This window comes from Vigna unguiculata, chromosome 6 (genome assembly GCF_004118075.2).
Source record: "Vigna unguiculata cultivar IT97K-499-35 chromosome 6, ASM411807v1, whole genome shotgun sequence".
NCBI classification, from domain to species: Eukaryota; Viridiplantae; Streptophyta; class Magnoliopsida; order Fabales; family Fabaceae; genus Vigna; species Vigna unguiculata.
The window spans coordinates 1,328,862-1,400,950 of record NC_040284.1 but is presented as its reverse complement, the minus strand read 5'-3'; the positions used below and the strand labels follow the sequence as shown (position 1 = coordinate 1,400,950).

The 72,089-nt window shown below is 37.6% G+C and overlaps 5 protein-coding genes and 1 long non-coding RNA gene across 13 annotated transcripts; 3 read left to right on the top strand and 3 right to left on the bottom strand.

Annotated features, from left to right (window-relative positions):
* Positions 1-16,224: 16,224 nt before the first annotated feature.
* On the top strand, positions 16,225-18,824 carry LOC114186725 (triacylglycerol lipase 2-like). Its single transcript, XM_028074715.1, has 9 exons — positions 16,225-16,416; positions 16,496-16,603; positions 16,984-17,124; positions 17,214-17,324; positions 17,402-17,545; positions 17,799-17,839; positions 17,924-18,006; positions 18,124-18,207; positions 18,505-18,824. The coding sequence occupies exons 1-9, from the start codon at positions 16,225-16,227 to the stop codon at positions 18,822-18,824; spliced, it is 1,224 nt and encodes a 407-aa protein (XP_027930516.1).
* Positions 18,825-19,210: 386 nt separating this feature from the next.
* Positions 19,211-23,138, bottom strand: LOC114187263 (nuclear pore complex protein NUP85-like). 8 transcript variants are annotated; one of them, XM_028075461.1, is made up of 7 exons: positions 22,938-23,138; positions 21,416-21,517; positions 21,262-21,318; positions 20,802-20,872; positions 20,615-20,702; positions 20,430-20,520; positions 19,211-19,750 (listed from the first exon to the last, which is right to left on the bottom strand). In XM_028075461.1, the coding sequence occupies exons 1-7, from the start codon at positions 23,061-23,063 to the stop codon at positions 19,728-19,730; spliced, it is 558 nt and encodes a 185-aa protein (XP_027931262.1). In that variant the 5' UTR covers positions 23,064-23,138; the 3' UTR covers positions 19,211-19,727. The 8 variants fall into 8 exon arrangements, 6 of the variants coding, with proteins under 6 accessions (XP_027931262.1, XP_027931263.1, XP_027931259.1 ...); XR_003605220.1 differs by lacking the exon at positions 20,430-20,520 and having other exon boundaries at positions 21,000-21,318; positions 22,938-23,013; XM_028075462.1 differs by lacking the exon at positions 20,430-20,520 and having other exon boundaries at positions 22,938-23,137.
* A 2,667-nt stretch (positions 23,139-25,805) lies between these two features.
* On the top strand, positions 25,806-27,951 carry LOC114187811. The gene is made up of 3 exons (XM_028076184.1): positions 25,806-26,499; positions 26,693-26,773; positions 26,882-27,951. Exons 1-3 carry the CDS (start codon positions 25,806-25,808, stop codon positions 27,949-27,951), a joined length of 1,845 nt encoding a protein of 614 aa, XP_027931985.1.
* Positions 27,952-46,205: 18,254 nt separating this feature from the next.
* On the bottom strand, positions 46,206-47,776 carry LOC114187490. Its single transcript, XR_003605269.1, has 2 exons — positions 47,418-47,776; positions 46,206-46,650 (listed from the first exon to the last, which is right to left on the bottom strand). It is a non-coding gene; the product is annotated as an uncharacterized LOC114187490 (long non-coding RNA).
* Positions 47,777-49,400: 1,624 nt separating this feature from the next.
* Positions 49,401-51,907, top strand: LOC114187810. The gene is made up of 8 exons (XM_028076183.1): positions 49,401-49,409; positions 49,552-50,193; positions 50,280-50,285; positions 50,492-50,913; positions 51,025-51,109; positions 51,191-51,280; positions 51,375-51,401; positions 51,800-51,907. Exons 1-8 carry the CDS (start codon positions 49,401-49,403, stop codon positions 51,905-51,907), a joined length of 1,389 nt encoding a protein of 462 aa, XP_027931984.1.
* A 2,778-nt stretch (positions 51,908-54,685) lies between these two features.
* LOC114187809 (protein FAR-RED IMPAIRED RESPONSE 1-like) lies at positions 54,686-55,375 on the bottom strand. The gene has a single exon (XM_028076182.1). It carries the CDS (start codon positions 55,373-55,375, stop codon positions 54,686-54,688), a length of 690 nt encoding a protein of 229 aa, XP_027931983.1.
* Positions 55,376-72,089: the final 16,714 nt, after the last annotated feature.

Sequence of the window (72,089 nt, the reverse complement as noted above, 5' to 3'; positions counted from 1 at the left end):
AGCCATGAACTTGATTGAGAGATTTTGAAATGTTGAAATATTTGGTAAAGGTATAGGCCTTGTTTAAGGGACTGGTCAATTGTGAGTAATAGATACTAGAACCATATGGGAGCTGTGAATTATCAAGAAGGTAACATTAAGTTGATGAGTGAATTCTAGACTGCTGGGATGGCTTTGGTACTAAGCCAAGTTGTGTTGGGTGCTAAAAACTAGTGGACCTGGCGGCCTGAACATGTGCGCCAAGCGATTGGACCAGCGTCAAACGTCTCTGCACTGTGTAGTGCCTGGCGGCAAGGTATGTCCCGCCAGGCGGTGACTGAAAAATAGTGGGCTTGTGAGGGCGTTGGCGCTTGGCGGTGGGCAGGTACCGCCTGGCGGTGGGCAGGTATCGCCAGGCGGTTTGGACCGATTTCGCTTGGCGGCGTGTAGGCTACGCCAGGCCATAATGTTGTTGTCCTTGGTTTGTTATCTGTTGTTTAAGTAATGATGCTATACTTAGGTCAGGAGATGCTGTGCCATGAGCAGGTAGGTTCATGGATGGTGGATAACATGTGATGATATGAGCGGGGAGGTTCATATCCAGGTACTCTCGCGTGGGGATACGAGCGAGGTAGGTTCGTATGTTCCGTGCTCACGCTTGAGAGATGCCACGTACGGGGAGGTACGGGTGATGAAGGATTGACCCTAACCAAGGATGAAGGCACATGCTTAAGAAGACTAAGCATGTTTAGAAAGGAAGTTCACTAATCCTTCATCCCTTTCATTTGTGTTTGTTATTTTTTATTCCCTAAGTTGACTTAGTTGAATCAACTTTAGTTGACTTGTTGACCTTTGACTAGGTTTGACTTGTTGACTATAGTTGACTTGACTTAAGCCAACATGCTAATCTATGTTTATTTGCTTTGTAGGTTAATTAGGAGTAAGAAAGCAATGCTAGGTGGCGCATGATGATTGGGGAGCATAAATAATGTGGATGAGAGAGTAAAGCAAAGGCATAAAGCATAAAGTAAAAGGCATAAAACAAGTGTACCTATGTACCTTTGGTCTCCTTTGTTTTTAGCACACTTTGGCCACTTTTTGGAGACATATGAGACACATTCTTTGTCTCCTTTTGTGCTAGAACGAAATTAGCCTTGCACACACCATAGTTGGCTCTTTTGTCTCTCATTTTTGTAATCTTATTTGACCTAGTTTCTAGAAGCTAGGGTTAGGTTTTTGTAGAGACATCCTTAGGTATTTTTTATTTGCTTAGAGGCCCCTAAACTCTTCTATATAAGGGGTGCTCCTAGACATGTAAAAGGGTTAAACATTTTGAAGTAAAAACACTCTTGTGTCTCAACCATTTGTGAGAGTTTCCTCCCTTGGGAGTGAATACTTTTAAGCCTTATCTTGCATAGCAAGTGGCGGCACACATCCACTCATCTTCAAGGTTGCCATGGCTTTTAGCCTAGCCTTGTAGTGGCGTGCTTCTCACATTTTTACCATTTCTTTCCTTCCCATTTTATGTTTTCTTCTTCCTTTAATTGTTCTTGGTTTTCTATGGTTTATGTGCTTTCCATTTCATTTTTGTTTTGAATCAATCCATCATATTCTTCTCTTAAGCTTTGTGAAAGGAACCTTCACATCTAGATAGCTTGCTATCTTAATGTCTAGTGGGGATTTCACTTAGCTTTCTTAATCAACTCACACCATATTCAATAATATTAAAAAGGAACAAGATAATCCATCATCAACGAGGCTGGTGGATCACATGTGTTGGACTACGAGCGGGCAAGTCCGTAGAGCAGGAGTACGAGCAGGGAGGTTCGTAGAGGCAGGACCATGAGCGAGCAGGTTCGTGTGAACATCATGTTCATGAGTCGAAGGCTAACCATTTGTGTGATTTGAAGGCTGAAAAGCCTTGGGGTTAAGGTCTTGGTGATGAGTTCAAATTTTTGCCCTCATTTAATATTTAAATTTGGGGATTTAATTGAACTTTCTGTGCTTAAAGATTGATTTAATTAGGATTTGTGATTATTGGATTTATTGAGTAAGTTTGGTAAAAGTGGTGTAAAAATTGATTTTAGTTGCATAAAATATTATTGGATATTCTAACGTTTGTTAATGCACCTGAAATTTATTTTTGGTCAATTAATAGTGTGATTTTGAAGTATTCAAAGTTACAAAATAAGTCCAAAATCAAGAAATTCTGGAAAAGAATAAATCAGGAGCTAAATGCACCCCTAGATTTTATTTGCACACTCCTCCCTCAAGTGGACCACAAAAACCTGTTCTGCACCCCCAGTTTTCACTAAGTTGCACCCCTCCTACCATTTAAACTCCACTCAACCAGATCATGCCATGTGGCAATCCCCACCTTTTAAAATTAGCCAACCATAAGCTGCCACGTGTCATAATCCTCCACTCACCAAATTGACCACTCAGATCTTGCCACGTCATCATCTCCTCCATCTCACACATGAAACCCTAACCCTAATTTTCCTTCCACCCTTCACGGCAGCCGCCGCCGCCAACCTCGCCGGCCACCACTGAAACTCGCCGAAAACAGCAGCAACCCCGCGTCGCACCTTCTCCGCAACGCCACCATCATCGCGACGCCATTTTCTTCTTCCCGCGAGCGTTCAGCCACTTCACGCACAGCACACCTCCATCTTCTCGTGCAGATCTGCGAACAACAACAACAATCGCAGTTTTGCACACCACCGTCTTCCTCCATTCGCGCCGCCGTTTCCGACAACCATCGCAGCTCCGCGAACCAGAACACCACCACCGCGTCGCAAACTCCATTTCCGCAGCCACCGCCGCAGATCGAACGAGATAAACGTTTCCACCTTGCGCCACCACGAACCTGCACTGCGGAGCAGCGTCGCCGGAGAAGAAGAAGAAGCCTGCCACCATCACGTTTCAGCCGTCACGAGGGAGGGAGAAGAGTGTGAGAGTGAAACCCTAATTTCTGGAGAGAGAATCTGCACTGCCACGTGTCAGCATCTGAGAGGACAGTCAAACTGGTCAACTGGTCAACTGGTCAAAGTCAGCAGTCAACTCTGGTTAAAACTGCAAATATGGCTAAATGAGAGGGGCAGAATTGGAAATTGGACAGGAATTAAGTTGCTAATTAATTAAATAAAAATAAAAGATTTTAGCAACTGACAGATAAAGCCCAAAGTCCAGTGGAAGCCTATATAAAGAGACTTAAGGGAGCAGAAACGGACGACTTACAATTTTACAGCTTACTGCTTAGACACTTAGAACTCTCTGGTTTTGGCAGATACCATCTCCACCACATCTCTCATTCTTTCTTTTATTTTCTTTCCTTCATATCATCATGTATTCCATCAAAGGCATGGAGGGCTAAGCTTTTAGGGTTGATTCCACTGTAATTTCTTAAATGGATTCTGAGGTTAGATGAATTTATATGTTTTGTTATTTTGATTATAGTTGTGGTTTTTGTTTATCTATGTCCTTTGCTTCTTAATCGAATAGAAAATAATGATTTTAAATCTACATACATGCTAATCATATGAGTTAAAAGGTTTTTAAATTAAATTGAGACTTTACTTTGATTTTGTTTAGAAACTTTCATTTGATTAAATAAGTTTTTGCCAATAATTGAGACTTTAATTTGATTAGAGGTAATTACTTTAACTAAAATTAGTCAAGACTTTACTTTGATTAATTAAGTTTTCTATTTGATAAAGAAACAAAGGAATAGACATGATTAGGCATAGTAAAATTAATTGAGACTGTACTTTAATTGAATTTACTATGGATAATCTAACAATTCTCACTTTTAATTGAGACTGTACTTTGATTAAAAGTGAGGATGCCAACAAATGAATTGAGTCTTTACATTGATTGATTTGTAAATCAACAACAATAATTAATTTAACAATAATCTCTAGATAACCAATGAAGAATCTTATTTAGAAAAAGCAGTGGAATTGACCTATTTACTATTACTGTGTTTACAATCTTCCGTGTCATTTTCTTTGCATATCAAAACCCCCTATTTTTATAATTGCTAGTTTTAATTGCATTTTTAAGAATCAAATATTTGAGATCAATTCCGTATTCGTTGTGAGACGACTCAGGGTTATCTTAACCCTAACTATTTTGTTCACTACTAACTGGCAATACTGAAGTTGCTAAAGTAGTGGTAATTTGATCGCCTAACGACAGCGATATCACTTGGCTAAGAACTAAGTAGGTTGAATTAGATGGGTGTATGATTTATCTAATGTTAATATATATATATATATATATATATATATATATATATATATATGCATATATGTTATTTTTATTTTCTTAGCTCACCCTTTCTGTTTGTGTATCGCGATGATCGTGTGATTCGTTACACGGGAGTAGATGTGGATACAGGTGATGCTGAGGATGCTCAGGCGACAGAGTCAGGGCTAGCTTGGGGATTAGAGCTAGGAGCTTTTCACTTTATATTTATGATGTTTTCATTTATGATTATGGATTTTGGAAATTGTAACGTCATTATTATTACTATCTTATAATTTTGGCACGTGTTTAAATATTTTAAAATTTTCCCACATTTGGGAATAATAATATCTTGACTTTTTAAATTCTTTTCTTGAATTATTTATTTATTTAAGTAATATTCCTTAGGGATGTTACATTTGGTATCAGAGCAAAGATTTTAATTTTTTTTTGGAAAACTGGGGAGTGAGCTGATCGTTTATTGTTGTGAAATTGTGTGATGTGTGGTTGATTGTTAGAAATTGATAGTGTTTGTTTTAATTTTAGCTGTTTAATGTTAACAGCTGAACTATGTGGCATACACATGCAATGGCAAATAGAAGGCGTAGGAATACCGTAGGGGCTGACGAGATAGCTAATGCGATCCATAGGATGGTGGACGCAATGCAACCAGTGGCACACAGCCTCGGGCGATGGTTCCACCAGTGAGACCTGTGACGATGGAGGACTTCATGCGTCATAAGCCAGCAAAGTTTTCTGTGAAAGCCACCCCAGACTTCATCCATATGCCGCCAGGTGGCACATCAGTTTTGTTTCCCATTTTAGGGTTCTGATATGAACTGCCTGGCGGTGAGCTCGAACCGCCAGGCGATGCGCGATGTCCTAACAATGTTTTATTGCCATTTTGGGTATTTCTTCATGTGATGGTCTTTTAATAAAATTATATTTTTGTGAAGTTGCAAAATACCATGATGATTCCACTGTTTGTGTAATTTTGCATTACTGCTGAAAATGAAGTTGAGACGAATGGTGATATGAACTAAGGAAATTATTGTATGTTGGGTTTGGGTTTATATTTATGTAGGTGGTAATGCTATGTTGAGTAATGTATAATAAGATTGGGAATTGAATTGATAAATTGCGAGAGGTTTATTGCATTCTGGTAAATCTGGGATTCGATCGAATTCTGAGAAAGTCAGATTTCAGGTGAGTGCAGAAACGCAAGTTTCTGGTAAGGGGCTGATATGGCGCCTGACGGCTTTGTGCTGGCCGCCAGGCGAGGATGTGGGGGCAGACCCAGTTTGTATGTTGTGCTAGGGGTTGCTGCGAGAAAGACAAAGAGTCTTGGTGATTGGAAATATATTGGATAATGATGTGAAATTGGGAAGAATGAGAACAATATGCTCATGTTGTAATACATCAAATGTGGCAATATAAAGGGTAAGAAGTTATGATCATGTTAGTTGTATGTGGTAGGTAAGTCGGGTCTCGAACCTAAACAGAATGATGGATAGTAGTAATTGGGGTTGTAAAGGCTGGGAAGGTATGATTTACTTAAATTGTGGATTGGGAACCTTGGGAGATGTTAATGTAGTAGATTAAGGAATTAATAAGAATGGTGGAATTGTGGAATTTAAGTGGAAGGTAAATGATGAGAACTCGTCAGAATTATTTTGGAGCAGGAGTAACAAGCTGCTGATTGCAAGGCATTGTGTTAGGGTCTAGTGATGTGACCCCACCAAGCCCAAGCCCAAGCCCATTAAAGGCCCAATTACAAGATCAATGACGATAAAGATTCAAAAGGGCCTCCCATTAGATGATCACAAATTCAATGGGCTTCTCACATTCTTTACATGGACCAAAGAGATCACAAAGACTTTAAGAAGTGCATGTAAATCTAGTAGTGTAGATTTAAATTGGGCCATTGTTTGGGCTTTGCTTTCCAATAATACATAAGACATGAAAGGAACATAGGATGGGTTCAAATTGGGCTCGGCCCAATTCTCTTCATACATGGCCGAGATCATCAAGACAAGGAGGCTACTTTGCTTCATAGTTTGACTAAGGTTGGTTATCACATCTAAAGGCTAAGAATCCTTCTTGTTCTTCAAGCCAAGATCCAAAGGGCGTGATCTTGTCTCCTTCTCCAAGCTTGATCTAAGGGCCAAAATCAAGGCCCACTCCATCCAATGGCTCTCCTTTCTCATGTGTAAATTGCTTAATATAAAAGCCAAAATTTCACTCATTTGTAGACACTCTTGAAATTTTAAGCAATAGATGCAACTTGAGTTGAGAGCACTCCTCCCTCTATTGCCTTTGAGAGTCAGCACTTTCTAGAGATTTCCTCTCTCTACCTCTAGCCACCTTCCTTAGGCTAGCATAGATTAGGAAATCCTATCACCTCTTTCACCTTCCATTGCTTGCAAGTGCCTTCCAACTTGCCTCCATTCCTTCATCCATTTCCGCTGCCCATGGAATTCTTCATGCACCTTTGGAGCTCCACCATAATGGTATCAAGAGCCATCAAACCATGGTCTCTCAAGGTTTGGTAAGGTTCTTTCCTAGTCTTGTGTTTCCTTCATTTTTCTGTCTTGTTCTCATCTTCTTCTCCTTCTATTTTGTTTTTCTCTTTCACATTTACCGTTCATTTTCTATTATATTGTGTTCTCCATTGATTCCATGCAACTATGAGACTACAAGAGTGTTCTACACTCTATTTGTAGATTTCCTTGCTTGCTATGGTTCACATCTTTTACTAGCTTTCCTTTACATTTCAGCACCATTTGTTTTGCTTCCATTGTGTTTTTGTCATTTTTATTCGGTGATTCTTTTTTCTTTTCAATTTCCACCGTTCAAGTTGTGTTCTATGTCTTGTTCATGATTTCTTTTACATGTTTCTTCAATTTTCCACCGTTTACAATCATTTTCTACAGTTGCTTGAGTGAAATCGTGCCAAACTCCACTCCAAATTGCAATGAAGCTTCATGTTATGCGTGTGGTTGTTTGAGTCAGCTTTCCTCATTGTTTTAATGCCATTTCACCGATTGGCTTGTGCCTTAGAGTATCCTAAGATGTTCATATTCATCTATGCTTGATTCTAGATCATAATCAAGCTCCAAATCGAATTGTTTAGTCTATTAAACATCTTCCCCTTTCACTCTGCTTTTGCTTCTGTTTTCAACCTTTTTCCACTGCACACCTTCTGTTTCAGAAGTGTCACGAGTGACTCAGTGCACAAAATTTTAAGCTGATTGTTGCTTCGAAACGCTAAGTCATAGAAGAAAATTCTCCAATAAGAATCATTCAATTATGTTGAGAATTGAATTCTATACAAATTTTTGAAGTAGAGGCAACTTTCTACGTTTTTCAGTGCAAGTTTGCTGTTGTTTTCACTTGTGTCCTGACGCACACATTTCTTTTGTGATTTAACTGGAACGATTCATAGCACCGAATCACCTTCTGATTTTTTCCTAATTTTCTTAACATTTGGACGAAAAATTAGCAAAAAGAATCATTGAAATATGTCCAGTATAAAAAATATGATAAATCTTCAAAGTTAAGGCATCTGTCAACGTTTTCTGGTGTTGTGTTTTCGGGAAAATCACTGTTTAGTGCGTTTTTGGTGTGTTTTGCTTCAAAATTTCAGTGCTCTTGCTCTATACATTTGCTTGTTTATGTGTGTATTCCATATTGCCATCAATTGCTTTCATTTGGAGTGGATTACTTCCCTCACATTGGCATACATGCAATGAATACCATAAGCATTTTATGAGCACTGCAGTTTCTGTTTTTGGTTTTTACTCTATTCTAGTTCCATTCTAGGATTCCTTTTGTTGTGCTTTCCTTTCTTTCAAGCCTTAATTTCTTGCTTGTCCTTGTTTTGGGCTATTCAATTCAGTCTTGTCAAATCATATTCAATGTGGTTTAGCTTTCTTAATTAGCTTTTCTTGTGTTATACATTTCAATTGGCAAGTAATGTTGGCTTCAATGCTCAAGATTGTGAATTAAGTGATTTTGTTTTCCAAATTGGTTGCTAGTCTAAAGTAGCATTTTAGGTGGTAGTTGAGAAGTAAAACTCTAGAGAGTGTGCTTGAATTCTTCCTCTCACCTTCACCATATTTTGGAAAGTTTTGAGCCATCAATTTGTTGCTTGAGTGAGAGCTAACCAATGCCTTTGGCATAGTTTGTTTGCTGTTTTTGTTCATTATTTTGGCCAAGTTTTTGTTGCTGTTTGGTGTTGCATTTTGCATCCACAAGGGGTCCAAATATTCCTCCAATTGGTGTATACTTCAACGCCATCAACTAAGGCTTCATTTGGCACCAAAGTGCTCTTGGGAGTCAATCACTTTGCTGTCCAAAATTGTGGTGTTCAAGTTGGCCTCGGGAGTAGCTTCCAACACCAATTTCAAGCATTTTTGTTGGCCATTGTGGCTTGTAATTGTTGCATCTTTTAGTTTACTAGTTTTTCTACAATTTGGTCACTTCTTTTGGTCAATGTGGAGCATCCTTTGTGCCTTATTTTCTACTCAAAGTTCTCTAAAAGTTTGGTGCTCTTGGGTTGCTCCTCTTTGCCTAAATTTTGTGTACCAATTTTAATTCTCTTTGAACTTGTATTTTGGCCTACTTAGGTGTCTTGGGGAACCACAAGGTGTTCAATTCCATCTTCTAAGTAGAACCTTTATCATCCATTAGTAATTCGCTTTTAGTTGTAAGTGTGTTGAAAGTTCTAAGTGCTTTCTCACCTTACATTAGGCCGCATAGCTTATATTCAAGTTTTCACGTTGTGTAGTGGCTTCAAATTTTGAGACCAAAGTCTCTACATATTTTTGGCCAATTAGGGGTCCGTCTTTAGTGTTTTATAGATTTCTTTGTTCTTTGTTCTTTATTGACAACTAGTGTCTAGTGATTCTCATCATTTAGCACTTAGCCATTGTGTGAATTTCTTTCAAACTTGCCCAAGTGTGCCTTGGCTAGGATTGGCCTTGGTTATTAAGTGGTCTTTTTAGACTCACCTCGCCTACCTAGAGGTTCACTTGTGTTCTTCAAACTTAATTTCACACTTTGTCTAAAGTTTTAAATCGTGTCAATCATGAGCACTAAAAGGGATACATGTGCTAGGGTGCAAACCCAACAAAATTCACCACAACCCATACAACATAACACTAGTGTGGATGATGAGGGTGATGTTTCCCCTCGTATGATTCACAAACTCACCAAAGAGGTGAGTGACATCAAGGCTCAAATGGCTGCCATGCAAGCCAATTTGCACTTCATATCTGAGCAATTAAGGAATCCTCCACACACTCACCGTGCTTCTCCTAGATCTTCTCGCCCCCCATCAAGACATCATCATGATCTTAGTGGCGAGGAGGAGGACTTACAACGCCCCTTTCCAAGGCAATCTCCTCACACTAGGAGACAAAGGCGTGTTCCTCCTCACCCCAAAGAAACAAGAATAGATTTGCCTCTTTTCCATGGAAAAGACAATGTTGAGGCATATCTAGATTGGGTGGCAAAAGTTGAACAACTATTTGACAACCACGTGGTTGAGGAAGAGAGACGTGTCTCTCTTGTTGTCCTTAACTTCCAAGGTCATGCCTTAAATTGGTGGACAGCTCTTATCCTCCAAAAGCAAAAAAAAGGCCTTCCCGGGATTGAATATTGGTTTGATCTCAAAGAGGCCCTCCATGCTCGCCATGTTCCTTCATACTAAGAGAGCTTATGGATAAACTCCAAAGGCTCTAGCAAAGAACCATGTTTGTGGAGGAATATAGACAAAAGATGGAGTTATACATCTTGAGGGCTGGGATAGATGAGGAAGAAGATCTAACCATTGCTAGGTTCTTGAGTGGTCTAAACTACAAATAAGAGATAGAGTTGAGTTGCTCCCATATCAAAATTTAAATGAACTTGTTCAAATGTGCATCAAAGTAGAGCAACAACTCTTGAGGAAACCTATTCGCAAGGATTCTTCACTCTCTTTTTCAAAATCTGATTTTCAAAAGAAAGATTTTTCTCATGTCAAGGAGACCGCTTATAGAAACCCAGCAAAAACTTGAGTGACTCATGATCACTATGAATGATGAATTCCTTATAAACAAGATAATGTTCCCAAGTATGAAGAGCCCTCACTATAACACCCCTCCAACTGAGAGCATGTCAGGTTTGCAGCCCAATACACCCCAACCCCTCACCCCGGGATTCCCTCATCGCAGGTGGGTTGTTGCCAGTGGGGATCGAACCCAAACCTGACCTTTAACACCTCTGGCACGCCAGAAGATGCTACCAGTTGCGCTGCAGCACAACTGGTGACATCTTTGGCGTTACCAGGGTGTTAAAGGTCAGGTTTGGGGTTCGATCCCCACTGGCAACAACCCACCTGCGATGAAGGAATCCCGAGGTGAGGGGATGGGGTGTATTGGGCTGCAGACCTGACATGTCGCTGGGCCGGGGGTGGCGTCAGGGATGTTATACTCACAAGTGCATAAAGCTCCTTATCATAGGTAGGATAGTTACGCGAAGGCCTATTTAATTTTTCACTGAATTATGCAATGGGGTGGACCTCTTGTAATAATACCGCACCAGTGCTAACACCCGAAGCATCACATTCAAGCTCAAGGTCTTCTCAAAATTTGGAAGAGCAAGAATGGGAGCTTGAGTGAGCTTAGCCTTAATCTCATCAAAAGCATGTTGTTTCCTTTAACCCCAAACAAAAGGAACATCTTTTTTAACAAGCGCATTCAAAGGTGAAGCAAGAGTTTAAAAGTTTGGTACAAACCTTCTATAGAAGCTTGCAAGACCATGAAAACTACGGATGTCCCCAACATTTTTAGGAATAGGCCATTCTTGAATGGCCTTGATTTTCTTAGGGTCAACATGAACCCCATTTTTGTTGACTACAAAAGAACAAAAGTGCATTTTTTAATGTTTGCAAAATGTTGATTTACACTAAGAATTGAAAGAACATCCCTAAGGTGACCTACATGACCACTAAGACTCTTACTAAACACTAAAATATCATCAAAATACACGACAACAAACTTACCAATACAATCCCTCAAAACATGATTCATGAATCGCATGAAAGTACTTGGAGCATTGGTTAGGCTAAAGGGCATGAGTAACCATTCATAGAGGCCAAATTTGGTCTTAAAAGCAGTTTTCCATTCATCACCATTTTGAATGCAAATTTGGTGGTAGCCACTTTTGAGATCAATTTTGGAGAAAATATTTGCTCCATGTAATTCATCCAACATATCATCAAGTCTTGGAATGGGATGTCTATACTTTATGGTGATGTTGTTGATGACCCTACAATCACAACACGTGCCACTTACCATCTTTCTTGGGCACTAACAACACCGAAACAACATAAAGATTCAAACTCTTTTGCATCCAACCTTTATGTAAAAGATCATTCACTTGAGTCTTTATCTCCTTAGTTTCAATTTGATTTGTTCCATAGGAAGGTCTATTGGGAAGACTAGCCCTAAGTACAAAATAAATTTGGTGCTCAATTCCTCTATTAAGAGAAAGTCCAAGGAGACTATCCTTAGGAAAAATATCTTGAAATTCAAGAAGAAGAGCAACAGTAGAAGGAGGGAGATCCTCAAATGAAGAACTTGGAAGACAAGTGAGTGAATCATATTGAGTAAAGATTTTTGGGTTAAAAATGCTTCATGAGAACATTAGGAGTAGAACTTTGAGCTTGATTGCTAGCAATTTGACTAGGAGTGAAAGGGTGAAGCACAAACTTTTTAGCTTTATGTATGAGGGTGATCTCATTGGTATGACCATTGTGGGTGGCTTTGCGATCAAATTGCCACGACCTTCCCAAGAGAATATGACAAGCTTCCATTAGAATAACATCACATAAAACTCTATCTTTGTATTTGCAATTGGAGAACTTAATGTCCACTTGATGCTTAACTTTGATATCCTCATCTTCATTAAGCCAATGAAGTTTATAAGGTTTTGGGATGAGGTATCAAAGCTAAGTTCAATTTCTCAACCAACCTTGTGCTACAACAATTGTAACACAACCCACTTTCAATGATAAGAGAACATGTGTTTCTGAAAACATCACATCTAGTGTGGAAAACGTTTTCTCTTTTGATCATTGAGAGGAGCACTAGGTTGATTACTAAGAAGCCTCCTAATCATAACAAGACGACCTTCATTAGGATAAGCATCTTCTTTAGAAGATGCTTGTGAGTGGCTACTCTCAGAGTCACTTAAAGCACATGACCTCGGCCTAGGCACTTAAAGCACTTAATCTCACTACCTCTCTTGGTAGAGGTTTCACCTTTGTCATTTACCTTTGCTGGATTCTTAGGACTAGACTCCTTGGCTTTAGAAAAATCCTTTTTATAATCTTTTTGTGGCTCACTTTTGGGATAAGAGATAGAAGAATCCTTGCGAGAAGGTCTTCTTAAAAGTTGTTGCTCAACCTTAATGCACATTTGCATAAGATCATTTAAATTAGTGTAGGGGAGCAATTCAACTCTATCTCTTATTGCATAATTGATACCACTCAAGAATCTAGCAATGGTAAGATCCTCATTTTCTTCAATCCCAACTCTCAAAATGTATAACTCTATTTTTTGTCTATATTCCTCTATTTCCATAAACCTTTGTTTGAGCCTTTAGAGTTTATCCATGAGCTCTCTTTTGTAATAGAATGGGATATGGCGAGCATGGAGGACTTCTTTAAGATCAAACCAATAATCAATTTCAGGAAGCCTTTTTTCTCCTTCTTTGGAGGACTAAGGAAGTCCACCACTTCAAAGCATGCTCTTGAAAGCTAAGGGTAGCTAAGGAGACACGTTTTCCCCCTCTACAACATGGCTCTCAAAAAGTTGTTCAACTTTTGCAACCCAATCAAGATATGCCTCTACATTGTCCCTACCATGAAAGTGAAACAAATTTATCCTAACTACCTTAGGATGTGGAGGAATGCGCCTTTTCTTTCTCACATGAGGCGATTGTCTATGAAATAGCCGCTCATCCTCCTTCTCTTCTTCCTCATTTTCAAAATCATCATTCCTAGAAGAGGCACATGAAGGCCTAGGAGAGGCACAGTGTGTGCGTGGAGGTCTAAGTTGATTAGCAATATGTTGAAGATTGGCTTGCATGTCAGCCATTTGAGTTTTGATGTCGCTAACCTCTTAAGAGAGATGAGTAAGGACTTGAGAGTTAACTTCAACCTCTTCATGCATAGGAGGAATATCATGGTTATCATGTTCATCTTTTAGAAAATGGGCACTTGCACGAGTGACCCTTCTTCTGTTCATGGTGATTGAATGAACTTATGAACTTGGACAAAAGGGTGAAGGAAAAGGTCTTGCACAAGTGTACCTCCAAGTAAGCGAGGTGAGTCTCACAGACTTCTTAAGTACCAAGGCTAATCGTTGCCAAGGTTACACTTGCAAAAGTACTCAAAGTTCACACAAATGTTCAAATAATAAGTAGATAGAATAACTTGAGACTTAGCACACAAACAAGCAACACAAAACAAGGAACTTTCAACACACTCACCACTACAAGCGATGTTAGAGACTTTGGTCTCTTGAATCAAGCCACTAAACGTAAGGCAAGAAAGCTAGACTATGTAGCCTAAGGATAAGTGAGAAAGCACTTAGAACTTTCAACACACTCACCACTACAAGTATAATCTTGACCATATTTCACTAATACCTTCTTGTTTACTTAACAGGAGGAATTTGAAAATAGACTTTCATAGGTGATATCTGAGCAAGCCTCTTTTGTTGGTCCATCAGATCAAGACACAATTAGGACTCAGTGTTGGGTTTAGATTGTTGGTGGAAAGAATAAAAGAAGAGTATATGGGGCAGGCCAACTTACTACAAACACAAGTGCAAGCGGTAGCCTCAGGAACCAACCATCTTCTTCCACTTCTAGTGTTGAGGACATTACGTACCTCAGACAAAGACTAGAAGCCCGTGATCAGGCTTATGAGGAATTAAAAGGCTAGTTTCAAGACTTACACAATCTAGTCTTAACATTACTGTCTCCTGACCACCATGCCCTTCAACAACCTCAGTCCAACGTAACATCGTCCCAACAGCATCCCACAACAGTCCAATCCAACCTAGTCCAGCCCATCCCAGTCCAGCCTGCAGTAGTCCAACCCGCACTAGTCCCGCCTGCACTAGTCCAGCCCAATCCAGTTCTTGAGGACTCTGATTCGAATGACTGCTTAGACTATTAGGACCATATGTCAAAGTTACTGAGGACTTTTTTAGTTTGATTGAGTAATAATAATTTGATACTTTCACTTTATGTTTACATAAATATACATATTATGTTTAATTAATATCGTGATATATGTTTACGTTTAATGTTGGAGTTGAACTAGATATGTATTTGTTTAGAATGGATTAGATGTTATAATTTGCAGATTTTTTTTTTTCTGAATGTTTGTGATTTGCAGGTCTGGTTTATTATGTGTGGTTTAGCAAACATGCAAAACAGACTTTGCAGTCTGATTAATATATACCGACAACATTATCGATGGACATATCCGTTAGTAGTAGTCGTAATCTTCATACTGACGGATCCTACATTCGTCGGTAATTACTTATATTACCGATAGATAAATCCGTCAGCAATTACTGACGGATTTGACATCCGTCGGTAATATTTATAGACAAGCCTATTATCGACGAAATTTTGGTTATTGAAAATCTGTCAGAAATTAGCAGTTATCGACGGATATCCGCTCTTACCAACGGATAATGCCGTTAGTAATACACGATTTTCTTGTAGTGCAATTATAATTTTTTATTTGTAATAGTGACTATTTTAGTAAGCAATAATTTTTTACTTTGTAAATTGGTATTTAAATGGGTCACTATAGTGACTAACAATGTTTGTCACTAAACATTACTAAAAAATCATATTCCTACCAATTTTGTTTTGAATTTTTTGTAGGAAATAATTATAAATTTTGTTATGAAAAATAATTTGCAGAAAATTGCTGCCAAATTTTTTGCAAAATATTTTTTATAAAACACTTTTTACTACAAATTTTCTAGAAAATACTTGCGAATTTTATAATTTTGTAGGAAATAATTACCCACGGAAAAATTACCTGCCAATTAAAATTCTTAGAAAAAAATAGCATGAAAAAGTATTTTCTTGCAAATTCTTTCGACAAATTTGCAAGAAAATTCTCATGTAATATGAGAATTTTTAGTAGTGAAAATTGATTACTAACTAGCCTTTTCTTTTAGTGTAGTGACATACTCTTCTAAGCATAAAATCTTTACATGTTTCTCCTATTTTTTTTTTCAAAATAGTTAACTATATGTGAACTAGGAGTGATTATACCAAACAGATATTTGGATTGCATAAACCTGATTCTACGAAAGGACAGTGGAAGTGTCGGGTGAGACAAAATAGCAGCAGGCACAACGTATTAAACTAACGTAATTTGTTCCAAATAAAAGCTTTCTTACAATGATATATTACGATCATTCATAGTGTACCTATCATCAAATCATAGTAATAACAAAAGAAGTGTTAAAAATATTTGGATTGAAATAAATAGCATAACAATAAAATATTAAATTCAATTATAAAATAAAGTATTTATGATATTTGATTTGAAATAATAATAGTTATAATAAAAGAATTATTAATTAATCAGCGTCACATAAATTCAAAATTTATGAAGTTTAAAAAAACTACAAACCCTTGACATAATTATGTAATTACTTTCATATGTTGGATACAAACATATAATAGCATCACTTAAGGACCGTAATTTAGAATTATGTGTGATTTATTAATAACTCATGCCAATTGCTACATCGTACGTAATAATCAGCCATATCCATTTCGGTGCCTTGGTTTGAACGTTAAGTTAACAATGAGAATGAAGACATGTTACAAGCATCTTATAACTGTCCTCTCACAATGCATATATAACTGTCCTCTCACATTGCATGGAACATAAACAAACATTCTTTTCCAATGGCCAACACTGTTGTTAGTCTGTTTTCACTATTCCTGCTTTGCATGGCAGCAGCAGCAGCAGCTAAAGGGAGAAAAACACTTAGTTTAGACCATCAATGGCTCACATCCTATCCAGTTATTGATGATGATGTTGATGGTATCTGCAAAACTATGGTAGAGACACAAGGTTACAAGTGTGAAGAACACAAGGTACACATGCTACCATTCTGTTGAATCTACTTGGTGATTATTGTGAAGGCAATTCAGTGATTGTTTTTGTTGGAGGCAGGTTACAACTCAGGATGGCTACATCCTCAGCCTGCAGAGGATGCCGGCAGGGCGGTCCGGCGACAAGGCCGATAAGCCGCCGGTGCTATTGCAGCATGGCATCTTTAGTGTAAGTTGTGTTAATTAATTGAGAGATAGACACATAATAGTAGTAGTAAAAAACAATGTTTGTTTTCTATGCTTTTAAAAGTGTAGAACAATGTAATATATTTGTCCCCAAATGTAACTAGGTTCTAACATTAACAATTTAAGACGTGTTTAAAAAATAAAACAACATTAAAAGAGTTAAGTTTAAGGAATTATTTGACAAGTTGAAGACTTGTTTTGTATTTTCTTAGGTTGAGAGACTAATATGATTGAATTGTATACCTTTAAGGATCAGAGTGGTGATTAAAAGTGATGATTGAAAAGAAATGAGAAAACTGAACAAGATAAAGAAGATGAAAATCTGAGAAGTGATGTTAACTAACTTGTGGGGTGTGGTTACAGGATGCTTCAACATGGCTGGTGAATTCTCCAGATGAATCATTGGGGTTTATCTTAGCAGATAATGGGTATGATGTGTGGCTGGCCAATGTTCGTGGGACAAAATACAGCAACGGCCACACATCACTTGATACTAATGACCAGGTTCTTTTTCTTATGGGAAATGAGAATAATAGAAATACATGCATTTCAGTTTTCAACGATAATTTGCTTTTCTTCATTCTTATGTGTAGGCTTATTGGGATTGGTCATGGGATGAATTGGCTGGTTATGATCTTTCTGCTTTCGTCCAATATGTCTACAACTATACTGGTCAGACAATGCACTATGCAGGTCATTCCTTGGTGAGTTCTTCAAAACTAGAGTCTAAAAATGCCATATTTCTGGTTTGTATGCGTTTAACAATGACCTGAAATTTCAGGGAACCTTAATGGCTTTAGCTGCTTTATCTCAAGGACAAGGGCTGAACATGTTGAGATCAGCTGCACTTCTTTGCCCAATTGCTCATATGAATCAGATTCCATCACTGCTGACAAAGATTGCAGCTGATACATTTATAGCTAATGTGAGATGTTAGATGATATAATATTGTGTTTAATAGTTGGGCTCAGCCCATTATGTATTTCTGGGATTTGGCCCATTATCGATATAAATAAACTGTCCTTTGTGTAGGGTTTACACAAGGGAGATTAATCCCAAAATCCTATTTCATCTTATTTTACATGAGAGATAGAAGAAGATTATTTGTGTTGGAATTAAAAATTTTGCTGAATACTATTTGATTGATGAAAATAATTCCCTTTTTCTTAATATTACAGGACTTGTACTGGTTAGGAATCCGTGAATTCAATCCAAACGGGTACCAGAAAAAACCTTGATCTTTGAAATTTGCTATCTCTTTCTGCAAAGTGTATGAGTAGTTGCAATGTTTCGTAATGAGCAGGGGGGGTGCTGCATCAAATTTTGTGGAAGACATCTGCAATAAACTGAACTTGAACTGCGCAAGCCCAATGTCACTTGTCACAGGTGCTATAAATGTTACTAACTCTACCAGAAAATAAATTTTTACTTTATATGTATATAATATATATGATACTGATTCTTGAAAAAAATTACACTATATTGCTTACACTCAAACTTTAGGTCCAAACTGCTGCCTAAATTCATCCATGACTGATGTCTCTTCTGAGCCAACAGCAACTAAGAACTTGATCCATCTATCTCAAAGTAAGTCTATTTATTATGTGAGAAAAGTTATGATTTGATTTTGACACGTTTCTTTTATGCATTCTTATAAGACACATTTGAATAAATTTATAGATATGAACTTGTATGAAAAAAATAAAGAAAAATCAAAAAGTGAAAGGAAAAACTTCATAAGATAAAACTAATTTATATTAACTTTATATCAACTAATTTTAGTTTATAGATTTTTTTCTAAGAAGGCCTGATATCTATAAATACAGACCCCATGGTTTGTACATAAATTATTTGTTGATATTTGTTCCTATGGATTTGCATCAGTGATCAAAACTGGAAAAATAGCAAAATATGATTATGGTGATGAAGGAGATAACATGCAGCACTATGGACAAGCAGTTCCTCCTCTTTATGACATGACAGCAATTCCAAATGACTTCCCTCTTTTTGTGACTTATGGAGGGCAAGACCTGCTATCCGATGTAAAGGATGTGCAGGTTTTGCTGAATGACCTCCAACATCATGATGGGAACAAGCTTGTGGTACTGTTCAAAGAAGATTATGCTCACCTTGATTTTGTTAGGGCTGTCAATGCTAACCAAATTATTTATGATCCTATCATAGCTTTCTACAAGGCTAATTGATTTCTTACAACTGTTGTTAATAGTAGTACTTCAGGTAATGTAAAGTTCTTTTTCATCATATGAAGTTATTTCAATACAATATATTTCAAAGTTTAAGACACTATAATTCACTGCCAGGGATTTCATAAACCCCGTAAATTATCAGGGATTTCAAACCCCCAATATTTCCTAGGCCTACTATGAAAAATATCAGCTACTTTTTATGACTAGATAGCAACAACTTTTTACTTTTTAGAATTCAGACTAGTAGTCATCCCCTCTATTGTAAGTACAAGAATTTGTTTTTTCCCGAAAGCTGTCGAAAATATATAATTACATATATAATTACACATTATATATTTAGAATTTTTAATACGTAGAAAGATATTGGAAATTAGCATGCTCCAGAAGCTCATAATAGTTACAAAAAATTAAAATTTAATGACAAACTATGCTTTTACAAAGTGTGTTAATAAGATTGTACAATAGTAAGATAAAGGAATTCACCTTACTAACGGTTTTCTGGATTATCCTTATTGGTATTGGGCTTGCCAACATTTGGTTGGTTCATTGCCTGATACTGCTCGATTAAAAAATAAAAAACATAAGCAACTTAGTTCATTCTTATTGTCCTCATTCAAGTTGTTCTTGGGCTTTGTTCATCAATATTTCTCTGGAACCTTATAGCCAATGCAACATCCTCATCCTCCTGTGTTGTTGTTGTCAGTGCCACAACCCTCCTTGAATTGTTTATGCTTGATGCCCCACCAGAAGGTTGTATGCTTGTATTCCTTAGGTTAGCATAAAATATTGTTTCAAGACTTAATTTTTGAGCTTTTTGCTCACTATTTAAGGAGCCAACTACTTTTCTTGCCTCAATTTCTTGGGGAAACAGGAGCTGGATTGTGTTCCAGAAGATTGTGTTTACAGTGCATGATCGTCCATTGCTGCAATTGATAAAGAGGGATTATATATATAAGCTACTGAAATAGGATGCTTCTAGGGCAGAAAGTAATTTAAAACATTTACTTTTGCCACACTTGTCTGCAACAAATCGTAGACATTTTCTATAAAATCTTTAGAATTGAAGAATAAAAAATCTACGCATTCATGTATATTAAAACTTAAATTTGGTACCGCATGGAAAAATTACTAGCATATTTGTCTGCAATAGTTGAAAAATTGTATTCACACCAGATATCTAGGATTTGATATATTAAAATTAAATTAAGTACCCCTAAAGGAAATTTTCTAGAATAAACATTAGAAGGCTTTTACAGCCAAAATCAAATATCATTCACGTGAGGAATTCAACCACATCTACTGCTATTGCTTATCCTAAAACAAAAATAAGAAACAAAGAAACCCGTAGCCTATCATGTTATAATATAAACCATCATTCAAGAATTCAATTTCATATTATGAAATCACTAGCATAAAAATTGTGACATTGGTATCAACGTAACTCAAGAGCCAAACAAAGCACATCATAATTAAAGCCTTATATATATATATATATATATATATATATATATATATATATATATATATATATATATATATATATAAACACATCACTACTACAAGACAATCATTCTTCTGATAAAAAGTTAAATTTCAGCTCACATGATAAGCTGGTGAGTGTATTATCCTTAACAACTAGCTTTTGAGGATGGTTTTCCCAAGTGCTTGGGTGCTTATCACAAGGTGTTGGCAACTAGATCAGATAATAACAAGTGAAAAAGACTAAATTATACAATCAACACACAATTTTACCATAGTGAAAGTAATCACAAAAGTGTGAGCAATACCAGCATGAGGGAGCCTACAACCTGCCTGGCTAGCTCAGTTGATTTTCCACCAGATACCTTCTGAAGGGATTCCTTGAAATCCTTATACCTGATATTTATATAATATTTAATAAATGCAAGAACTAAGAAAATAATATATAACTAGACAAAGCCAAGGAAACAAGAAAATGCATTGGATAACTCATACTTGTGCAAAAACTCAAGACCCCCAACAGGCTTAGATTCAGAACCTAGAAGTTCAATCATGCCTTCCCATTGCTGTAAGAGAATGGAAAAAAACTAGAAATCTAACTAATTATGAAGAAAACAAATTCGTAAATAGGAATAAACTAGTATATATGAAAAACTTTCAGTAATTTATTTATTGGAGTATTATGAGAACTACCTTGAAGCTTTCATCAAATATTGACTTTCCAACAGAATCAAATAACTGTTGGGCAATCCTATCAAGACAAATAGAATCTTGGGCTTGTTGAAGCCAAAATACCCCAACACCCTTATGACCATCCTTCTAGTGGTATACTCTAACAATCTACATATTTCTTATGCAGGTCAGTTTTTGTTGTGAACAATAGATTATTAGGATAAAATATAGTCTTAATATCATAAAGCTCAAGCTAGACACACAATTAAGATCTGTAAGTTACCTTCATAATGTTTGAACTAATACCATCAAGCTCATACAAGTGGAATATTTCAATGTTCTACAAGAGTAGCAAGTATATGTTTGTCACTCAAATTATATCAACCAATATACTTGGGAATAGATAGTAACTAACATTAAGAAGCTAAAATAGTTACCTTAAGCAACACATTATTGTGTTGAACAAATTGCCTATACAATGAATTCTCTAACAAGCCCATTCCTTGCTTCATGCACAATGAAAAATATATTGGAGCTATCTGCAGATATGTAAACATTAGACCATAAGAGCACTAAACAAATTACTTTCTCAAATAACATTATCATTTTCATCAAACTCTAATCTCATAAAAATCTTTCATTTCGTAAAGCTTGTTTTTGTCTGTTGGTATTGGTAAATCTTGTTTATTTTGAGACATTAGTATCATCTTTGATAAAGTCAGCCTTGGATTTATAGAATTCACCTACATCACCGTCACATTGTATAAAAACTAACTATATCAAATCTTGATGTGGTAATAATCAAGTGGTAGGTTACATTGAAAATGCATTTATAAGTTTCAAACTTCAAAGCACTAGTAGCTTTCCAGTTAAAAGGAGGAAGTTTCCAAAACAAGTGTATAGAAATTGAGCAAATTAGGGTAGATAAGATGAAACTGGAGCCAGGTTTGGTAACCTTCCCTTTCAATTTAAGCTTATAACAGACAGAAAATAAACTCATTTGCTTATAACAGACAGAAAATAAACTCAGTAAAATGAACCATGCTAGTTGAAAGCATGCTTGATTGCATATCTTCTACAAGGCTAGATATTACAACATAGCCAATCAAACTCAAGATTTACATTTGGCTTCTTCAAAGAAATAAAGCCAAGCTAGACCAACATATTTTCTTGTGCATTGAGCTTGAGCTTATAGTGCTCAGCTTGACTCATCTACCCCTCCAGCAACAAGGATAGCCAAATAATGTCATTGTGCTATGATAAATTTTTTAGACACACCATTTAGATCAAAGTCAAACCACCACGGACAAGATTTAGTCATCTAATCCTCAATAGGTGTAACTCCAACTATCCACTAGACATGCTCATTCACTTACACAACTTCTCATCCACTATAATGGTGACACTTCAGAACCCAACATTCAGAACCACAACCATAAGTAAGCTTACTCAAGTTTTTGATCCCTTGTATTTATAAAATTCATAACCACAAGAACACCTTTCAGACATTATCACACAAAACACCACCTTGATGCCAAACAATTGACTATTTCATTCCCTTAGAGTATACGAGCATCATATTTAAGCAGCATTTCCAGCTCCATACATTAATAGGCACCAGCCTTAGGCACAAAAAATAAACAAAAAAGAAATAGTTTCCGAAACATTATTAGTATGGGAAAAGACAAAAAGGATTTGTTCAGAAATTTTTATTCATGAACACTTCTAGGTGAAAAAACAATTAAAAGTCATTCTAGAAAAAAAGTTAAAACAAATAAACATCGACAAACTTATGCATAAACTAATACAGTGATATAATAACCCAAAGAACTTAACTAAAATACACTCTTAAGTTTCAACCTCTTAAAACTGATTCAGAGCAAGATGAATGTAATTGGAGCGAATAAGAGATTTAAGGCATGAGAAATTCGAAAATCAAAAAGGGAAAAGAAACCTTACTAATTGAACGTTGTGATTGAGAGATGCACAATAGAAGAGCAAAATTGGTTTCAGACGAAGATTCGCAGCGTGAAAATGTCTTTTCTTATTCGAGACGAAGATTTGAAGCTTACGTTTTACAAGCATCGCGGAAGATAAGCACTTGGGAGAAAAAGTAAAAATAATACGGGCAAAGGAAAAGATGAAAATGAGTCAAAATGTAAAGCTTTGCTAGGCTTCATTAAAAAAATGATTCGGACTTGTCAGGGTTTGAAAAACCCCAATTACGTGTTGATTTTACTGGAGGTTGTTTTAATCCTTAAAAAAAACCCTGTTAAAATACCTTTTTCTTGTAGTGAATATTTAATTTTACATAGATCTGTAAATAGTAAGATGTATAATATTATATGGATATATTTTGTAATGTTGAAATAAATGGTTAAATGAAATTATTATTATATGTTGAGAATAATATTTAAAATAATTATTTTATTTAGGAATTTAATCTATAATCTATAACTATATATAAAGGGGATTCCCTCTTTTGTGTCCACATTTCATAATTCCAACTTTACCCTTTATAATTTAATTATTTATTAAATTTTTAAAAATTAACGGTTACTTTTACAAGTTTTTATAAAATTATTTACTTATCTCCTTTTTCTTTTTTTCTCTTACTATTCATCAACAGTTATTTTTCTCTTATTTTCTCCGTACATTTTATTTTATTTTTTATAAATATACTTTTATTTTATTTTAAATTAATAACATTACAATATCATCAATTATTAATATAATTCAAAAAATACGTACACACAGGCGCGATAGCGCCTGTGTTTACACTAGTAATATATAAAGGGATTCTCCTTTCTGTGTCCACTTTCTTTAATTCCTATTTTACCCTTTTTAATAATATAATAAATTATTTATTATTTTTAAAATTATTTCAAAAGTAACCGTTATTTTACAGTTTGTTTATCTCTGCAACCACATCATTTCTATTCCTTTCGTGAAGTTGTTTTGCCTTACTTATTGTCTTTGTTTTCACATTCACTTTGTCGATGTTATTTATCTTCATTGGACTTCATTGGAGAAAACAATAACGGTATCCATTGTTCCTTTTCATTTATGATTATTCGTTTTGGGTAATTGTCCAATTTCCTTTTTTCATTTATGTTATAGATGTTGGCGAGATCTTCTTCATTGGTGATGGAAATCAGGGTCTCCAAGTCTCCCTTGGATAATTGATACTTCAAGATCACGAACGAACCGCAAAACTCAGTAAGTTTGACCATCACTTCTGCACAACGACGCATCAAAACGTTAAATTAAATTCATGAAACAAAGTAGCGAGTGAAAATGTTACGAAACGAACCTGAAAAGGAGATGAATGAACAAAGGAACAACAAAAGCACTTACTTTCGGAACCTCCAAAACATGTCAGATTCAAAGCCAACTTAAGGATACTTCATATCTGGAACATTGTAATATATTTCATATACATTTCAAATTAAATTAACAAAATTTTAGAAATTATTAACGCAATGTATTCTAATTTATTTTAAAAAGTACCGTGGCCACTATAAGATAATTATCTAAACAAAAGCTGTAGTTTATATTTAGATTAAATTATTTTATCTTTGACATTTGAAGGTTAATTAATTCTTAAATTATCAAGCACTGTGCAAAGGAACAATGTAAAGTTTTTCGTTGTGGAAATGGAAGATGAGTGAAGATGGTAATAGAATAATGTTTGGCGGGAGTGAAAAAGAAGATAAACATATATTAGAAAACAGTAACAATTATAAATATATTTTTAACTTATATCTATTTTTAATTAATTTTATCAAATTACTTCAATTAAAAGTCATTGGTATGCATTATTTTTACTTTATGAAATAACTACATATCAAACTTTATTTACTACAGGTACATAATGAAATAACAGGGTTTTCAATATAAAAATAATATTCTTATACATAAGAGGGGTGTGTTTGTTTATATCATATATCACTACAAAAAAATTAATATTCAGTGGAGGTTATTTTATGGAGGTCAGAAAAATCCTCTACAAATTATCATAATTCGTAAATTGTCTGGAGCGCAGAAAATAATGGAGGTTTTAGTTCTTTCTTGCAGAGATTTATAACCTCCACAGTTATAATACATTTTTTTTTCCTTTCCCTCTTGTTCATCAATAGTTAATTTATGTTGTTTACATTCCATTTCAAAAAATATTTTCATTCTATTTATTTACTATTATAGGATTTGTAATTATGATTTTGATATAATTTATTACGGTGTTGAATAATAAAACACCTTTAAGTATCGTTAATTTTCGCAATTGCTTCCTTTTTTTTCTCTATGTATCAATATATGATTATACTTTATTACCAACTATCATGGTTTTTAATTTTCTCTTTATTTATTACAGTGATATTGGTTTTTTATTATGCATTTTTTTTCATTGATTTAATACCACACAGGTTATGGTTTTCCTACACAAAGATTGGAAGGATGTAATCATAATGAAGCAGGACAAAGTAATACACACGTCAGTGCCCTTCAACATGGTTAGTAAATTATTTCCATCAATAGTTAATACTAATATTGGTACCATTGAACCTTATTTGTATCTTTTTCCTACCATAATTAATACATGTTGTGCTTTAAGAATGCACTTTTCATACTTTTGCAATTTATAATACTACATTATTTACTATTCCTCCAATTTATCACAATAATGTAGATATGCTATATGGATTCCCCCGAACACATAATAGTGCTAGAAATTTTTTAAATACGGTTCCGATGCTCAAATTTCAATTGTCTACACCAACTACATGTCCACATTGTCATGCACGATTATTTTATCATGAATCGCGTGATATGTGTTGCTCTGGTGGGAAAGTCTTACTTCCACGTGTTCCTCCTCCACATGAGCTTCTTCAAATATTTTCAGATCAAACATCTGAAAGTAGACATTTTAGACAACATATAAGAAGTTATAATCATGTCTTCTCATTCACTTCTCTTGGTGTTCATATGGATGAAACTATAGTAGCAAATGGTCGTGGTATATATAGTTTTCGTGCTCAAGGTGCAATCTATCATAGGATAGGAGGATTTTATCCAAATGATGGGTCCAGACCCCGGTTTTTGCAGTTGTACATTTATGACACTGAACATGAATTACAAAATAGAATGTTGGAAAACCCTCAACTTCATCAAACTATTGTTCATAAATTGCAACAAATATTACACCGGTGCAATCCTTTTGTGCATGTATTTCGACAACTTGCTCAAGAACCAAATATTCAGATATGTTCTTTACTCATTAAAGAGCGTCCTGCGAATCAACCACAGTATAATCTTCCAACTGCATCTCAAGTAGCAGCTATTATTGGTACTGCAGACACAGAATCAATGGCACGTGGCCGAGATATTAAAGTTGTAGGTCATGATGGAAATTTAATAAACATACAAGAAAACGTAGGATATTATGATCCTTTACAATATCCTTTATTATTTCCATTTGGAACATATGGTTGGGACACCAACACAAAAAATCATAATGGCCAAAGTATCTCTTGCCGAGAATATTATAGTTTCATGCTTCAGGTAACTTCTATCATAATTATCCCAGTTTCATTAAATTATGTAATATTAAGAAGGCTAACATATTTTAGAAACACGTGATTATTTAATGTAGATTCGTCCAAATGATCAGTCTGTAATATTACAAGCGGGACGACTTTTACAATAATATGTTGTAGATAACTACGTTAAGATTGAGACCGGAAGGTTACGATGGATTCGTAATCATCAAAACAACATTCGTGCTGAAGTGTACCAAGGTTTGTAGGATGCTTTGCATGAAGGACAAACCCACGCAGGTAAATATATTTAAAACAACATTTATTACATCTAATTATATTATCATTCACTCTTTCATTTCTTTGAAGATACTGTTGGAAAGAGGACAATATTACCATCGTCATTTATTAGTAGTCATCGAGACTTGACACAACGATATCAAGATGGTATGGCAATTGTTGCTCACAATGGAAAACCTGATATTTTTCTTACAATGACATGCAATCCATCTTGGAGTGAAATTTCTTCTGAACTACAAAATCAACAAACTCCACAAGATCGCCCTGACTTGCTCACAAGAATCTTTCGAGCAAAATTTGAGCAATTAAAGGAAGATGTTGTTAATAAAGGAGTCCTCGGAAAAGTTAATAGTTATATGTATGTTACTGAATTTCAAAAACGTGGGTTGCCGCATGTACATATGCTATTGATCTTAGATAATAATGATAAGTTACGTGATCCACAAGATTATGATAGCATTGTAAGGGCAGAAATACCAAATAAGGCAGAAGAACCACAATTGCATGAAGCTGTGTTGAAACACATGATACATGGTCCTTGCGGAACTCTCAATCCTAGATCACCATGTATGAAGCGCAATCAATGCCAAAAGAGATTTCCCAAGGATTTCTTGGAAGAAACACGACAAGGTAATGATTCATATCCACAATATAGAAGACGTTTTGATGAACCAATTTCCATAAATAGAAATGTGACTGTTGACAATAGATGGGTGGTTCCTTATAATCCTTGGTTACTCTTAAAATACGACTGTCATATAAATGTTGAGGTCTGTAGCAGCATCAAAAGTATTAAATATTTGTATAAGTATGTTTACAAAGGAGCAGATCGAGTAGCAATGGAGATTCATAGAGGACCAATTATAGATGAAGTCCAGCAATATCTCGATGCTAGATGGATTTGTGCTCCCGAGGCTTTATGGAAAATCTTCAGATTTACAATCTATCGAATGAATCCAGCTGTTGAAAGATTGCAAATTCATTTACCAAATCGACAACAAGTGCGATTTTATAAGCACCAAAACATCAATGACGTGTTGAATGATGATAACAACTCCAAAACCATGCTCACACAATTTTTTGCCCTCAATCAAAGAGATCCCCAATCTAGAACATTTTTGTATCGGGAAATTCCATAGCATTATTGTTGGAATAATAGACATAAAGAATGGTATCCAAGAAGGTCAAACAAGAAAGTTATCGGCCGAATGTATACTGTGTCTCCTTCTGAAGGAGATAAGTTCTTCTTGCGGGTTTTGCTTTCTCACATAAGAGGACCAACCAGTTGGGAATATCTATTATCACCAAATGAAACATATTGTCACACATTCAAAAAGGCGGTTGAGAAATGGGGATTTTTAGAAAGTGACAATAGTATTCATGAATGCTTAGTTGAAGCATCAACTTTACAAATGCCATATGCTTTACGAAGACTATTTGTGACCATATTACTTTTTTGTGAACCAACTGATATTAGAAGCCTTTGGAATCACTTCCACACCTATATGCTAGAAGATTATACTTCAACCAACACTTCTGTCAATGAGAACTTGATTCCTATGTTATTGAGGGATTTAAATGACCTTTTAATTCAGCATGGTAAAACAATCAAGGATTTTGATTTGCCACCTTTATCTTATGATGCATTGGCAACTACTTCAGTACCAAAAATTATACAAGAAGAATTATCAATACAGATACCTAATGAAGATGTTGACAATGTACACAGATTGAATCATGACCAACTCATTGCCTTCAATACCATTTTAGATGTAATCAACCGTAATCAAAGTCAAGTCTTTTTTGTGGATGGACCAGACGGAACCGGTAAAACATTTCTTTATCGTACTTTAATTGCACATTGTAGGAGCAACGGTCAAATTATTTTAGCTACAGCCTCCTCTGGTATAGCAGCAACATTATTACCGGGTGGTAGAACTGCACATTCTCGATTTAAAATACCTATCAATGTCGAGGCCGGTTCGTTTTGTTCTATAAGTAAACAATCAGATCTTGCAAAACTAATAAAAATAGCAAAGGCAATTATTTGGGATGAAGCACCCATGATTAACAGATATGTTTTGGAGGCACTAGATCGAACATTAAAGGACATTCTAGATTCTGATGCTCCATTTGGGGGGAAAGTGATCATATTAGGAGGTGATTTTCGTCAGGTACTGCCAGTTGTTCAAAAAGGTACAAAAGCACAAATGATTTCTGCCTGTATTATTAACTCTCATTTATGGAGTAACACAAAGATATTACATTTACAACAAAACATGAGATCATTACAAGATCACAATTTTGCTGAATATCTCATGCGCATTGGAAATGGTATTGAACCAACACAAGTTGATGACATGGTTAAAATACCCCAACAACTAGCAATATCATGGGAAGGAGAAACCTCAATACAACACCTCATACACCAAACTTTTCCTCAGTTACAATTTCATACATGGGATGCATCTTATATGGCTGAACGAGCCATACTAACTCCAAAAAATGAAGATGAAGAAAAACTTAATGACATAATTATCGATCTATTTCCAGGAGAAGATCGTAATTTGTTGTCATTTGATGAGGTTGAAGGAGACACATATCATTTATACCAACATGAGTACTTACACACTATTTGTCCAGGAGGTTTGCCACCACATAACTTAAAGGTTAAAAAAGGATCACCGTTAATGTTGTTGCGAAACATAGACCCTAAATCTGGGTTATGTAATGGGACAAGATTATTATGTCGTGGGTTCTATATGAACATGCTGGATGTTGAAATATTGACAGGTCACCATGCAGGAAAAAGAGCTTTCTTACCAAGAATTAAACATAAAACAATAGAGAGTGCAGGTCTTCCTTTTGTGCTTATTAGGAAACAATTCCCCGTGAGATTGAGTTTTGCAATTACTATAAATAAATCACAAGGACAAACTATACCTACCGTTGGAATTTACCTTCCACGACATGTTTTTAGCCATGGTCAATTATATGTTGCTTTATCAAGAGGTGTTTCTCAAACTTCCACAAAAATCCTTATTAAAGAAGGACACCTTGAAGGACAAGAAGGCATTTTTACCAATAATGTTGTTTATAAGGAAATTTTGTTATCTCAAAACTAGGTATTGTTCGTTTTTTACTTCATTTATGTCATTAAAATGACTATATTTTCATATTCTACCTAATTATACTTATATTTACAATTACGATAATAAAATTCATCATATTTATTTTATACCTTGCAGGTACGATAATAACTAAGGACAACTTACACCTCAATGAAGAATTACATGTAAGTCATTTCCACAATTTTATACCACAAGAGGTGATATGCGATAAGTGTAGTTTTAAAAGTTTAGTTTTGCAATAGTTGACATTTTCTTCGTAGAATGCAAAATTTATGAACCAATGGAACACTTGGAAGGATGAATATTCACTCTCATTGGTTAGGCCAATAGACAACAAGGTAATCAAATTAATTCATTTCAACTATAATATGTCATGTTTACATATATCAATACAACTATATTGTGCATCGTGTTTACATATATTGTTCTTCAATTATAGATTCATCATTTGAAAATTTATTCTATTGGTTGGGGATCCACTGTGATAACTGATAAAACACAACTTTCAAATCTAATCAAACGAGAATTACTTTCTCAAAAGACATGCAGGTATTATGCACGTTTAAAATTATTTACTTTCTTCCATTATTCTTCTATAATACCACAAAAAAATTTTATTATTTTTTATTTAACTTCTTTCCATTACCAGGAAACAACAAAAATCATTACCAATCCATACTTGCTACAACAACAATCTTTGTATTTATCAAAATATATGCATCAATGAGGTTATTACTATTTCTTCAATATTTTTATACCATTACATATACATTTAATGACTCATAAGTAAATAACATTATTCAATGATATTTTTTAGTTCTTTAAAACTCAACAACTTATGGACCATGTCTTCTACAAAGAATTAAGAAGACTGCTTCAAAGGTAAATAAAGTTTTTTTTATTATCTATACATAATTCAATTGCTACATAATATTTCTGTTATTTGCATATATATTAGCAATAATATTTACTTTTTTTACAATGCAGGGAAACTGAAACACATCCTAGACATCAATCTTTATTTGGCCTCCCAATTAAAGAAATGTTTAAGGATGTCAATCTATGATACTTTCATTTACTATTTTTTTCTGCATCATGTATGTATGAAATATATATTTCATTCTTTTAATGAATGTATATTTATAGACACCTACTAAAATAGTTTGTATATTTATAAACAACTACCATTGACTCCATCACATATAACTCATTAACTCCAAATCTTGATCAAATGTATTAAATATTAGTTGATATATAATTTTACGACTTAGTAATTTACTGTTTTCTTTTTCAACCAATCTACTTATACCCATCATAAATTGTAATCGATTATTCTTAATATTATACGTATAAATACATAAAAAAAGCGAACACACAGGTGCGACAGCGCCTGTGTTTTCGCTAGTTTTAATAATAAATATAGAAGTTAAGAACATAATTGAAACCAGTGTTTCTTTTTTTTAAAAAAAAAAATTATTAAGATAATTATTATTATATTTAAATAAATAATTTATTTATATAATTATATTGAAATGTTGTAATTATGTATAATTATAGATAAATATAATATTTAAATGTAGAGTTTGGTAATGTGAATAAAAATTAAATTATTACTCAATTTTATTATAATATATATCAAAATATTTAATCATAAATATGTTTGTGAAATATATTTAATTAATATAAATCGTAAAATTACAATAAAATGAATATTATTTGATGTTATAAAGTTTAGATTAGTAATTAAATATAGATATAGTTGATACTACTTTTAATACAAAATGTCCAAATATCCTATTTTCTCATATTAACTAAAGATAGCAACACCAATTTGTTTAACAAATGCAACTTATAACTTACGGTACTTGAGTCTAAATTATATAATATATAATTGAGATAGAGACTTTAGGTTTATTTGTTGAATGATGATAGTAAAGGAGAAGAAAATATACAGTAACATCCACTTTTTCACAACTTCTCTTACAACGTGACGTGGCATATGTTTTTTAATTTTTTTCAATTATCACGTTGGCTTTTCAGAAGAAAGCGGGGGTAGAAAAAGTAAAAAGCGGGAGTGGAAATTGTAGGAAAAAAAATAGAAAGCACAAGTGTAAATGGTTGAACTAAAAAGCCTCTTATGTAGTCTTCAACCATTGATATTCCTCTTCAACCGCCACTCTTCATTTTCAATCCTTATTTTTTTCTAAAAACCCCTCTTCTTCTTCTTCGTCGCAATAATGTGAGTTTATCCATCGGACGAAAGCTTCGAAGGTTCAGCATTCGTATCCATTGGGGTGGAAAGGAGGAATTTTTGTTGTTTTTTGTAGTACCATCATCGTTGTAGTGGCGTAAATTTGTGGGTTTCGTCTTTGTGGTGAAATCTAATCGGGGCTGCTTCTTCGAAAGGTGCATGGTGGTAAGTTGTATTTATTTTTGCGTATTGCTTGTGATTATTTTTGGTGTAAAAAGCAAGACCGAAGATGGGTTTTTGTTTTGAATATGGGTTGTTGATGTTAGGGTTTTTGTCTTTGTGTTCTTATTTTGGTTGTTGTTGTTTCTGAAATGCTTCCGCTTACATTTTTCTTGGATTAAGTCAGTAAACTGTAAATTCACATATGTGCTTACTTAAGACTTAATATCTATGAACCCATGCTGTATGATTTGCACATTAGATATCCCTGGTAGTTATAATGGAGGATGATTGATTGCATTTGTTGACTTATTGAGTAAACTGTAAATCCACACTCAAGATATAATTACTGCGAAAACTTACATATGCACGTGTCATTGTTAAAGTAGAGTGTATGTATATTATGAATTATAATCTCATACAAATTAAAAATATGAAGTTAATGTTAAAATTTGTAATGAAAAAAAAAGGTTATCGTGAATTGAAAATATAAAGAAGATAAATTTGTAGAAAGATTGATGAAAATTGGCAGGGAAGTAGAGATAATAGGAAAGGAAAGGTAAGGAAAGGAGGAGAAGATTGTGTTCAAGATGCAGAGAAATCAAAGAAATCTGTTGGAGAAAGTTTGGGGAAATTTTTTTGAGAAATGATACAATGACACCTTTTTCTTACCACTTCTCTTACCACCTGATGTGGCGTCAGATATTTAATTTAAATTTTTTTTATTTAACTGAAAAATGAAATGACAGTGCAGAAGGTTTGGTTATACACTCGCGCGTGTTGGGCACTTGCCATTTATCATAAAACCTCCTCTCTTTTCATTTTCGTTTTTCAAAAACTGTCTCCTCCACCGCTCCACCTCTTCCGCAAACCTCCCTAGAAAACCCTCCCCGTCCTCTGCTCCTACTCTTCCGCAAACCTCCCCACAAAACCCTCCCCGTCCTCTGCTCCAACTCTTCCCCAAACCTCCCCACAAAACCCTCCCCGCACACACCTCTCCTCCACCGTGAAAACCCATGACAGATCCTCTCTCCTCTGAATGTTGAAACCCCAAACCGCTCTTCGAAAAATCCTTTCCCATTTTAATCTTCAAACTCTTCCCCCTATCCCAAATCCCTCTGAACCAACTGTTCCCCACACCTCTCTTCTTTCATTGTTGAATCCCCCAACCCGTATCAGTTCTTCGAAAAACCATAAACCCCAAATCCCTTTTCCCCTCCCCCTCGACACCACTATCTCCTTTGTCGACACACTCATTGCGAAACCGTCGAACGTGGAGGCAAATGTGAGGTGCAAGAAGAGCAATTTTGGAACCTACTCGTCGCCCTGAGTTTTGCAGTCGTTGGTGTCGTTGGTGAGAAAGTTCAATGTTTCTCCCTTTTGAACTACTTTTTTTTGCACGCTTAGTTTATGTTGATTGTCTATTGTTTAGTGCAATTGGTTATTGATTTGAGCAATTGTTTTGTGCAATGGCTGCAATAAGTGTACTCAGTTGAATAGCTTTACACCTACACACCACTCACGTCCAAAGTATGTCAAGAAAGGAAGCAACTTGGAATATAGATTTAAACAGATGGCCTACTTCAGAACAGAACATCAGTGATTCCATCAAACTGAACTAGAATTTATGTTTTGAGACCAACATTAGACAAATCGACAAAAGATAGAAATTAATTGAAATTGCTTGCTTATTTATTGTTAATATTCGGTGTATTCCATGTTGGTCTTTAGTATGGAGTATAATTAAAAAGAAAAAGGGAAATGATCTAACACACTCATATTACTTCAAATTGATTGCAAATGACATAATTTGATTACACCCAGTTGCAGCTAATAAATTTCATTAATGATTTCGTAATTTTCAATAAGATTTAACCAATAATATTGTTATTCACAATTGTAATAAATTATTGTATGGTGTAGTTATTAACATGTATATAACTTTTATCATAGATTTTAAATTTTAGTATTTTTGGTTAATCGTGAACTATTCTTTGGGTGTCGTGTTTGTTGTTTATTTATTGGAATTCCTTACCTATATAAAGTGTTTACCCAAGTAGGATATTTTGGATACTTGTGGTAGAAGAAGAAGAAGAGGGTGTGTCAAGGAAGGTAAATGTTTGCGATTATGGTTTATATATTTAGAAAAATGATTAGTTAACTACTTTTGCTTTAGACTTTTCTTACCACCTAAAGTGGATTTACCTTGTGCATTTAAATTTTAACTTTTAATATTCTTTTAAGCTGTAGAAGTGTCAGAGGAAATAAAAAAATTCCACTCCGCAAGTGGCTGATCTTTTGGAGAGAAAATCCCAATTGTATTTGGCTTTCTAGAAAATCCCAATTCTATCTAGTATTGGTGCATTGTTGAGGTCTAACCATTTAGTAAAGGGGAGAGTTGTGTGTTCTTATGTAATTCTAGAATCTGTCAATTATAATTTGTGCAAAAGCTCTTTTGTGGGTTACACCTTAATTGGTCTTGGGTTGCAGAATAAATTTAAAATTGTTCCAGGCTAGTTTTTCCACAAAAGAACCTACACCTGGTTTAGAAGAAGTGGGAAGGGGTCTGGTCTTGGTGTCCATAGTTGGTCTCCAACCTTTTAGTAAGTTGGAGAATTATGTGTTCTTATGCAATTCCAAAATCTGCGAATTTTAATTTGTGCAGAAGCTCTTTAGTGGGTTACACCTTAATTACTCTTGGGTTGCAAGATAAATTTAAAATTTTTGCAGGCTAGTTTTTCCACAAATGAACTTACACCTGGTTTAGAAGAAGTGGGATGGGGTCTGGTCTTGGTGTGCATAGTTGGGGTCCAACCTTTTAGTAAGATGGAGAATTGTGTGTTCTTATGCAATTTCAAAATCTGCGAATTTTAATTTGTGCAAAAGCTCTTTGGTGTGTTACACCTTAATTGCTCTTGGGTTGCAAGATAAATTTAAAATTATTGCAGGCTAGTGTTTCCCCAAATGAACTTACACCTGGTTTAGAAGAAGTGGGATGGGGTCTGGTCTTGCTGTGCATAGTTGGGGTCCAACCTTTTAGTAAGATGGAGAATTGTGTGTTCTTATGCAATTCCAAAATCTGCGAATTTTAATTTGTGCAAAAGCTCTTTGGTGGGTTACACCTTAATTGCCCTTGGGTTGCAAGATAAATTTAAAATTGTTGCAGGCTAGTGCTTCCCCAAATGAGCTTACACCTGGTTTCGAAGAAGTGGGATGGGGTCTGGTCTTGGTGTGCATAGTTGGGGTCCAACCTTTTAGTAAGATGGAGAATTGTGTGTTCTTATGCAATTCCAAAATCTGAGAATTTTAATTTGTGCAGAAGCTCTTCAGTGGGTTACACCTTAATTGCTCTCGGGTTGAAAGATAAATTTAAAATTTTTGCAGGCTAGTTTTTCCACAAATGAACTTACAACTGGTTTAGAAGAAGTGGGATGGGGTCTGGTCTTGGTGTGCATAGTTGGGGTCCAACCTTTTAGTAAGATGGAGAATTGTGTGTTCTTATGCAATTCCAAAATCTGCGAATTTTAATTTGTGCAAACGCTCTTTGGTGGGTTACACCTTAATTGCTCTTGGGTTGCAAGATAAATTTAAAATTGTTGCAGGCTAGTGTTTCCTCAAATGAACTTACACCTGGTTTAGAAGAAGTGGAATGGGGTCTGGTCTTGGTATTCATAGTTGGGGTCCAACCTTTTAGTAAGATGGAGAATTGTGTGTTCTTATGCAATTCCAAAATTTGCGAATTTTAATTTGTGCAAAAGCTCTTTGGTGGGTTACACCTTAATTGCTCTCGGGTTGCAAGAGAAATTTAAAATTTTTGCAGGCTAGTTTTTCCACAAATGAACTTACACCTGGTTTAGAAGAAGTGGGATGGGGTTTGGTCTTGGTGTGCATAGTTGGGGTCCAACCTTTTAGTAAGATGGAGAATTGTGTGTTCTTATGCAATTCCAAAATCTGCGAATTTTAATTTGTGCAAAAGCTCTTTGGTGGGTTACACCTTAATTGCTCTTGGGTTGCAAGATAAATTTAAAATTTTTGCAGGCTAGTGTTTCCCCAAATGAACTTACACCTGGTTTAGAAGAAGTGGAATGGGGTCTGGTCTTGGTATTCATAGTTGGGGTCCAACCTTTTAGTAAGATGGAGAATTGTGTGTTCTTATGCAATTCCAAAATCTGCGAATTTTAATTTGTGCAAAAGCTCTTTGGTGGGTTACACCTTAATTGCTCTTGGGTTGCAAGATAAATTTAAAATTGTTGCAGGCTAGTGTTTCCCCAAATGAACTTACACCTGGTTTAGAAGAAGTGGGATGGGGTCTGGTCTTGGTATTCATAGTTGCGGTCCAACCTTTTAGTAAGATGGAGAATTGTGTGTTCTTATGCAATTCCAAAATCTGCGAATTTTAATTTGTGCAAAAGCTCTTTGGTGGGTTACACCTTAATTGCTCTTGGGTTGCAAGATAAATTTAAAATTGTTGCAGGCTAGTGTTTCCCCAAATGAACTTACACCTAGTTTAGAAGAAGTGGAATGGGGTCTGGTCTTGGTATTCATAGTTGGGGTCCAACCTTTTAGTAAGATGGAGAATTGTGTGTTCTTATGCAATTCCAAAATCTGCGAATTTTAATTTGTGCAAAAGCTCTTTGGTGGGTTACACCTTAATTGCTCTTGGGTTGCAAGATAAATTTAAAATTGTTGCAGGCTAGTGTTTCCCCAAATGAACTTACACCTGGTTTAGAAGAAGTGGGATGGGGTCTGGTCTTGGTGTGCATAGTTGGGGTCCAACCTTTTAGTAAGATGGAGTATTGTGTGTTCTTATGCAATTCCAAAATCTGCGAATTTTAATTTGTGCAGAAGCTCTTTAGTGGGTTACACCTTAATTACTCTTGGGTTGCAAGATAAATTTAAAATTTTTGCAGGCTAGTTTTTCCACAAATGAACTTACACCTGGTTTAGAAGAAGTGGGATGGGGTCTGGTCTTGCTGTGCATAGTTGGGGTCCAACCTTTTAGTAAGATGGAGAATTGTGTGTTCTTATGCAATTCCAAAATCTGCGAATTTTAATTTGTGCAAAAGCTCTTTGGTGGGTTACACCTTAATTGCTCTTGGGTTGCAAGATAAATTTAAAATTGTTGCAGGCTAGTGCTTCCCCAAATGAACTTACACCTGGTTTAGTAGAAGTGGGATGGGGTCTGGTCTTGCTGTGCATAGTTGGGGTCCAACCTTTTAGTAAGATGGAGAATTGTGTGTTCTTATGCAATTCCAAAATCTGCGAATTTTAATTTGTGCAAAAGCTCTTTGGTGGGTTACACCTTAATTGCTCTTGGGTTGCAAGATAAATTTAAAATTTTTGCAGGCTAGTGTTTCCCCAAATGAGCTTACACCTGGTTTAGAAGAAGTGGGATGGGGTCTGGTTTTGCTGTGCATAGTTGGGGTCCAACCTTTTAGTAAGATGGAGAATTGTGTGTTCTTATGCAATTCCAAAATCTGCGAATTTTAATTTGTGCAGAAGCTCTTCAGTGGGTTACACCTTAATTGCTCTCGGGTTGCAAGATAAATTTAAAATTGTTGCAGGCTAGTGTTTCCCCAAATGAACTTACACCTGGTTTAGAAGAAGTGGAATGGGGTCTGGTCTTGGTATTTATAGTTGGGGTCCAACCTTTTAGTAAGATGGAGAATTGTGTGTTCTTATGCAATTCCAAAATTTGCGAATTTTAATTTGTGCAAAAGCTCTTTGGTGGGTTACACCTTAATTGCTCTCGGGTTGCAAGAGAAATTTAAAATTTTTGCAGGCTAGTTTTTCCACAAATGAACTTACACCTGGTTTAGAAGAAGTGGGATGGGGTTTGGTCTTGGTGTGCATAGTTGGGGTCCAACCTTTTAGTAAGATGGAGAATTGTGTGTTCTTATGCAATTCCAAAATCTGCGAATTTTAATTTGTGCAAAAGCTCTTTGGTGGGTTACACCTTAATTGCTCTTGGGTTGCAAGATAAATTTAAAATTGTTGCAGGCTAGTGTTTCCCCAAATGAACTTACACCTGGTTTAGAAGAAGTGGAATGGGGTCTGGTCTTGGTATTGATAGTTGGGGTCCAACCTTTTAGTAAGATGGAGATTGTGTGTTCTTATGCAATTCCAAAATCTGCGAATTTTAATTTGTGCAAAGCTCTTTGGTGGGTTACACCTTAATTGCTCTTGGGTTGCAAGATAAATTTAAAATTTTTGCAGGCTAGTTTTTCCACAAATGAACTTACACCTGGTTTAGAAGAAGTGGGATGGGGTCTGGTCTTGGTGTGCATAGTTGGGGTCCAACCTTTTAGTAAGATGGAGAATTGTGTGTTCTTATGCAATTCCAAAATCTGCGAATTTTAATTTGTGCAAAAGCTCTTTGGTGGGTTACACCTTAATTGCTCTTGGGTTGCAAGATAAATTTAAAATTGTTGCAGGCTAGTGTTTCCCCAAATGAACTTACACCTGGTTTAGAAGAAGTGGGATGGGGTCTGGTCTTGCTGTGCATAGTTGGGGTCCAACCTTTTAGTAAGATGGAGAATTGTGTGTTCTTATGCAATTCCAAAATCTGCGAATTTTAATTTGTGCAAAAGCTCTTTGGTGGGTTACACCTTAATTGCTCTTGGGTTGCAAGATAAATTTAAAATTGTTGCAGGCTAGTGTTTCCCCAAATGAGCTTACACCTGGTTTAGAAGAAGTGGGATGGGGTCTGGTCTTGGTGTGCATAGTTGGGGTCCAACCTTTTAGTAAGATGGAGAATTGTGTGTTCTTATGCAATTCCAAAATCTGCGAATTTTAATTTGTGCAGAAGCTCTTCAGTGGGTTACACCGTAATTGCTCTCGGGTTGCAAGATAAATTTAAAATTTTTGCAGGCTAGTTTTTCCACAAATGAACTTACACCTGGTTTAGAAGAAGTGGGATGGGGTCTGGTCTTGGTATTCATAGTTGGGGTCCAACCTTTTAGTAAGATGGAGAATTGTGTGTTCTTATGCAATTCCAAAATCTGCGAATTTTAATTTGTGCAAAAGCTCTTTGGTGGGTTACACCTTAATTGCTCTTGGGTTGCAAGATAAATTTAAAATTGTTGCAGGCTAGTGTTTCCCCAAATGAGCTTACACCTGGTTTAGAAGAAGTGGGATGGGGTCTGGTCTTACTGTGCATAGTTGGGGTCCAACCTTTTAGTAAGATGGAGAATTGTGTGTTCTTATGCAATTCCAAAATCTGCGAATTTTAATTTGTGCAGAAGCTCTTTAGTGGGTTACACCTTAATTACTCTTGGGTTGCAAGATAAATTTAAAATTTTTGCAGGCTAGTTTTTCCACAAATGAACTTACACCTAGTTTAGAAGAAGTGGGATGGGGTCTGGTCTTGGTGTGCATAGTTGGGGTCCAACCTTTTAGTAAGATGGAGAATTGTGTGTTCTTATGCAATTCCAAAATCTGCAAATTTTAATTTGTGCAAAAGCTCTTTGGTGGGTTACACCTTAATTGCTCTTGGGTTGTAAGATAAATTTAAAATTATTGCAGGCTAGTTTTTCCACAAATGAACTTACACCTGGTTTAGAAGAAATGGGATGGGGTTTGGTCTTGGTGTGCATAGTTGAGGTCCAACCTTTTAGTAAGAGGGAGAATTTTGTGTTCTTATGCAATTTCAAAATCTGCGAATTTTAATTTGTGCAAAAGCTCTTTGGTGTGTTACACCTTAATTGCTCTTGGGTTGCAAGATAAATTTAAAATTGTTGCAGGCTAGTGTTTCCCCAAATGAATTTACACCTGGTTTAGAAGAAGTGGAATGGGGTCTGGTTTTGCTGTGCATAGTTGGGGTCCAACCTTTTAGTAAGATGGAGAATTGTGTGTTCTTATGCAATTCCAAAATCTGCGAATTTTAATTTGTGCAAAAGCTCTTTGGTGGGTTACACCTTAATTGCCCTTGGGTTGCAAGATAAATTTAAAATTGTTGCAGGCTAGTGCTTCCCCAAATGAGCTTACACCTGGTTTCGAACAAGTGGGATGGGGTCTGGTCTTGGTGTGCATAGTTGAGGTCCAACCTTTTAGTAAGATGGAGAATTGTGTGTTCTTATGCAATTCCAAAATCTGAGAATTTTAATTTGTGCATAAGCTCTTCAGTGGGTTACACCTTAATTGCTCTCGGGTTGCAAGATAAATTTAAAATTTTTGAAGGCTAGTTTTTCCACAAATGAACTTACACCTGGTTTAGAAGAAGTGGGATGGGGTTTGGTCTTGGTGTGCATAGCTGGGGTCCAACCTTTTTGTAAGATGGAGAATTTTGTGTTCTTATGCAATTCCAAAATCTGCGAATTTTAATTTGTGCAAAAGCTCTTTGGTGGGTTACACCTTAATTGCTCTTGGGTTGCAAGATAAATTTAAAATTGTTGCAGGCTAGTGTTTCCCCAAATGAACTTACACCTGGTTTAGAAGAAGTGGAATGGGGTCTGGTCTTGTTATTCATAGTTGGGGTCCAACCTTTTAGTAAGATGGAGAATTGTGTGTTCTTATGCAATTCCAAAATCTGCGAATTTTAATTTGTGCAAAAGCTCTTTGGTGGGTTACAACTTAATTGCTCTTGGGTTGCAAGATAAATTTAAAATTGTTGCAGGCTAGTGTTTCCCCAAATGAACTTACACCTGGTTTAGAAGAAGTGGGATGGGGTCTGGTCTTGGTGTGCATAGTTGGGGTCCAACCTTTTAGTAAGATGGAGTATTGTGTGTTCTTATGCAATTCCAAAATCTGCGAATTTTAATTTGTGCAGAAGCTCTTTAGTGGGTTACACCTTAATTGCTCTTGGGTTGCAAGATAAATTTAAAATTGTTGCAGGCTAGTGTTTCCCCAAATGAACTTACACCTGGTTTAGAAGAAATGGGATGGGGTCTGGTCTTGGTGTGCATAGTTGGGGTCCAACCTTTTAGTAAGATGGAGTATTGTGTGTTCTTATGCAATTCCAAAATCTGCGAATTTTAATTTGTGCAGAAGCTCTTTAGTGGGTTACACCTTAATTACTCTTGGGTTGCAAGATAAATTTAAAATTTTTGCAGGCTAGTTTTTCCACAAATGAACTTACACCTGGTTTAGAAGAAGTGGGATGGGGTCTGGTCTTGGTGTGCATAGTTGGGGTCCGACCTTTTAGTAAGATGGAGAATTGTGTGTTCTTATGCAATTCCAAAATCTGCGAATTTTAATTTGTGCAAAAGCTCTTTGGTGGGTTACACCTTAATTGCTCTTGGGTTGCAAGATAAATTTAAAATTGTTGCAGGCTAGTGTTTCCCCAAATTAACTTACACCTGGTTTAGAAGAAGTGGGATGGGGTCTGGTCTTGCTGTGCATAGTTGGGGTCCAACCTTTTAGTAAGATGGAGAATTGTGTGTTCTTATGCAATTCCAAAATCTGCGAATTTTAATTTGTGCAAAAGCTCTTTGGTGGGTTACACCTTAATTGCTCTTGGGTTGCAAGATAAATTTAAAATTGTTGCAGGCTAGTGTTTCCCCAAATGAGCTTACACCTGGTTTAGAAGAAGTGGGATGGGGTCTGGTCTTGGTGTGCATAGTTGGGGTCCAACCTTTTAGTAAGATGGAGAATTGTGTGTTCTTATGCAATTCCAAAATCTGCGAATTTTAATTTGTGCAAAAGCTCTTCAGTGGGTTACACCGTAATTGCTCTCGGGTTGCAAGATAAATTTAAAATTTTTGCAGGCTAGTTTTTCCACAAATGAACTTACACCTGGTTTAGAAGAAGTGGGATGGGGTCTGGTCTTGGTATTCATAGTTGGGGTCCAACCTTTTAGTAAGATGGAGAATTGTGTGTTCTTATGCAATTCCAAAATCTGCGAATTTTAATTTGAGCAAAAGCTCTTTGGTGGGTTACACCTTAATTGCTCTTGGGTTGCAAGATAAATTTAAAATTGTTGCAGGCTAGTGTTTCCCCAAATGAGCTTACACCTGGTTTAGAAGAAGTGGGATGGGGTCTGGTCTTAGTGTGCATAGTTGGGGTCCAACCTTTTAGTAAGATGGAGAATTGTGTGTTCTTATGCAATTCCAAAATCTGCGAATTTTAATTTGTGCAGAAGCTCTTTAGTGGGTTACACCTTAATTACTCTTGGGTTGCAAGATAAATTTAAAATTTTTGCAGGCTAGTTTTTCCACAAATGAACTTACACCTAGTTTAGAAGAAGTGGGATGGGGTCTGGTCTTGGTGTGCATAGTTGGGGTCCAACCTTTTAGTAAGATGGAGAATTGTGTGTTCTTATGCAATTCCAAAATCTGCAAATTTTAATTTGTGCAAAAGCTCTTTGGTGGGTTACACCTTAATTGCTCTTGGGTTGTAAGATAAATTTAAAATTATTGCAGGCTAGTTTTTCCACAAATGAACTTACACCTGGTTTAGAAGAAGTGGGATGGGGTTTGGTCTTGGTGTGCATAGTTGGGGTCCAACCTTTTAGTAAGAGGGAGAATTATGTGTTCTTATGCAATTTCAAAATCTGCGAATTTTAATTTGTGCAAAAGCTCTTTGGTGTGTTACACCTTAATTGCTCTTGGGTTGCAAGATAAATTTAAAATTGTTGCAGGCTAGTGTTTCCCCAAATGAACTTACACCTGGTTTAGAAGAAGTGGGATGGGGTCTGGTTTTGCTGTGCATAGTTGGGGTCCAACCTTTTAGTAAGATGGAGAATTGTGTGTTCTTATGCAATTCCAAAATCTGCGAATTTTAATTTGTGCAAAAGCTCTTTGGTGGGTTACACCTTAATTGCCCTTGGGTTGCAAGATAAATTTAAAATTGTTGCAGGCTAGTGCTTCCCCAAATGAGCTTACACCTGGTTTCGAACAAGTGGGATGGGGTCTGGTCTTGGTGTGCATAGTTGGGGTCCAACCTTTTAGTAAGATGGAGAATTGTGTGTTCTTATGCAATTCCAAAATCTGAGAATTTTAATTTGTGCATAAGCTCTTCAGTGGGTTACACCTTAATTGCTCTCGGGTTGCAAGATAAATTTAAAATTTTTGCAGGCTAGTTTTTCCACAAATGAACTTACACCTGGTTTAGAAGAAGTGGGATGGGGTTTGGTCTTGGTGTGCATAGCTGGGGTCCAACCTTTTAGTAAGATGGAGAATTGTGTGTTCTTATGCAATTCCAAAATCTGCGAATTTTAATTTGTGCAAAAGCTCTTTGGTGGGTTACACCTTAATTGCTCTTGGGTTGCAAGATAAATTTAAAATTGTTGCAAGCTAGTGTTTCCCCAAATGAACTTACACCTGGTTTAGAAGAAGTGGAATGGGGTCTGGTCTTGGTATTCATAGTTGGGGTCCAACCTTTTAGTAAGATGGAGAATTGTGTGTTCTTATGCAATTCCAAAATTTGCGAATTTTAATTTGTGCAAAAGCTCTTTGGTGGGTTACACCTTAATTGCTCTTGGGTTGCAAGATAAATTTAAAATTGTTGCAGGCTAGTGTTTCCCCAAATGAACTTACACCTGGTTTAGAAGAAGTGGGATGGGGTCTGGTCTTGGTGTGCATAGTTGGGGTCCAACCTTTTAGTAAGATGGAGTATTGTGTGTTCTTATGCAATTCCAAAATCTGCGAATTTTAATTTGTGCAGAAGCTCTTTAGTGGGTTACACCTTAATTACTCTTGGGTTGCAAGATAAATTTAAAATTTTTGCAGGCTAGTTTTTCCACAAATGAACGTACACCTAGTTTAGAAGAAGTGGGATGGGGTCTGGTCTTGGTGTGCATAGTTGGGGTCCAACCTTTTAGTAAGATGGAGAATTGTGTGTTCTTATGCAATTCCAAAATCTGCGAATTTTAATTTGTGCAAAAGCTCTTTGGTGGGTTACACCTTAATTGCTCTTGGGTTGCAAGATAAATTTAAAATTGTTGCAGGCTAGTGTTTCCCCAAATGAGCTTACACCTGGTTTAGAAGAAGTGGGATGGGGTCTGGTCTTGCTAAGCATAGTTGGGGTCCAACCTTGTAGTAAGATGGAGAATTGTGTGTTCTTATGCAATTTCAAAATCTGCGAATTTTAATTTGTGCTGAAGCTCTTTAGTGGGTTACACCTTAATTGCTCTTGGGCTGCAAGATAAATTTAAAATTTTTGCAGGCTAGTTTTTCCCCAAATGAACTTACACCCAGTTTTGAAGAAATGGGATGGGATCTGGTATTTGTGTGCATAGCTCGGATCCACCCACTACAACAAATTTTCAAATTTGCGAGGGAATAATCCCTTGCTAATCCCTCGCTGATCCCTAGCAAAACGATTTAGCGAAGGATTAGCGAGAAAATAGGGAGGGTAATGAACCGAAGCTAAATTATAGCTAGCTAATTAGCCAGGGAACTACTCCATAGCTAATCCCTAGCTAATCGTTAGCTAATCCCTAGCAAACTAGGTGTAGCAAATCCCTAGGTAATCTCTAGCAAAATGTTTATAGCAAATCCCTAACTAATCCCTAGCAAAATGTTTGTAGCAAATTCCTAGCTAATCCCTAGCAAACTAGTTCTAGCAAATCCCTAGCTAATCCCTAGCAAACTAGTTGTAGTAAATTCCTAACTAATCCCTAGCAAACGAATTGTAGCAAATTCGTAGCTAATCCCTAGCAAACTAGTTGTAGCAAATCCCTAACTAATTCCTAGAAAACTAGTTGTAGCAAATCCCTAGTTAATCTCTAGCTAAATGTTTGTAACAAATCTCTAGTTAATCCCTAGCAAACTAATCCCTAGCTAAACCCTCGCTAATCCCTAGCAGAGTGGTTGTAGCAAATTTCTAGTTGATTCGTAGCAAATTAATACCTAGCTAAACCCTAGCTAATCCATCACCAATTGTAATACTTTATCTCTAGCTAATTCCTAACAGAATCGTAACAAATTGCATTAGGCCAAATTGTTTCATGCTCTTATTATTTTTGTACCTTATAAAATAAATTTAATTATTAATATTACTTAAAAATATAATACATCTTGCCGACCAATTTATATGAAACATTTCAAATTTTATCACATTCAAAATAGTCAAATTTATATGTTTGTTGATTGATGTTAATGATAGCATCTTTAAAACAAAAATAACCGATGTTCAAGTAGAAAAACTAGATCATATCAATATTGGGAAACTCCTAATAAATTGATTTGCTACTTATTTCCTCCGGAGCTTTAATTTGTATCAAAAGTTAACATAGGGTGAACTTTAATTTTGATTGGAGTATCACTGAAATCTAAAGTAATCTAAAAATGCGATTAAATCATAAACGATTAATCTAAAAATTCCATTAATCAGATTTAAGTACAATTGCACCAATCATGTTACATGAGATAAGTTAGACACCACTTCAACAGAATCACAATGAAGAAGCAATGGAAATCACATATTATTAATGACACTTCTCGATAATCTTTTTATTTTTAATTCTTTAACCAATATACCCATTTGCCTTAAATTAAAGAAAAGATAAGAAGAGGTGACACAGACAGAACCTATTAGAAAGCCATTGGGGGAGAGATCCTCTGCCGACGTAAGGAAGTTCCCAGCCGCAACATTCACAAGTATATTAATCCTTCCAAAGTGCTTAAACGTTTATTCCACCACCCTCTATGCATCCTCTTGCTTCCATAACGCTCATACTAGTGTCCAGTCCTAAATATACCTTAGATGCTATTATCCTAATTCTAAATTGAACACTACTTTTTAATTAAAACTAAAATTGATAACACTAGGTCCCCTACATTTGTTTCTAGGGATTTTAGCTGCTCCAACAATGATGTCTTTTGTGGCGGAAAAAATGGCAAAGATACAAGTCACAAATCATGCAAACCAGGCAACAACGTTAGGTAGAAATTTTGTTTCAGCTTTGGACGGGTAGAAATATAAGAAATGATGACATTATAAATACACATATTAAATAAACAGTTGTAAAACTCACACTGAGTACACCTTGATATTAAATACACTTACTTGAACTTACCCCTATATCATCCCACTACTCAAAACCAATGCAACAGGAATCATCCATTACAAAATCATTATTCTGATCATAAGCGGATTTCAAATTGTAGAAACGGGTTCGAAGAACATCTAGATGCTTCCTCAATTTATTGTTGTTGAAACTAAGGTCTGTTTGCCTATTAAACTCATCACGAATATGATTCCATGTTTTCTTGTCAAAAACATTGTTTGGTCTGTTTCCCAGTTGAATCTGCTTGACAACCAAGTCTGCAAATAGCTTTCAAAGGATGTTGTCCAGTCCATCTTGTCCTTGATCGCTCTTGCTTGGGCTGATTGCTGGCTTCATGTTCCATCCACACCTGCACAAATGATTATAATTCAATAATTTACTCAATAACATCCTTAGAAAAGCCCCTCCTGTAGTGATCCCACTAAAATTTAAGAAAAAGTAAAAGGGCCCCTTGGGTTTGAAGCTTAAACTTATTACCCAAACCAAAGTCGCACATCAACAATTTAAATTTTACAAAAGTGTCACATTATCCATCATGACAATAAAAGGCATTGAAGAAAAAATGTCACTCCAAACAGCATAACATAATAACATTAAAGCAAATGAAACTGAATAACAACGATTTATTGCCATAATAATTCTTGTATTTCAAAACACTACACAATTCAAAGCGAGAAATCCTCCAATTACACACTCATAAAAACTGCAACATGACAATATCCAATAGACTATCACTAATTCCTATGGCCCTAATCACCTTAAAAAAATCACAATTCCTTTTGGTTTTCTTTCCAAATTTAAACAATAGCAAGGACACTGTTCTTATAACGACAATAATTTTGAGTTGTTGAACGTAGATAGTGTTCATTAGTCATCTTAAAACACAACCGTGGAATGCACAAAAAAATGTAGAGGCGAAAGCTGGTGAATCAAAGAACTAGGTCGAAGCAATGCGAAGTAAATTAAAGATCAACGTAGATGATCAAACTCCACAAAACCAGCACAGGTAACAGAACCGTCTAATGGAATTAAAGCCTTTAATTTAATCAGATTCGTTTCACACGTTGCAAATCAACAATAAAACTAACATTTGAAATGAAAATGAAAAAGAAATACCTAGAGTTGAGTGTGTTGCGATGGAGAAAGAGAAAGAGAAAAAAAAGGAAAGGATAGTGTGAATTTGAACGGAGAGGAGTAGAGGTAAATCTGACGGCGGAGGATGGAAGAGATGAGCGACGGCGGAGGATGGAAGAGATGAGCGACGGCGGAGGATGGAAGAGATGAGCGACGGCGCCGGGAACAACCACCAAGAATCGTTACGTCGTTGGCGAGAGGTGTTTGACTTGATTTTAGAAACATAGTAATGTAGTCAGTGTTTGAGAGAAAAAGAAATCAAAAAATGAAGGAAAGAAGGAAGTGTACAGTGCTGCTTGCGAACGAAGGAACGAACGGCGCTCCCATCAGCGTTTTTTTTTTATTTCATTTTAAACTATGTAATTAATTACTATTGTTCAGTGCTGCTTGCGAAAGTGCAAGGAAACTAAACAAAATAACAGTGTTTTTATTAATTCTTCTAATATAAATATTTAAATTTTAAATGAATTTTTAAGTGTATAATTAAATTAAGTTAAATATTCGTATTTTATAAATAAAATACATACATACAATTTGTTTTTATTTATAATATATCATAAATAATTTATTTCATATTTAAAATGTTTAAAAAATTAAATAATATAAAACAAATTATACCATAAATATAATAATATATATAATAATATGTAACAATATAAATCAATTAATAATCCTTTTGAATAAATTAATATATAAAATATAAAAAAGCAGCGTAAAGATAATAAACAATTATCAAAATAATAATTAATCATTTGATTTTAAATATAATTAATAAGAATTGTTTTAATACCTTTTATAATAATATTTAAACGGAAAGAAATATATTGTATTAGTTAAATTTTAGTTATTATTTTAATATATATATATATATATATATATATATATAATAAATATAATTAACAAATAAAAGATTAATTTATATAAAAATAAAATATATGTTGATAATTTGTTAATATATTGATAGTTTTTATAAATTTATTTAATAAATTCATATTTAATAAAATAGTTTGTATATATTTTTAATTACAAATTCTATTTATTAGCTTTGGATTTGCAACAAAATCATTAATCATAATTAATTAGCTTACCATACTATGTTGTATCTAATTCCTAATTAATTAGCTACAATTTAGCTACCATATTATGTTGTGTTTAATCCCTAACTAATTAGCTACACCTTAACTACCATATTATGTTGTGTATAATTCCTAACTAATTAGCTATAACTTAGCTACAAAATTTATGTTGTGTTTAATCCCTAACTAATTAGCTACAACTTAACTACCATATCATGTTGTGTATAATCCCTAACTAATTAGCTATAACTTAACTACCATATTTATGTTGTGTTTAATCCCTAACTAATTAGCTACAACTTAGCTACCATATTATGTTGTGTAAAGTCCCTCGCTAATTAGTTGCAACTTAGCTACCATATCTGTGTTGTATTTAATCCCTAACTAATTAGCTACAACTTAGCTACCATATTATGTTGTGTATAGTCCCTCGCTCATTAGCTACAATTTTAGTTTGTCGCTAATCCTTCGCTAATTAGCGACAAATTAGTGAGCAAAATTTTCCCTCGCTAATTTCCCTCGCAAATTAGCAAATTTCTTGTAGTGACCCTTTTAGTAAGGGAGAAAATTGTGTGTTCTTATGCACTTCAAAATTTGTCAATTTTACTTTGTGAAAAAACTCCTTTGTGGGTTACACCTTAATTGGTCTTGGGTTGCAAGATAAGTTGAAAAATGCTGCAGACTAGTTTTTCCTTATATTAACTTACACTTGGTTTAGAAGAAGTGGAATGGGCTCTATTATTGGTATGCACACTTGGGGTCCACCCTTTTAGTAGGGGAGAGATTTGTGTGTTGTTATGCACTTCCAATATCTGTCAACTTGTTTTATGCAAAATCTCCTTGCTGGGTTACATCCTAATTGCGCTTGGGTTGCAAGATAAGTTTAAAAATGTTGCAGGTTAGTATTTTTCTTCGGTGGCAAGAGAAGTCGTAAGGAGAAGTAGTGAACTATTCATTTTCCATTTTTTTATTATAGTTAATTAAGTTCATATGTTGATGTTTTCTAACATGTTTTTTTAACTATTTCATTGGTTTTTTAGCTTGTGGTTCGTAACCGTTGTAAAACAAACTACATTGTTAAAGTTAATGGTTTATTGAGACCAAGACATCGCTCTCGAATTGGAGGCACTCCATTTAGGTGGTGTGTTGACATGGTGAAACTGTTGGATATCAATGGAGTGTTGTTAAAACATACACTGAGTTGGTGGGTCCATGAACATGAAAGTATATATATCAGGCAACATTTGGTACGGTTGTCTATTTTAGATGTTTGTGTTTGTTTGGGTTTGAATGCTGTTGGGGTTGATGTAGAATTCAATAATGTTGTGTGCGGGGTGATCAAGTCATTATTTGAACATGAACCAATAACAATACATGACATTGTTAATAGGATATACTTTTATTTACAAAGTGACGATGATGATGACAATGACAATGTAGACAATGTTTGTCGTTTGTACTTGTTGCTATGTTTTGCTCTTTTGTATTTCCCTAGGACTTTTCGGACTGTCACAAACATGCCATTTAGATTGTTGGATAACCTTGACAACTTGAATCAATACAACTGGTCAAGGTCTATCTATAGTTTTTTGGTTGAAGGTTTCAATCATGCTTACCACACTTTAAGGCAAGATCAAAACATGTCTGCCATAACTGTAGCTGGGTCAGTGGCTATTTTGCAGGTATTTATTATTTAAGTCAATTTTGATTTTGTTAGGCTTGTGTTTGTGAAGTTAATGATTAATTAGTTCCTCTATTATTTTTTCAGCTTTTGGTTTGTTGACTACTTTCGTTAGGGTCTTATAAAGGTGATGTTATTTTCCCGAGAATTTTGAGTTGGTCGTCCTTGATGATTAGGACTCACGGAATCAAATCCGCATTTGAATATAACAAGGTATTGTATTGCATTCGTTTTAGTTTAGTTAATTAAGTTGTATTATGTGTACCAATAAGGTATAAAGTTTGGACATCATTATGCAGGTTGTTCTTCATTGGGAATTAACTGAAGAGGAAAAAAACATTGATGTTGTTCGTGATGCCTTAAATATTGGTGAACATGGCATCCCAAAAAAAGGAATAGATGACATGTCCTTTACTCAATTTAAGCAATGGTGCAAAAGGAAGTTGAAAAGAAATTATAGGGTCGTTCGACAATTAAAAGAGCAGCTGAGCAGTATGGAAGAAGAGTATGCTCGTGGAGGTGAGGAACCTGACCCACCTTCCTTTCATCAACCTGAAACCTCTTCCTTTGATAAAGGTGATGCCTTTGATGTTGAGGAGCCACAATCACGTCATTTTGAGCAACATGAGCAAGGTACTCCTGAATACAATCATCATGGAATGGAAATTATTCCCTTTATCGAAGCAGAAAAATGTTCTTTTGATGTTGACATAACTCAATTGTATCGCATTCTTGTGTCATAAAATGACAAGTTGGTTACTGTTATGGATATAAATTTCATTATTTTATTTCCATGGTTATATAGAGTTAATTCTAAATTTCCACTTTTCAGGAAAGTGGTGGTTGACATAAATCACCAGATATTAACCATAGTTGAGTGTTGGGGATTTCGTCCTCGTGGAAAAATTTGCAACATGGTAATGGCCTTAATTGATGTAATATTATAAACTTGTTATTTTGCCTAATGAAATGACATTGTTGATTTCAAATTTTGTCAGGCCATTTTGTTTGCTTGCAACAACTTCATGTATAGACAAAGAAAATTGAATGGGTCGATCAAGAGAGTTGTGTTTAGTCCTCTGTATACGGTATTATAATTCTTATTGTTTTTTAAGTTTTTATATTTGATGGATGTTGTTCATGATGGTTTATGAAAATGTAATTGTGATATTTTGAATGTAGAGCGTAGTTGTTGAAGATAGTAGAAAGGTAAAGGCAAAGAGACGTCAATGGATCTTAGGGGACTACAACAATTTCCTGACGCGTGGACTAGTTTCAGTACATGATATATTGACAGCAGATTTTGTAAGAATGAATATTTGTAATTTTATTTATTAAGTAGTAATTGTGAATGTTTAATGAGTTTTTTGTTTTATTCTTGGAAGCTCTTTGCTCCTATTATCCATGAGCAACATTGGTGGTGTTATGCAATCAACTGTCGCACCCACCAATTTTTTGTCCTTGACTCTCTTGGGAGGACATGACAAGGATGAAAAAGAATAGACAATGCGATTGTAAGTAACTTCTTAAAATAAATGCTCTTGTTGGAAAATTCAGCTATTGATTTGTAAAATGTATGTTGATCTTTTGTATTGGGATTTTTTAAGGCCCGTAACATGGAGATTTTATTTGGTTTCCTTTTAAATCATTCTAATGCTGATAAACCTAAATTTGAAGTCCTTACCCAAGGCCTTCCCCTACAACCAAATTTGTAAGTACCAATTTTGTCTTACATTTGATCGAATATTAGTATAGTGATACCATAATTTGACTTAATATATGTTCACATATTTCGAGATATGATTGTGGCATGATGGTCTTGAGATATATTGAGTTGTGGGATGGTGAAACAATGTTTGATGAAAAAAACTTCCCCGCATAAACTTTTGTAAGTGGCATTTATTGAATTTCGTTTTGCTGTCATGGTATTTAGTCGTTATAATTTTTATTTACTTTATTCCATGTCGCGGGAGGAACTTCAAGAACTCAGACAACATTACATATGTGATTGGTTTATGGATCCCGAAAATATTCATTGCAATTACATTGCTTCAAGTTTTAGATGTATTTAAAAGTAAATAGTTTTTGTTGGCATCAATTGTAAAATGTGATAGGAATATGACAGTTCTCATTCCTAAGGTGATAATTTGGTTCATAAGTTGTGAAATATTTTAATTCTTATCTCGTGCATCAATTTGGTTACAACTTAATTCCCTTCGAATTACAAAGTAGTTTTAAGATTGATGCAGGTTAATAAATGCATGCATGTTAATTCAAGAAATAATGAAATGGTAAAAAGATTATATGCAACGTTTTCCTAGATCCAATGAAGTTCATGTTGGTATGACTCCTTTTCAGTGACATCAATGATGACAAATTTTGAATCAAATGCATTGAATAAAAGATATCCTCCAAGTGGATCATGCATTGATTACATAATCAGTTGGTCAATGTACAATGCAGAAATTAAAGATATCCTTAATACGAAAGTCCCATCCACCATACCTATGAGACTACAAAAATTACAATCATGTTAAATCAAAAAGAGGAACAACCCATGGCCACATGTTGTCAATATTGATTACCAAAAAAATATATTTGTGGACAATTCAGAGATGTCATTTACAAACACATGTTTGTTGTAACTATGTTTGTTGATGCCATTTCATTTGCAAGTGCCCATGTCGTCAAAATAAAATACCAAACCATCGCCATTCCTGCAAAAAAAAATATTTCATGAGTGTTGGATGAATCTGGATACATAATTATCCATTAATACCTAAAATAAGTAGGCCATGCATAACGTATTTGACTATACTTAATAATTTGTTCCTTGTAACACAATTTGTGTTTGATGTGTGCTATTTTGAATTGAAGTCAGCAGGGAAACAAATCCAATGGATTGGGCGTCTTCAACCTGGCAACATAAATTTAAGTATAATTACTACACCCCAAATGATGTCAATAACGATAAAGTTAAATGGTTAGTAGAACATCACATTGTTAACTGTGAAGTACCTGTGTCGGATTAGTATGCGTAAGGACTTCTGATTGGTTAGTAGATGACATTAAATTCGTATCCAAAGTCCATCCCTATAAAGGATAACCAAAGAATTAAAAAAAATGTGATCATATTGTAAAAAAAAAATTGAATTCAAATTTTGATTTATTGGATTTCATTAAATGCACATACCATTTCAGCCCCACAGTCTTTATTTTAAGCACAATCGCAACCCGTAGACTTTCTTCTTTTACAAACCTTCTGCACAATGGATTTCAATATCGTCGATCGGGGTCTACCCTTTCTCTTAACAGAAATAGGATTGTTGATACATTTGTTGGATGACACGGTTTGTAGAGGACAATCATTTTCAGTCTCAAATTCAACCCCCTTACTTGTATTATCAAAATGTGACAATCCATGATCATATGCAATGGAGTCCAATTTCTTAAACAAACATTGTGTTTCGTTGTCTGACTCGCATGCGACCTTGGCAATCTTATAGAAACGCTTACAAAGTGCATCATACCTTTTGACATTAGCTTCTTCCTTTTTAGAATTGCTTGCAACCCTTATGTACGTGTGCCGTCTACACATTAGCTTGCTCCATCTTTTTAAAACATATTTGTCTGGCACACTTTTAACGCCCTCTTGCCCATACACGACTAAGTATTCCTCTAAACTCAAAGAGAAGGCAAGTGCATTGTATGTTAAGTGTGTGATGATCAAACAAAACATCATGATACATGTCTGCGCATTGACCTTTCCACATAAACTCTTCCACCTAATGGCATTATTGTATTGAACCACGAATTGTTGCAATGTCGTTGTCGAATTGATGAAACCATCGAAGAATGCGTTCATGCTCTCACTTCGTTGCGTAGTCGACATACTTGCCCAAAAGTTATTCTTCAAATAACATGGAACCCAGCGATGTCTATCTTCATAAAGTGTTAAAAGCCATGCATTTTCATGTAATCCATTTTCTGTGATGAACTTATCCCAACCACACTCAAAACCATCAAGACTCACTGACTCATACACCAACTGCTTCATGTCATGCTTAATTTGCTTGTAACTTGAGTACCCTTGCAACTTCTCAGGAACTTTTTTCATGATGTGCCAAAGGCACCATTTGTGTCTTGCATTGGGAAACACAATTTCAATTGCATTTTTCATGGCCTTGCATTGGTCGGTCACGATTCCAAGTGGTGCCTTATTTGACATGCAACGCAACCAACATGTAAATAGCCATATAAATGTTCTAGTGTCCTCTGATGATAACAACCCACAACCTAATAAAATGGATTGACAATGATTATTTACACCTATAAATGGGGCAAAAGGCATGTCATACTTATTAGTCAAGTATGTTGTGTCAAATGACACAACATCCCCAAAATCTACACATGCCGCTCTACTCCTACCATCCGCCTAGAACACATTAGTAATTTTGTTCTCTTGATCGACGTCAATTTCAAAGAAGAAATCCTTATTTAATTCCCTTCATCCTCGAGAAATGATTAAACAATGTTTGCCCATCGCCATCCTTAACCAGCGCTCGTCTCTGCTGACCAATATAGTTCCTGACATCCCTTTCCATAAAATCCAAGTTTTCATAACCTCCAGCATCAAATACCAAAGACCGAAAACTTTTGTTCAAACGCACTTCCGCTTGATCATTGATATCGATTACTCTTTTTGCCTGCATATTTATCTTCCTATTACCGCACACAAGCTTTGATTTGTGTGGACTTAAATGGTGATTATGTTCCTCCACCGCACTTCTCATCAACCATTCACCTTCCTCTTTAACAGTAGTAACACGTGCAGGGCAAGCCTTTCTTTGTGTCGGGATGGTTTTTTTTTTCGGGGGGATGTTGGACACATGGTTTCCTTCTCGAGAACAAACTAGTTTGACGTAGCACAACTCATTATGATCGTCTTTCTTTGATGTTTTGATTCGGACACCGAAACCACTTCTGATTGCATGTTGTTTATAAAATTTCTGTAGTTCATCCACAGTTTCAAAAGTCATCCCCACTTTAGGAAAGAAACCCAAGTGGGATTCACCACAGTCGTTGTTGGTTGAAACAGAGCCAATGATGTTACAGCTGTTTTCAGGGATATCATCTTTTAGTAGAGTAATGCTATCCAGACCCAGAGCTTGTGTTTCTTCCATGTTTTTTCCTTGTATAAACATTCATTGCAGTTCATAAGTGTTACTGTCAATACAATGTTTAACAAAAGTAAATAACGCGTATTAAAAATTTATATGGGTAAGGACGTCTGTTGTTTTGTGAACAAAATTAATGTGCAATGAAGCATTTACTGTCAATGACGATAAAAATCCAAGACAAATTACTTTCAAAATTTTTGGAAAAGTAAAGGAACCCTAAAACTTAAAGTACAATAAAAAACATGCTGGAGGAAGCCATTAATGTTGCAGATAAGTAGAATGGATAATGAATGAAACCATGTTTTACTCAACTTACTTGATCAATGCACCACCAACCAAAGTAGGCAGATTCCTAAAGACTAATCGTCAATGTGTTGTGCACGGAGAAAAAAGAGATATTATCCATGGAGGATGGGTTGTTGTGAGCCTTGAAATGCATTAAATGAATGAGCTTTGGTTGGTGATGGAAAAGTAGACCGGGCCGTCGAATGTAACAGGGAAATTAATTACATTGTAAGTTGAAACGTATTCAATAAGCTACCCAAGGGTATTTTCGTACAAGTATCCATCTTTTTCAATTATAAATTAAACATAAAGCTAAAAACATTTACCTCAACGAAAACACCTTTGATCTTTGTCCGCCTAATCACATTATGCATTATAGTTGTACTGTACTGTACCGTACCTAGCCAAACTCGACCAAGTAAACAATGTGCATATCGAGACCGCCAAGTACCCAAGCTAGGCCGAATTAGCACTTCATATCACCAACATAAGCCATCTAGGCAAGTAGTCGGTCTAGACCGACTACTCGAGCATATCTGGTAAGGTTATAGCCCAGGCCGACTACTCCAATAAACTTAAGCGAAAATCGAAGCCCCCGCATTCAATAGGTCTCAAGGGCCTGGGTTGGGGCCCAGGCCCACTCAGGGCCCAAACTAGAGCCCAGGTCAAGACCCAGCCCATGAAATGGTCAAACGTCATTAATATTTTATAAATACACGTGGACCCCATCATTTAAAGGTACGCATTCATTAATCACTGATTTGACTCTCTAAGAGCTTTGACTTACTTGAGCTTCGGAGACTCTTCTGCAGGTAACCCCTCCTGGGTTCAAGTTGACGTGTATCGACCGGGAAGAGGCCAACTGAAGAGATAGCAGACTACATGGTAAGGTGATGCTTGTGCCTAACCTATCTTATTTGTTCTCTGCAGGAACAATTGGCGCCCGCCGTGGGGTACGAGACGAACACCTTTAGTACCCGTTTTTTCTCTGAAGATGGTTTCTACCCGCAGTAGAGCTGGAGTGAACAAGCAAGCGGACGCTGGTCCCTCTAGACCTCCCAGCATCACCCCTGACTTGGCCGCCATCCTAGACGGCCAGGCAAAGATGCAACAAGAACTCGCAGACCTGAAGAAGCGCAGTGTTGAGGAAATGGAAGCGCTAAGACAAGAGAACTCTCGCCTCAGGAGAAGGATCGAGGCAGACGCCAACCTGAAGGGAAAAACCAAAGAAACCTCTGAAGCTGTGAAGTCTCCGGCCTTCTAGCCTACAGAGGAAGAAAGTGAATACAATCCCACCCCCCACACCTTCACCACCACCCAACAGACACCCGTTACCTCTACCCATCCCCATCACTTTCCATCCGGTCAACCAGGGCTCACCGCACCCCCAACTCCCGCCCCCACCATTTCAACCACCCACGCCCCCTACAACATACCCACCGCCCTTCATACCACACATATCCCACCCTACAACCCACAATATCTTCCCACAACCCACATCCCTCCCCACAACATCACCTCCACCTTTCCTGGTATGATCAACCACCTACCCCCACCCCACATGCCCCCCCCCTCACCAGCCCAGACGCCGCCACCCATTCATGGATTTTATCGCCAACACCCCTCTCCCGGCCCAGTGGGAACCATTCAACCTGGATCGCTATACCGGCGAAACCGACCCTGACGAACACCTGAAAGTCTACATCACCCACGTCGCCCTGTACACATCTCAAGACGCAGTCTTTTGCAAAGCTTTCCCCACTACCCTCAAAGGCCCTGCCCTAGAATGGTTTACCACCCTTCCGCCCTACTCAATTGATAGTTTCGACATCCTTTCCCACATGTTTTCCACCCATTTCGCTGGAAGCCGCCCCCATCAAACCACCACCATATCCCTACTGGGTATCAGACACGAACCCAATGAACCACTCAGAACGTTCATCGATCGCTTCAGTAAAGCTGCCCTTCGTACACCACACCTCAACCAGGAAATGATACTCCAATGTATGACTCTCACCCTACAACCCAGCCCCTTCGCCAACAACGTCTACCTCCACCCACCCACCTCCATGCACAAACTCAAGCTACGTGCAGCCGACTACGTCCGTATGGAAGAAATGCAAACTCTTCACACCAAATTCTGCAACGACTACGCCGCCAACACCTCCAACCCCACCCCACAACCTCACCCGTGCCCTGATACCACCCACGCGAACCCCGCCAACCTCGCTTCACCAGATACGCCACCCTCACAGTAGCCCGCTCCCGCATCCTAGACGAGGCCCTCCAAGTAGACATGTCAAAGTGAGCCAACCCGGCTCACACGGGTTGGCTCACCACGGGTCGGGTTGGAAATTGTTGAGCTCAACCCGGCTCACTTTCTGGTGAGCCAGAAATTTTTCAACCCGGCTCAACCCACCACGGGTTGGTGGGTTAAGTGGGTTGACTCACTAACCCGTATAAAAATTAAAAAAAAAAAAGATTTTTTTTTTAAAAAAAAAATCATCGGGAACGAAAGGGAAAGTGGGTAGGCACAGGAGCAGCACGAGCAAAAGAAGCGTCGGCTCGACCACCACCGAACGGCTGGTACCAACGTCGACCACCGCCGCCAAAGAACGACCGACGACCACCACCTCTGGGCACCACCGCCACGAACACGAGTGAGAGGGAAGGGAAGTGCGAGTGGGTCGAAAATGAAAATGAGAACAAAATTAGGTTAGGGATTGGGTTTTCTCTCGACGCGACCACCACCGAACGGCCGCCACCAACGTCGACCACCGCTGCCAAAGAACGACCGACGACCACCACCTGTGGGCACCACCGCGACGGACACGACTGAGAGGGAAGGGAACTGCGCTGTGTGGGTCGAAATTGAAAAACGGACACCACCGTTTTTCCTCAGCTCGACCACCACCGAACGGCCGCCACCCAACGTCGACCACCGCCGCCAAAGAACCACCGACGACCACCACCTATGGCACCATCGTCGCGACAGGGAAAGGGAAAGGAAAATAGAAAGGGAACTGCGCGCTGCGTCACTGCGTGAAAACTGAGTTAGGGATTGCGTAAATTTTTTTCAGATTCTGAAAAATATTAATTTTAAATAATTAATTTTACTAAATTAGGTTTTTTAAAATATAGGTGGGTTGGTGGGTCAGCTCACCATAACCCGGCTCGAACCCGCATAGCCCGTGGGTTAAGTGAGCTCAACCCGTTTTGACCCATTATCGCAAAAAAAAAAAAATCCCAACCCGACCCGGCTCGAACCCGTGGTGAGCCGGGTTGGCTCACGGGTTCTGGCTCACATTGACATCTCTACCTCCAAGCTGACCTCCTCCCCCCACCACGAAAGACAACCACACCTCCTAACGCCGACATGACCAAGTATTGTCGGTACCATCGCAACCATGGTCACACTACGGAAGAATGCAAAGCGCTCCAGGATAAAATAGAAGAACTGGTCCGTGCTGGCCACTTTCGCCGCTTCATCCGTAGGGATGACCATTCCTCCTCCTCCCGATCCCGCCACCCCCCACGACATGACCACAGACGCCAACCAAACGACACCCATCCCAATAGCCACCCCACCCAACCCAACAACCAACAGCCAGAGCCCGCCCACACCAGCATTACCCCTGCCGACCCCCCCTTACGAGGCACCATTAACACCATCTCTGGTGGCTTCGCAAGTGGAGGCTCCACCTCGTCCACCAGAAAGAGACACCTCCGCCATATACAATCCGTCAACCAGATCACTCATTCCCATCACAGACGTTGTATGCCCCCCATCGTATTCACGGATGACGACTTCCACGGCCTCAACCACCAGCAGGACGACCCCATGGTCATCACCGTTGAAATCAAAAATTATGCCGTTAAGAAAGTACTCGTGGATCAAGGCAGCTCAGTTGACATCCTCTACTGGGCCACCTACCAAAAGTTACAACTTCCTGACACCGCCATGATACCATATGATGAGCCCATATACGGCTTTTCCGGCGAACAAGTATCCACCCGGGGCTACATAGACCTCCATACCGTCTTTCGGGAAGGAACCCAAACCAAAACCATCCCAATCCGCTTCCTTATAGTCGATGCGCCAACATCCTACAACATACTCCTGGGTCGTCCTTCCCTCAATACACTTGGTGCAGTCGTCTCTACCCCTCACTTGGCCATGAAGTTCCCAGCCCCATCCGGCGACATCCTGACCATCCATTGTGACCAACGCCTGGCACGCGAGTGCTATATGGCAAGCTTAAGACCACAACTCCCAATCCAACAAACAAACCATATCGAACGACCACCTAATTCCCGCATAGCCCTATCCGGCGAGGACCTTGACCCCAGAATAGGCCGGGATGTCCGCCTCGAACCAGTCGAGGACACCACTCCCCTAGAACTCCCCAATGGCCACTCCATCAATTTAGGCACCAGTTTAAACTCTGATGAGCGTGCCACAATCACACCCATCCTCATCAATAACACAGATCTTTTCGCCTGGTCAGCCGCCGACCTCCCTGGAGTAGACCCCCAGGTGGCATCCCACAAGCTTTCGATATATAAAGAAGCCTGCTACGTATCCCAGAAAAAGCGCAAGCTTGGGGAAGAACGCAGACAAGCGACCAAAGTAGAGGCCGACAAGTTACTGAGCGCAGGGTTTATAAAAGAAGCTCAATATACCACTTGGCTTTCTAATGTTGTCTTGGTAAAGAAAGCCAATGGCAAATGGCGGATGTGCGTAGACTACACAGACCTGAATAAGGCATGCCCTCGCGACGCCTACCCCTTACCCAACATCGATCGACTCGTAGACGGCACGGCAGGAAACAAGGTGCTTAGCTTTTTAGATGCATATTCAGGTTATAACCAAATCCCCATGGCCACAACAGATATGCACAAAATCGCCTTCATCACAGACGATGCCAACTACTTTTATAGAGTCATGCCCTTCAGCCTTAAAAACGCTGGGGCAACTTACCAGCGACTAATGGACAAAGTCTTCAGCCATCTAGCAGGACACTGTGTCGAAGTCTACGTCGATGACATGGTCGTCAAGTCCCCAAGCCATCATCAACATGCTAAAGACTTAGAGGCAGTGTTCTCTGCCCTACGCCAATACAACCTCCGCCTAAATCCCGATAAATGCGTATTCGGCGTCGACCGGGGTAAATTCCTTGGTTTCATGCTAACCCAACGCGGCATAGAGGCTAACCCTGAAAAATGCAGGGCTATCATCGAAATGTGCAGCCCCACTACTGTCAAAGAAGTCCAACGCCTAATCGGCCGCCTCACGGCCATTTCTCGATTCCTACCCAAACTAGCGGAACAAACTCAACCCATAATCCAGCTCCTAAAGAAATCCGCCCGGTTCACGTGGACTGATGATTGTGAACAGATCTTCCAGAAACTCAAAACAACCCTAACCTCACCCCCCATCCTCCACAAACCGGACATCAGCCAACCCCTGCTGGTATATATCACGGCCACCGACCATACCGTTAGCGCAGCCCTTGTCCAAGAAGTAGAAGGCACGCAACATCCTGTATATTTCGTGAGCAGAACACTACAAGATCCCGAAACCAGGTACCAAATGGTAGAAAAACTAGCCCTATCCTTGGTCCACGCCGCACGCCGTCTACGCCCATATTTCCAAAACCACACCATAACCGTCAAAACCGATTACCCAATCTAAAAAATATTACAAAAGCCGGATCTAGCCGGACGCATGTCATCATGGGCCGTGGAGCTGTCAGAATTCAACATTCGCTATGAACCCCACGACCCCATCAAAGCCCAGTGTCTCTTAGACTTCGTCAATGACCTACAACAAACACCCGTTGAGGACCAATGGACACTTCATGTAGATGGCTCCTCAAACCCAAGGGGTGCCGGCGCTGGCATCGTGTTAGAAGGCCCCAACGACATCCTCATCGAGAAATCTCTTCACTTTGCTTTCAAAACATCGAATAACCAAGCCGAGTACGAAGCTATCCTCGCCGGCCTTTCCCTAGCCCGTGAAGTCGGCGTCAAGAAGTTAACATGCAAAACCGACTCCAAACTCACTGTAGGTCATCTAAACGACGAATTCCAAATCAAAGACCCATCCTTCAACAATATTACCACCTAGTCCGTGCGATTATTCAATCCGCCTTTGAACAAGTCCGCGTCGAACACATCCCCAGAACCGACAACGTCAGGGCCGACATCCTTTCCAAATTATCCAGTACCAAACTCAACAACCGTAATCGATCCCTACTACAGCAAACACTATCCACACCTTCCATCACACACACTTGCCAAACGATAACCCACACCCCATCAAATAACATCACCCCCACCCAAACCCAGAACTGGACCACCCCTTATATTCAATACCTCAAAACCGGCAACCCCCCCTCGACGCAGACAAAACTTGGCTGGTCAAGGCCGCCAGGTACACTATGGTAGGCGACGACCTCTACAAACGCGAGTACGGCCAACCCCTACTTAAGTGTGTCACGGCAGAGCAAGCCCAATACATCATCAAAGAACTACACGAAGGAATTTGAGGTTATCATTCAGGCGCACGCACCATGGCCACAAGAGTTCTCAGAGCCGGATACTTCTGGCCCACTATAGAAGCGGACTGCCAGGATCATGTCAGGAAGTGCAAGCCATGCCAGAAGCACGACAACCTTATCCATCAGAAACAAGAATAACTACACCACATACTGTCCCCCTAGCCATTCGCTAAGTGGGGAATGGACATCCTCGGCCCCTTCTCACCCGGCATGGGGCAAGTAAAATTCCTAATCGTAGCTGTTGATTATTTTACCAAATGGATCGAAGCCAAGCCATTGACCACCATCACGGCCCAGCAAGTCCAGCAGTTCATGTGGAAGGACATTATATGCAGATATGGTGTACCACATACCATCATAACAGACAATGGCCGACAATTTATCGACAAGGAGCTAGCCAAATTCTACACCGGCTTAGGCATCAAACACATCACAAGCTCTGTAGAACATCCACAAACCAATGGGCAAGCGAAAGCAGCAAACAAAGTTATTCTCATAGAGCTACGCAAGAGGTTAGATACCGCCAAAGGCCGATGGCCTGAAGAGTTAATAGAAGTACTATGGGCTTACAGATGCACCCCTCAATCATCAACAAACGAATCCCCATTCAGCCTAGTCTACGGCGCAGACGCCATGATACCGGTAGAAATTGGCGAACCATCCCTGCGCCGAGAACTATACGACCCAACTAACAACCACCAAAACATGGCTTTACATCTCGACCTCCTTCCCGAACTCAGAGAAAAAGCCCAAATACGCAATCTAGCCGCCAAACAACGAGCTGCCAGGAAATATAATGCACACCTACACCCACGATCATTTGTCGTCGGGGACCTAGTATGGAGAATGGCCAGCAGTGCTAAAAAGAAGGATGACAAGTTCTCCGCCAATTGGGACGGCCCGTACCGCATACGAGAAGACGCAGGAGGAGGGGCTTATCGCCTGGAACAATTATCTGGGGAAGAGATTCCCAACACATGGAATGTATCCCACCTCAAGTTCTACTTCAGCTAAATATGTATCATAGTTGAGCCAATACTTGTAACCACATGTGTACTCTTTTTCCTCACTTGGTCTTTTTTCCCTAAGGAGGGTTTTGGCCAAGGAGGTTTTAACGAGGCACCCCTATTCAATAAATAAAAAGAAGGGTTCCCTACTTTATGACTCTATCCCTTTAATCTTTGTTCATTCCTTTAAGTTCCCCACCCTTACCCCAAGTAAGCGGCTTGGGTCGAACACCCTTTAATCCTTGTTCATTCGTTTAAGTTCCCCACCCTTACCCCAAGTAAGCGGCCTGGGTCGAACACCCTTTAATCTTTGTTCATTCGTTTAAGTTCCCCACCCTTACCCCAAGTAAGCGGCCTAGGTCGAACACCCTTTAATCTTTGTTCTTTCGTTCAAGTTCCCCACCCTTACGCCAAGTAAGCGGCCTGGGTCGAACACCCTTTAATCTTTGTTCATTCGTTTAAGTTCCCCACCCTTACCCCAAGTAAGCGGCCTGGGTCGAACACCCTTTAATCTTTGTTCTTTCGTTTAAGTTCCCCACCCTTACCCCAAGTAAGCGGCCTGGGTCGAACACCCTTTAATCTTTGTTCATTCGTTTAAGTTCCCCACCCTTACCCCAAGTAAGCGGCCTGGGTCGAACACCCTTTAATCTTGGTTCATTCATTTAAGTTCAAATAAAATGGTCAGAGTCGAACACCCTTTAATAATAAAACGAATTCGCCAAACATCACATACATTAAAACACCCGCTCATAATTATACCATACCGCTAACGCAACACCATCATACAAGTTATCGGCATCTAATAACAAACATAGCATACACAAGGCATTCATCATATTAAGGGCAAAGTAAAATAATGTACGCATTATTACAAACGGAATTCAAGTTCCAAATGATAAAAAAATGAAGTTCCTACATCCCCTTGTTCTCATCACCCCCCATGACAGCTCCTGCATCCTTCTCCTCCTCTGCCGCTTTCTCCTCCACCTCCTCAACATCCCCCTCATCCTCCCTCACCAACTTCCCACCAACTACGTCCTTATCTACGTCAAATCTAGAATCCAAGACATCCACATCCGGATGGAAGAAGGCCGCCTATCGCAACCCCTTCTCGAAACCATTAATATGCTCTTGGATGACGCTGTTCTTCAAATCGTCAAGCTCCCCAACAGCCCCATCATACTTATCCTTCAAATCTTCATAGTCTTCTTCCAACTCCCCTATACGCTTGTTTAGCTTTTCCTCAGAGTCCAAGCAACACACCTTCCATGTTGCCAACCTTTTCCTTTCTGCTTCCCAGCCTTCTTTCTCCTTTTCTAAAGCCGCCTTCTCCTCCTCAAGCTTATCCACTTTACCCTGCAACTCCCTCACCTCCTTTACTTCCCTTCTGTAAAGAGACCCTACACGGTGACTCAGGACTAAGGCCTTGCTCCAAACTCTACCATTGTTCTAACAATATGATCCACCTCCATGTTATCAATAGAGTTAACAACGGTATCTGGAAGGTCGATCGAGATATCCTTCCTAACGGAGATCTTTGGCAACTCGATCAACCCGACCTCAGGCAACTTTTCTCCACTAGCCGACCCCGCCCCGCTAGCCGTTCCAAGAAGAGCTGCCCTTATCTTCTTCACGTCTTTGCCCTTCCCGGGTCGAGGCGGAAGCTCAGCTTTCCTTTTCGTCCCGCCGTGTACATGCACCTCCACAACCGATTCCTGCAGGTTGGGAACGTCAGCTTTCCCAGCCGCCTTGGCCTTAGCGGCCATTTCCTTCCTCAGTGATTGAAAGAGCGCCAATTTCTTCTTGCCAGATTGCGCCATATGCCCTGCAATAACATATCACGACTCGGATCAAAACAACTTAGCATTATTAACACAACTTAAGTAATAAACAGATACCTTCAATATCTATTATCGGATGCACCGAATTATAAACCCTAACTAGACCCTTAGTGGGCAACTTATCCACAAACTTCAACAACAGCCCCACCACCTCCCTATCACTAGCCGACAACTCCTCCACTCCCATGTCTTTATATCGAGAAGGATTGTTGGTCCAGCTAAAGGGAAACTTGATACTCCTATCCACATTCAAAAAATGAGATTTACCCCCTTCCTTGACGACGACTTTGAAGTACCCATCCTTGAAATGTTTGAATGATTGGGAGAAAGCATCCAGTCTGCTGATGCTGGGGCGACTGATTAAAGAGAGCCAAGTAGCCGGTCTTTGGGGTCTGGTGTCATAAAAATATAAGAAAGCATAAGGAGTAGGCTCCAAATATAAAGATATGCACAGAATGCGGAAGGCCTGCAAGTAGGCCCAACTATTAGGATGCAGTTGGGTAGGTGCCACATTCAACGCCCGCAGCACACCCATAGTGAAATCGTCTAAAGGCAGTCGCACGTGAAGCTGAGAGAAGTGGCACATATACATGTAGAAGAATTTTTCGGTAGCCCCCTCCTGCCCGTGGCATACCCGGTCGACGACACTCACCCTCTCTAACGAAACAATGTCTCCACTGACACCCTTGGACATGACGGGTGTGCAGTTCAGCCAAGAGTTCAACAGACGAGACCACCTGAATAAAGATGATTGATCACGGACATCAGCAGCAACCCACCCATAACCGCCTTTCGCCGGCCAGTTACTCTCCTCCAACTCTTCGGGAGGATCCTCTCGAACCTCCCTCACTACCTCCATCGGCATCCCGCTCGTAACAACTCCAGAACTTGTACCCTCTGCGCCAAGTCGTCCATCCTTACTTCTATCTGACTCAGTACTTTCACTACTACTAGACGAAGACACGCTACCACTACTGGACATACCTGATTTCGTTTTTTACGGGAAGATGTCGGTCGAAATTGAGGACTAGTCAGACACTTTTACGCGCACAAGGTCTTTAAATTCAGAATTCACAAATGAAACAAGTAACCCCTCATCTGTTTGCAAACACATATTTATAGCCCACAATCCCAAACGACGAACCTCTTCCCGCCAAAACCACACCACAGACCAATCGACACTATCATTGCAAAAGATATGACACTTCAAAACGACGGTGCCAAAACTTTTTCGATTTGACCAACTGACACCCTTTCACCTACCTTCCGACGGTTACAAATTCTAAGCCTTAACACTGTTCACCACACTTAAAGGCTGGGGGACTGATGTATCACACCTAGCCGGTTCTGCTAGCTTATCAACACATATCACCCTTGACCGACAACCCATATCGGACAAGGCTGGGGGACTGGTGTACCGTACTGTACCGTACCTAGCCAAACTCGACCAAGTAAACAGTGTGCATATCGAGACCGCCAAGTACCCAGGCTAGGCCAAATTAGCACTTCATATCACCAACATAAGCCATCTAGGCAAGTTGTCGGTCTAGACCGACTACTCGAGCATATCTGGTAAGGTTATAGCCCAGGCCGACTACTCCAATAAACTTAAGCGAAAATCGAAGCCCCCGCATTCAATAGGTCTCAAGGGCCTGGGTTGGGGCCCAGGCCCACTCAGGGCCCAAACTAGAGCCCAGGTCAAGACCCAGCCCATGAAATGGTCAAACGTCATTAATATTCTATAAATACACGTGGACCCTATCATTTAAAGGTACGCATTCATTAATCACTGATTTGACTCTCTAAGAGCTTTGACTTACTTGAGCTTCGGAGACTCTTCTGCAGGTAACCCCTCCTGGGTTCAAGTTGACGTGTATCGACCGGGAAGAGACCAACTGAAGAGATAGCAGACTACATGGTAAGGTGACGTTTGTGCCTAACCTATCTTATTTGTTCTCTGCAGGAACAATAGTCATCCCCAATCCAGTTTTTTGGTGCGTTCGAGCTTATTCAAATTATTTTCAACTACTTTGTTCACTATCTCTTACATTTTTTCAATTTCATGAAATTTTTTCCGGCTACAACAAATATGTAGGTTGAAGTTATGGAACCGTGGGAGGGCCTTAACATTGATGAGTCCGCGTGATGTCATTCATTCGGAGATGCAATTCCAACACAAAATTCATTCCCGACCCTGCAGGAAATGCACAAGCACTTATGCTAAACAAAGAATCGGACGAACCTGAAAATACACAACAATTAATGAAGGAAATTGCTGCTGCAGGTGATGCACGAGACTTCAACTCAAATGCTTGGAAATGGGCTTGCAGGTTTGTTCAATACCATGGTAAGCAAGTGGACCACTAATAGCAGAGTTACATAAAACACATCATTAAGTTTAAAAATAATAATCATCCATGCTTTCAGGTTGAGTTGCTGAAAGGGACATCAAAAATATGATTTTACTCTCTTCTAGGAAATCAATGGAAAAGATACCTTTGGTTTTCTGTGTGGTGAAAGAATGTCACCCTAACGGGTTGGGTGACATGTCCATAGTAATTAAGGTAAAATGCCATTAAGGGTTGTGTTTAATTATTTTAAAATGCATCTAATATTTTTTTTCTTTAATTTGTTCAAGACCCGTCAACTACAGCAAAGGCAAGCGTCCACAGGAAAGCTGTCATGGATCCTGAGTTTGGTTCCCATATTACTGTTGGAGCATCCATGATTTTGAAAAATGTATTTTCACCGCCTCATGCGTTTTGACTTCATTTGGGTTTTCAGAATTGTTATGAAATATAAATCTAAAATCTTAAATGATTCATTAGGTTTCAGTTTACGGTCACAACCCATGGGTGCCTCCTTACCTGAACATCACCATTTGCAACATTGTGAAGGTTAATTTTTTTATTACATTTATATTTATACTTTTTAATGATTTTTATATTTAAATTAGGAATTCATATTCAATTCATTATTAATAGGTATTCAAGAATGACACTAGTCCACCAACTGACCATGAAATTGAAGCTTCTTTGCCCGTTATGCGAAACTACGCAGGAGAATATCTTGATGTTGACGACATACTGAAGAAGCTGGTCCCTCCACCTAAAGTTGTGATAACTGCTTACCATGAGGACACTTCTGAAACATCTGTTGTTGGATCATCATGTGGCCCATGTCCTAATACTGTTATTTCTCTCGGTGTGAACTCACCAGATGGAACATATGATGCACATCCCGATGGGGCTACCACATTTGATGTTGAATGCCCTAATGCTTAAACATGCTATGGATTTCAATAATCATTTTGTCATCCCTCCATTATTAAATACTATTGGTGTAGTGCATTTATGTGTATGCTGAACACCTTCTCCACGTTTTGGATAAACTTATTGTTTATTATTTATAGTAGTGCTTATCATTCCATGAGTGAATGTGTTTTGTCAATGGAGAAGGATACTATTTTAGTACTAATTGTTGGACCCCATGCTGTGGACACCATTAACACACACCAGATTCATTTGTATTCAAACCAAGTATTAATTTTAATTGTCCGAAATGTTGCCTGACCCGTACTAAAATCTAACATGCTACCCAAGCACATGTAAATTGTAACCCACAACATAGTTTATGGACAAATATGTTATAACATATTTAAATAATTAAAGTGGTCTAATTATTATCCCAGGGCATTGCTGGATCCCACTATGTTCCCCCCCTTTTGAAGACACACAATATTTAATTTGTTTTAAAAATTGTATTGGTTATAATTGACAAAAAAGATTGGTGGACCTTTTTGAAATTTGACGTGCAACCCAAACACATGTAAAAAGTAACCCAGGAGAGAGATTTTGGACAAATATGTTGTAACATATTTTAATAACATATGTTATAACAGATTTCTATAGTTTGAGTGGACCAACATTTGTCCCACACATATCTATACTAAAATGAACACAAACAAATTAAATTGTCATATAGTACGAACCTGTCAATACCAATTACAAAAAATATCATTTTTTAAAGAACATTGTTCATATATAAGGTCATAAACAACTTCTAATTCAAAATATTTCACACATAATAATAATTTCCAACTATTTCATCAACCTCCTTATCCCATAACTCACATACAGAGTTCGAATAGAACGACTTTTGTAACGTGTGCGTGGTTAATGCTTCATTCACGCATACATATTGCTTTCCTCCATTTCGTCACACATGTCATTGCTTTTATGAACTTCATCATCTTCATCAAGAGAACTGCCACCCAAATCAAAACTATTATGATGTGTCTGAGAAGCATAACCATTTTTTTCATAACATGGATCATATTCGTTAGGCGGTTGTTTCCTCCTCTCCTTCATCTTTGTTTTTAGATTATCAATTGATTGCTTAAGTTCCTTAATAGCCGCTTCTTGTTCTAAAATTTCATGCATAAGCTCTTCCTTCTCTTGTAAAGAACACCCTCCTTCATTTGTCCTTTGAACTTTGCCAAATCCACACCCATATTCATGAAAACCTTCTTGAACAACTAAATGTTTAAGCTCTTCTTTTGACACGGCAACATCATGCAAAACCTGCCCTCATGAACATCATAAACCAACAAATAAAACTGAATCATTCAATAAATTGATGCACTAATAAACACAATAAAATTATAAATTATAAACAAAGATCAAACTAACCACTTTCTTCTTCAAACTACTACTCACTACGAAATCCCCTACTTTAACATCCATCCAATGCAATATTCATGGGAATCGGCTGGTGGGAGTTCCTCACTTTCTCTTCCAAATCAACAAATGCTCAAAAGCCCATAACTGTAACAAAATTTTAACAGCCTTAACTAATAATTCAGGATCATAATTAATAAAACAACCAATTTATGATTAATTTATTATACCTGTAACAAATAAATATAACCATCCACATGAAAGTATTTCGCATTTCCTTCGTCGCTCAACAACAATGAAGCAGTACATAGACTCCCAACCAAGAACTCATACACAAGACTACCCCAATTATATTTTCCAAGACTTCCAAAGTCATCCACAATGTTGAACAATATTGGAAAAATTCTACCACTGCGACTAGACAATAGAAACTCACAAATGCCTATCAAAACATACAATCTACAAAAATCAACTACACTTAAATCTCCATGATTTTGCATTAAGAATTCATAAACCATTTTGACAGCAACATTTTCATCATCAAAGAAAATCTAACAATTTTTTTACTAAGGCAAAAACCTCCTCTCCTCTCAACCCAGACATTAACCAACTCATTCAGAAGATTTCTACTTATCTTCATAGACTCTTTCAACTTTGGCATCCAAGCAAATGGTGTTTTTTCTAAACAAATAATTTGTTCTAGTTTTAAGCTCTTATTCAGAGAACCAACATATTGCGTCCGACATGAATGTCTAAAATAAATCTGCATCCACCATAAAAAAACTACATAAATTCATTATTTAATAGATATATTGAACAACCTTATATAACTATTTCCAAAGTCATACCTTCGTCTCAGTTGTACAACCATCGTCTTCACTAGCATCACTCATGATTCCCAAATCAGATCTTCACTTCACAAAAATAAATATAAATCAAATCATTCATTATGTATTCATAAACCATTTTCACATCATAAATGCACACATGTATTCAAGTGCATTTATCAAATATAACAAAAAAAACTCCTAATGAAATATTAACCAACTATTAACTGAATCCGCAGAACATGACTATGTATGTTGCCCTAACAAATTGCTCTGATCATTGAGCAACCAGAGCACTATTCTAGCTCAATCGGTTCACCATCAAATTCATGAACCATAAATGCAACGTAAGAAAAACTCCATTATTCATCAAATGGTAATAATTCTCCAAAATAGATACATATTGAAAACAATGAATACAACTGCTATTGAAATAATATTTGAGTACACTTATTGCAGCCATTAACACAAAAATCATATTCCAAAACTTCTTAAACCACAAAACGAACAACTTCTTTGCGATCATCACTATATAGTGGGCACAAAACAATTGCATTGTATCAATTGCACAAATCAATAACCAATTGCACAAAACAATAGACAACAACCAGAAACTAAGCGTGCAAAAAATAGTTGTTCAAAAGGGAGAAACATTGAACCTTCTCACCAATGTCGGTTTCGCAATGCGTGTGTCGAGAAAGGAGATAATGGTGTCGAGGGGAAGGGGAAAGGGATTTGGGGTTTATGGTCTTTCGAACAACTGCTACGGGTTGGGGGATTTAACAATGAAAGGAGAGGTGTGTCCGAGAAGGGTTTACTGGGCAGGTTTCGGGAATAGTGGGTTCAAAGGTATGGGGAACAGTTAGTTCAGAGGGATTTAGGATAGGGGGAAGAGTTTGAAGATTAAAATGGGATAGGGTTTGTCGAAGACCAGTTTGGGGTTTAAACATTCACGGGAGAGAGGGGTCTGTGATGGGTTTTGATGGTAGAGGAGAGGTGTGTGCGGGGAGTGTTTTGTGGGGAGGTTTGGGGAAGAGTTGGAGCAAAGGTCGAGGAGGGTTTTGTGGGGAGGTTTGGGGAAGAGTTGGAGCAGAGGACATGGAGGGTTTTGTGGGGAGGTTTACGGAAGAGTAGGAGCAGAGGACAGGGAGGGTTTTCTGGGGAGGTTTACGGAAGAGGTGGAGCGGTGGAGGAGACAGTTTTTGAAAAGAGAAATGAAAAGAGAGGAGGGTTCTGTGATGAATGGAAAGTGCCCAACACGCGCGAGTGCATAACCAAACCTTTTGCACTATCATTTCATTTTTCAGTTAAATAAAAAAAAAATTAAATATCTGACGCCACATCAGGTGGTAAGAGAAGTGGTAAGAAAAAGGTATCATTGTATCATTTCTCTTTCTTGCAAATGTTAATTTGAAAACACAGCCCCGTGTCTTCAGTGTTATGTCATCCTGCAACAAAATTTAAAAACTTGTATTTTGGACATGTATCGATAATTGAGACATGGCAAAAGAGGAA

Coding starts and splice junctions, on each gene's coding strand:
- LOC114186725 (XM_028074715.1), top strand. CDS start 16,225: ATGGCCAACACTGTTGTTAGTCTGTTTTCACTATTCCTGCTTTGCATG. Junction 17,840..17,923: donor CGTGAATTCAATCCAAACGG/GTACCAGAAAAA, acceptor CGTAATGAGCAG/GGGGGGTGCTGCATCAAATT. Junction 18,208..18,504: donor CTTGATCCATCTATCTCAAA/GTAAGTCTATTT, acceptor GATTTGCATCAG/TGATCAAAACTGGAAAAATA.
- LOC114187809 (XM_028076182.1), bottom strand. CDS start 55,375: ATGGAAGAAACACAAGCTCTGGGTCTGGATAGCATTACTCTACTAAAA.
- LOC114187263 (XM_028075458.1), bottom strand. CDS start 23,063: ATGCTTGTAAAACGTAAGCTTCAAATCTTCGTCTCGAATAAGAAAAGA. Junction 21,518..22,937: donor TCAATCACAACGTTCAATTA/GTAAGGTTTCTT, acceptor ACATATCTGCAG/ATAGCTCCAATATATTTTTC. Junction 19,751..20,639: donor AAATCAACTGAGCTAGCCAG/GCAGGTTGTAGG, acceptor TATCAATTGCAG/CAATGGACGATCATGCACTG.
- LOC114187811 (XM_028076184.1), top strand. CDS start 25,806: ATGTGTTGCTCTGGTGGGAAAGTCTTACTTCCACGTGTTCCTCCTCCA. Junction 26,500..26,692: donor AAAAAATCATAATGGCCAAA/GTATCTCTTGCC, acceptor AATATGTTGTAG/ATAACTACGTTAAGATTGAG. Junction 26,774..26,881: donor TCGTGCTGAAGTGTACCAAG/GTTTGTAGGATG, acceptor ATTTCTTTGAAG/ATACTGTTGGAAAGAGGACA.
- LOC114187810 (XM_028076183.1), top strand. Junction 51,110..51,190: donor GTGGAAAAATTTGCAACATG/GTAATGGCCTTA, acceptor AAATTTTGTCAG/GCCATTTTGTTTGCTTGCAA. Junction 51,402..51,799: donor TTGTTGAAGATAGTAGAAAG/GTAAAGGCAAAG, acceptor GGATTTTTTAAG/GCCCGTAACATGGAGATTTT.